The sequence below is a fragment of the Carex rostrata genome, chromosome 30 (genome assembly GCF_964058835.1).
Source record: "Carex rostrata chromosome 30, lpCarRost1.2, whole genome shotgun sequence".
Classification (NCBI taxonomy): Eukaryota; Viridiplantae; Streptophyta; class Magnoliopsida; order Poales; family Cyperaceae; genus Carex; species Carex rostrata.
Window position 1 is genome coordinate 870,233 of NC_135947.1, and position 72,089 is coordinate 942,321.

General features: G+C 31.9%; 3 protein-coding genes across 3 annotated transcripts; 2 read left to right on the forward strand and 1 right to left on the reverse strand.

Moving 5' to 3' along the window:
- Nucleotides 1-21,873: 21,873 nt before the first annotated feature.
- Nucleotides 21,874-26,191, reverse strand: LOC144546887 (uncharacterized). The gene is made up of 3 exons (XM_078295475.1): nt 24,706-26,191; nt 22,686-23,249; nt 21,874-22,146 (listed from the first exon to the last, which is right to left on the reverse strand). Exons 1-3 carry the CDS (start codon nt 25,987-25,989, stop codon nt 22,108-22,110), a joined length of 1,887 nt encoding a protein of 628 aa, XP_078151601.1. The 5' UTR covers nt 25,990-26,191; the 3' UTR covers nt 21,874-22,107.
- An 11,400-nt stretch (nt 26,192-37,591) lies between these two features.
- LOC144546603 (uncharacterized) lies at nt 37,592-40,190 on the forward strand. Its single transcript, XM_078295145.1, has 5 exons — nt 37,592-37,711; nt 37,850-37,936; nt 38,075-38,161; nt 38,300-38,386; nt 39,993-40,190. Exons 1-5 carry the CDS (start codon nt 37,592-37,594, stop codon nt 40,188-40,190), a joined length of 579 nt encoding a protein of 192 aa, XP_078151271.1.
- A 17,950-nt stretch (nt 40,191-58,140) lies between these two features.
- Nucleotides 58,141-59,661, forward strand: LOC144547101 (ribonucleoside-diphosphate reductase small chain-like). Its single transcript, XM_078295708.1, has one exon. The coding sequence runs from the start codon at nt 58,423-58,425 to the stop codon at nt 59,440-59,442; it is 1,020 nt and encodes a 339-aa protein (XP_078151834.1). The 5' UTR covers nt 58,141-58,422; the 3' UTR covers nt 59,443-59,661.
- Nucleotides 59,662-72,089: the final 12,428 nt, after the last annotated feature.

Genomic DNA, 72,089 nt, shown 5'->3' on the forward strand with positions numbered 1-72,089 from the left:
GTACGAGTGCATCGGCAGCTATGTCGATTATTTCTGCTGCTATTGAGGTGAGTCCCGAATTACACGATCGTATTCGGGTAGCGCAACATGAGGATCCGAAATGTCAGAAATTCCGAGATCATGCGACATCAGACAGAGAGACTCCATTCCGGATAGATGATGAAGGAATCTTGCGGTTTGGCAACCGTATATGCATTCCTGAAGATGCAGAGTTGAAGACCTTGGTTCTATCGGAGGCGCATGATTCGGGATACACTATCCATCCTGTGGAAGTGAAAATGTACCAGAATCTGAGGCGATACTTCTGGTGGCCCAACATGAAGAATGACGTGAGGAAATACGTCGAGAAATGCCAAGTCTGTCAGCAGGTGAAGGCTGATAGACGAAGGACAGCCGGATTACTCCAGCCGTTGGACAAGAAAAGAGGTAAATTTGAGATAATTACGATGGATTTCGTAAGTGGCTTTCCAAGGACAAAAGGGCGACATGAGACCATATGGGTGATTGTGGATACGCTGACTAAGGTGGCTCATTTCATTCCGCTTGGACCTGATACCTCGGGTCGGGCCTTAGCGGAGATATTTATGAAATTTTTCTTCAGGTATCATGGTTGCCCACGTGAGATCATATCGGATCGAGATACGAGATTTACCTCTCATTTTTGGAAGAGTTTCCAAGAGGCTATGGGAACAAAACTGAGGTTCAGTACCACGCATCACCCGCAAACAGATGGACAGTCAGAGAGGACCATTCAAACCCTGGAAGACATGCTTCGAGCGTGTGCGTTGAGCTTCCAAGGGTCTTGGTTAGATCATTTGCCCCTAGTTGAATTCGCTTATAACAACAGTTACCACTCGAGTATTGGGATGCCACCGTTGGAGGCACTTACGGGTGAGACATGCCGGACACCCTTGTGGTGGGGTCCCGCGGGCACTTATTTACCTACAGGACCAGAAATGATACAAGAGGCTGCAGAAAAGACACAGGTTATCTTGAGCCGACTAAAGTCCGCTCGAGATCGACAAAAGAAGTACGCGGATGTACACCGGCGGCATTTGGAATTCCAAGAGGGTGACCATGTGTGGCTCCGAGTATCTCCAGTCAGGGGAGTACATCGGTTTGGTGTATCGGGCAAGTTGAGTCCGAGATATATCGGTCCGTTTCAAATTCAGAATCGAGTGGGACAAGTGGCATATGAGCTTGCGTTACCTCCGGCTTTGAGCCGAGTTCATCCAGTGTTTCACATATCGCAGCTCCGGAAGTATGTAAAGGATTCATCTCATTGCATCGATCATTCTGACCTGCGAGTAAATGAGAATCTGGCGTATAAAGAAGAACCAATGCGAATTCTGGACCGAAAAGAGAAAAGATTAAGAAACCGAACGATTGGACTTGTATTAGTGCAGTGGGGACGACACTCAGAAAAAGAGGCGACGTGGGAACTTGAAATGAAAATTCGCGAACAATATCCTGAGTTATTCGACAGTTCAGGTACGTAGTTAAGTTCAAAGGATTGAACTTTGTTTTTAAGTGAGGGAGAAATGTAACACCGTGAAAAAAAAAAAAAAATTTCCTAAAACGTTATAACGTTTTTAAAACGTTATGTAACGTTTTTCACTGTAAAACTTGATGAAAAACGACGATTTTATGAAGGCTGGATTCAATTAAAACGTCATAACGTTTTCAGAAAATGTTATAACGTTTTATACACCAAATTATGCGTTTTATACACTATTTCCTGCGTTTTTCACTAGCTGAATCGTTATAACGATTTAACAAAACGTCATAACGTTTTATCCGATAAAGTGAGGGTTTATTTAGCAAAAATTCATGTTCTCTCTCCTTCTTTCTCTTCCTCCTTTCCCCTTTCTCTTTGGCCGCCCCAACAGAGAGACACGAGAGAGAGATAAAGAGTGAGAGAGAGAGTCTGATTTCCCGCGGAATTGGCCGAAACTTGAGAAAATCGTAGAGGAGCTCAAATCTCGCCCCTTCCTCCACTTGGTTTGGTAATCCCTCTTCTCGTTTGCTCTATTTTCTCGTCCCTTGATTTCTAGGGTTTCGGTGAAACCCGACCAAATTGAACCAAACTCGAGAATCAATGTCTTTGTTGCTTCTTGAGCGTTATTTGATTGATTTCATGTCTCAATTCCAACTAAAACCCGAATGGTGAGATTATCCCAAATTGATTAGGGTTTTGAACCAACTTTCGAATAAATTGAATTGTAAATGACCGTGATTACGAGTTTGAGTGAATTGAGACTTCCGTATTGCTATCTATTCGATATAAACCCCAATTGAGAAGAAATGTGACTTAAACCCTAAAAAAAGGGTGAATTGCAAGGGTAAGATGGTAAAACGTCCGAATTTGTTGAATTGACCGTTTACGAGTATTAGAATGCGATTGGGTATAGGAATTATGAATTATATTGAAATTGACTTGCTATGCCATGTAATTTAGGCATAGACCCGATTGACCGAGGATTAGCGGATTAGACGAGGTCGTCGAATTTAGCGATACCGGATCCTACCCAAGTGCCCTACTTGATCAGGTGCGGGGGTTCACGGGATCTGTTTTGGATTCTATTACTTAGAATTAAATAACGGTACATGTATATATATATATATATATGTGCTTATATATATATACCGATTGAATTGTTAATTGACGTATTGTGCATGACCTCATTTTGGATCTCTATTGTTAGCATTATTTGCAGCATTGCATGAAAATAAGTAATGATATAATTGAATTGATATGATATTGTTGATCTAGCATGTTGGTATTGTTATTCGATTGATTGTTCTATTGTTTTGATAATTGAATGGAACCACAGTACTGAAATGTGAAGAGGGCAGAGGATAAGTTAATTGTGAATGAAATGAGTGAATTGTAGGGACAATGTCTAGCTAGCTACTAGACTTTGTCTCAGGGCCCATATGCGCATACGGTGAATAACCCTAATTGTGGAGGGTATCGGTAACCAAGGAGAAAGGCAGAGCTAGGTTAACTGATACCAAAAAAGGTAGAGTATAGCAGGAGGATTGAAACTGTGGATAATTGATTGTTATTGGTCTCTCTTTGGAAGAGTGACAACCCGTTGCATGATCGGGAGATATGCAATCCTAAATTGGAAATTGACGAATTGATATGGATGTTTGACTATAAACCAGACCAGAGAAATGTTAAGCCAAATGAGATGGATAGTCGATATCTATCAATTGTAACCGGACTTAGCAATTGTATATGTTATACCAAACCATTCTATGAATTCTTCGATTTCATTTGATTGTGATATGAGTTAGATTTCAATTGCTTCTATATATGTTGCATATGCATTTCTTTTATCGAATTGTTGAATTGAAACTCGTTGCAGGTTTATTTAGTTCCGGTAATGGATTTCTTACAAATCCAGTAGCCCTGACTAAATTCCGCACTGAGAAAACGGTTGACAAGTTTTCTCACCCACTATCCCCTCGGGGAACTTTATTCTTTCGTATGTGTTTGCAGGTAAACGCGAATAGAAGGGATTCGAGTGCTCGACCAGTGAGGTTTAAGCCGCATAGCGATAGGGTATGCCTCACATTGAGTCCATTTTGATGTCGATAGGGTTTTGGTATGGTATTTGTGTATAACCTTGTTATCGGACCGTGTCGAGTGGTTTTGTAAACCTAATTGTATATTAAACGTTTACTGTGATTTAATATGAATTTTCTTTTATGTTTTAAACTGTGTATAAAATGTTAATGGGAATGGTTTATATTGATTTGGAAATATGGGGATCGATCGAGTTGAAATCGGGGAAGAGAACTGGTATAAAATGGGAATTGATTTGGGATTGTTTAATCTTTCGATTATATAGTTATTGCACGAATTTATACATATACTATTGAGTATAGTTTGATAATCTATAAATGTATTTGTATAAACATGATTTTAAATCGGATTAAATGATAAGTGGTGATGTTGTAAACCGATATTATGTTAGGTTTACACCGTAATTGCCTTGTGAATGTATAGTCATCTATATATTCACGGCGTAACTGCACGACCCCTAGTTCCGGGGTGTGACAATTATATATGCACCATGAATAGTGACCAGATTATCGTATTATACCCGAATAATTCATTATTTTGGTTATGCCGAACCGAACGTCAAATTATTCGGTTGACCAAACTTTGACCGAATTACACCTGAATAATTTGTGAATTTTACGAACTTTTTTCTAAATTTTACGAAGTTTTTCCAAATTTTTCCCATAATATATATTTTTTTGGTTTTTTTTTCTCAATTGCAGTGCTGATATCTCTAATCTGGATAATTCCGAATTATTTCCGAATTATATCCGAATTATTTTCGAATCACAAAATTTTGACATCACCTCACCGAATCCGAATAATTTATTTGTCACTATGATATGCACTGCATCTGTGAAATTCAAACTTTGTTACCTCAAAAAAAAAATTTATTTTTTTACTATACCTTTTGAGTATCCAATAATTTTTACTTCCGAGTATTTTCTTATGAAGATCTCATTATAAAATATTTATAAGTTTTAGTTCTTTCCCAGCACTTATTTTTACGTTTTGAATTAAATAATTAATGTTTGAAAACTAGGGGTGAAAACGGAGTCTGGATAATAATTGAATATAGTGAATAAAACTCGGATACGGATACAGATACGGATATCTATCTATAGATATATAATCTGGGGTGGGAAAGTTACTGTATATGAACAGTTTCATATACAGTAACACCAACAAGTGGGACCCTCTTACGTCATTAAATTGGTTTTTCTAGATTTTCTTTGAGATATTTATAAAAGAACTTTTCAGTTTCTATCTCCTCCATCTGACAATAAATTGTTCTCCTAAAAAGCTTTGCCCTTTTTTCCGACATTTTTATTTTTACTCAATTAAAAAATTATTTTAATAATAATAACCAAGGTTTATCAAAAATTTTAAAAATACTCAACCCGTGGAATTTTTCCACGTGGAAAAATTCCACGGCCCAACTTTTTTTTTTTTTTTTTAAAACAGAAATTTGTATTTATTTTTTATTTTTTTGTATTGAAATATTAGAAATATTGGATATATTTCTTTGAAAATAGATGGAATACAATATAATTTGATTTATTAGAAAGACTGCAACAAATAACCCGGATCAATATTTTTCAGGTCGGATTTTTCGCGGCTGTAAGAAAAATTAATATATTTCTTTATGTGTTATTGGAAAAAAATAAAAATGCTTAGATTCCGAGTTATTGATCCTGGTTCAAAAGTCACTTCTATGTAATCTAGAAAATATTATGAGCTTTCTAGTACATTTAATTTATTAAAAGTTATATCTATTTTGAAAAAAAAACAAAAACTTTAATTTATTTAATGATTTAATTTCAAAAATAATTCTCAAAATAGATAAAACTTTTAATAAATTAAATGTACTAGAAAGATCATAATATTTTCTAGATTACATAGAAGTGACTTTTGAACCGGGATCAATAACTCGGAATCTAAGCATTTTTATTTTTTTCCAATAACACATAAAGAAATATATTAATTTTTCTTACAGCCGCGAAAAATCTGACCTGAAAAATATTGATCCGGGTTATTTGTTGCAGTCTTTCTAATAAATCAAATTATATTGTATTTCATCTATTTTCAAAGAAATATATCCAATATTTCTAATATTTCAATACAAAAAATAAAAAATAAATACAAATTTCTGTTTAAAAAAAAAAAAAAAGTTGGGCCCGTGGAATTTTTCCACGGTGGGAATTAAAATTCCAACCCGTGGAAAAATTCCACGGATTGGATATTTTTAAAATTTTTGATAAACCTTGGTTATTATTATTAAAATAATTTTTTAATTGGGTAAAAATAAAAATGTCGGCCCTGTTTTACTCTAGCACAAAATCGATTTCGTCGTCTCACCTCTCTCTCTCCATCAGCACAAGATCGATTTCCTTCTCCGTCTCTCTTCTCTCTATTCTGATCGCCACTGTACATCTCCGCTGAGATTTCTCTTCCATCACTGCTCGATTTTTCCGTTGTTTCTTTTCAACAATTTCCCTGTCGTCAAGAGCTTATCTGCAAAAATAAGGTCACCTTTCTTTGACTCTCTCCTCTAATTACAAAATAGATTTGGTTGCTTTCATTGGTTTAGATACTTTGTTTGTTCAAAAATTATTTGTTAACTATTATGTCCAGGGCAATTGCAAATATTAAGTACTACTTTATATATTATATATTAAAACTAATCCACTGTGCTGAGCTCTCCGAATTATATTTCTTTTACTTTTCCAAGGCGGAACAAGCTCACCACGTGACTTAGCATTGGAGATTTGGAGGGTGTGGTGACTTAGCATTGGAGGGGGAGTTAGAGAGTATATAAATAATGATTCACCTTATACTTCTATTTTTATTGTGGGACTAAATGAATCTCCGGACCGGATAAGAAGTGACTTCCGAAAAATGATATTTTCTACTTGTGAACAGTAGGAAACGAACCTGCGCAGACAAAGCCCATCAGACGCAACGCAATTGAGCTGTCTCCTTAATTAACCAATGGCACAACGCAACCCAGTTGAGTTGTTTTCTTTTGCCTTTTTTTTCATTACTATAAAAAAAATATATATATGTTGATTATATAATTACATGAGGAGGTTCAAATGCCTCTATTTTTTGTGCCTCCATCATGTCTTTATTTTTAAAAACTTAAATAACTTAAAGTTTAAAACTTAAACGTCAAAATAAAACCGTTAGATGTGATCTACGTTATTTTCTCTATGTGTCCATAAAAAATTATCACATTTTCATTTTGCTTTTATGTGAATTAATAAGTTAAAAAATCAACGTCTAAAAATTATCCACATTAGTATACATTTTTACAAGCTCAAGATGACAACCAAAACAAAGTTCAAATGTCATAATTTTTTACACGTGCATAGATAAAATGATGTAGTTCATATCCAACGGTTTTATTTTGAATTTTAAGATTTAAATTTTGAGTTATTAAAGTTTTTAAAAATGGAGGCATGATGGAGGCACAAAAAATGGAGGCATTTGAACCCTCCTCTACTTACATTGTATTATATAATATTATATAGGTGGATTATTCACATGTCTCAATAATTCGATAATTATTCGTTTTATATCCGTATTTGAATCTGTATCCGTGGACTATCCGTTCCGTATCTGTATCCATTTAAGGCGAATTTAATTTTGAATTTTGATATCCGTTTACTATCCGTATCTGTATTCGTATCCACTCATTATCCGACGGATGCAGATATGGTATCAACGTTATCCGCTCTGTTTTCACCCCTACTGAAAACCATAAACCTCAAAAAAAAAAAAAATTAAACTTAATTTACTATATCTTTTGAGTATCCAATAATTTTTACTTCGGAGTATTTTCTTATGAAGATCTCATTATAAAATATTTTTAAGTTTTAGTTCTTTCCTTACGTTTTGAGTTAAATAATTTATGTTTGAAAAACTTTTAATTTTCACGTAATGACATTATATCAAGTTAAATGTAAATCTTGAATCTTAATTACATGCACATTGATAATATTTTCTGAACCCAGTTAAAAAATTTCATTCACACTATCTATTTTTCGTAGTTATTTTTTCATATAGATATATATAAATAGAGAGATACATAAACTCTTTGATCTACGCATATCGTGCGGTTATTTTATTTCTAATATTTGTATGTACATTATTTTATTATTTATTATATTTGGGTAGAGATCGATGCTGCAGTCAGGTTTTTGACGTCTATCGTGACCACATTAATTATCGGTTAACTTGGAATTTGAAGCTCAAATGAAGACGTGGACTGGACATCGACGTTGTTTTACAATGCATTTACGAAAATAGTAAACGTTTTAACATTTATGCTAGATTAGAAATTTAGAAAATTTACATTTTATTGTTATTTTCAAACTTTTATTAAATTTTCTAGGTACATATATACCAATAAAATTTCCTTTCAATGGTCAAGATCTTTCATACTTTCACCCTTGAATATTTCTTGTTCCGTACGTATTGTAAATATATTATTATTTGTGTTTATACATATTTATGAATTATTAAATATGAGACGAGGCATGATCACACTTTAATTCGGAATTTCTAGTTTGAGATGTGTCACATATATACCAATAAATTTTCCTTTTAATGGTCATGATCTTCCATACTTCACACTTGAATCTTTCTTGTTCCGTATTTTAAATTGTAGGAGACCAACATATGAGGGGATTAACTTTATACTTTCCCTAAACAAATGATTTAAAAGTTGCTATTAATACAAAAAATTAAAATACCACTTCACCCTTGGAGGTTTATTAGATCTAACATAATAAAATTGAATGTACGTACGTATATTAAAACTGCGCGTCTAATGTGAACATTGCATGTGAAGCAATATTCGTAACACAACAGAGGCAAATTCTCTCCTTTTTATTTAATTCGATCTTATGAGAAATATTATATATGACAGTGTATAGGGTTTGCAAATCCAAAAAATATTTGATCTGTATCTACAAATTCTCTCCTTTCAATTTTCATTCCTGACAGCCTCTGTTGTATCTAATCAAACATCTCCATTGCCGCCATCATCGCCTTCGATCTCGACGGCCACCTTTCCCCTTGGAAGCTAGTAGGTCAATCCTTATCTGCAAAACTGTAATCAGATCCTGGCAGTAGCTCACATATTGGTTTGTTTTCACATCGATCGGTCGGTGTGTCATGGTACACCGGATACAGCTCCTTAATTTGCGGTGATCTGACGTTCTTGTTCAAGTAAAACATGTTGGCGATGCACTCCTTAGGCAGCGCCTTGATGCCCTATCAGAAAACACCAAAGATCTTTAAATAACTGATATGTAGACTTCGAAAGATTGCTATATAGCAACTATGAATGTAACTTCATTTAAATACATAACGTGCTGCTAAGGAATCATGTACTCTATTTTCTCTCTGAATTTTAGATTCTTTAATTTTTCACACATTTCAATTCGAAAAAGATATTATTCTAATAATGACTTACGTCACATGTGATCGGATATGGCTGGCAACCCCACTTAAAGAAGCCATTGACATCCCGGATCGTTTGCGGGTGGCCAAAGTACATCCAGCACTCCTCCATCAACATCGTCAAGTTTTTCGGTGCTGGAATTTTTGTATCGGAATCATTTCTTGCCCGCACAGTCCAATTCAGTTCCTCTGAATCATTGCCCAGCAGAACGGTTTTAAAGAGATGGTCGACCATTTGTTGGAAATTAAGCAGTGGGCTGCTCTGATCCTGAGGCTTCCTTTCTGTATCACCCATGGCTATTGTGATGAACAGCTCAAACAGCAGGATCAGGAATTAATCGGGTTAGGCTTGAGCTAGCCATAGTTGGTTGTAATTGTAGGTTCTAAATTTTGCTGGAATTTTTATTTATAGGAGATTTATGCGCGCAGGAGTTTGGTTGGAATTTGGCTGGAGTTTTGGAATTATATCCTATCATTTTTACGTCCGAGTATTTTCTTATGAAGATCTCATTACAAATTAATATTAATAAGTTTTAGTTGTTTCCCAACACTTACTTTTACGTTTTGATTTAAATAATTAATGTTTGAAAAACTTTTAATTTTCATATGAAATGACATTATATCAAGTTAATTAAATGCAAATCTAGAATGTTACAGTTGCACATTGATTATTTTTCGCGGGTAGTGTTCGCATTACCATTTCTTAAATTAAAGAAAATAATTCTTTGAGCAATTGTTGTTACGTGGGATCAAATGCGTTAGAAGTACTGTGTCCTTTTCATAACGAATTGAATTCAAACGAATAAAACTGAAAAGCTTTCTGTCATTAATAAATGTTATTTTGCAAAAACTGACAAGATAAATCGTTTGAGACTGGCGCATAGACTGTTCATATTTTACATCTTCAACATATATGACTCATTGTAAAATTGGCTTTCAATTAGACATTTTGGGGCCACTTACCTTGTTAATTAATTACTTGTTAAATAGGGAAAAATGGTAGTCGACTATTTATTCCTCTTAATAATCACTCTAACTTTGTTCTCGATCTCTAAAACCTCTACATCGGAATCCTAGTCAGAGGTGGGGGAGGTCGCAGCCAGTGCCAGCCTCCCCCACCTGCCACCACCCCTTCTTTTTTTTTTTAAAAAAAAAATTCTAGATGCCTCTATCTTGGTGTTGTTAGCCAGCCAGCTGGTGCAGCGAAGAGCAAGAAGGTGAGAGAGGAGATTGACGATCGCTTGAAGTCGATTCGTTAGATGTTATTGTTATGTTGTTAGTGGTTGTGTTGTGTTTTTAGATGTCGTTGTGTTGTTTGGACGATATTGTGATGATGTTGTGATGTTGCGGTGATGGATGTAATTTTACTTTTATTTAATGAAAAATTATACTTGACAGCCGCTGCCAAGGTTTCAAAACAAAAGACTATTTATTCCTCAAAAAAAAAAAAGATAATTGACCTTTCGTTATCCTATTCATCGGCCGATATCAAAATTCAAAATCAATTGAGTACTATTTTTAAAATTAACCGGACAAAGATTCATTATCCTATTCATCCCTTGCGCTTCCGTTTTATTTTTGAAAATTTGTGTAATTAAACCCTTTATATTATTTATAAAATTTGTTTGGAGGTTACCCGCCAACCATAAAAAAAAAAAAAAGTTTTCTGAAAATAGAATGCAAGAAGAATTAGAACAATTTCAATACAATACATATAACATTCACTTTTATCATAAATGTACAAAGACATCAGAGGTAATCAAGTTCAGAGTCAGAGGTAACCAAGTTCGAAACGTTTAAAATTTGTTTATCACCAGTAAAGAACCCCAATGAAAAGACCCTCTTTCCTGAAACGAGAGGCTTGCTACTAGCCGTAGTAATAGCTGAAACAAGAGGTATGCATTAAATGTCGCATACTGTACTTGATCATTTGAGAGCTCCCAAGCATCCCACATACCGAAGTTATTGGTAATAATTGTACCCGACAAATATGATGCGAGGATCATATAATACAAGGACTAGACCAATACAAATGTGTCTATAATAAATTATACAAATAAGGACATGGTGGCCAATGAATATTTAAATAGCAAATAGTGAGGACTTTGTTTAGTTCAATTTTAGCACATATAGCTATTATTTTATTAAATAAACAATGATTTTTTGTTTTCTCCAATATTTTATCCCCATAATTTTATAGTTCGAATTTGTTTAGCTATTATGTGATTACTGTACTAATAAAAAAAATCCCAAAAGAGATGGTCCGAAGAATATATTTTTAGTATTGAAAAATAAACAATATGTAGCTACTTCCTATTCTTATATCATTTTTATAGAGTTATGATGGCGCATTTATATCACCATATATTTGTTTTTTACCTAAATTATTCCATGTCAAATAGATGAACTCCAACCAATAACAATTTAATGACACTTTCATTTTTAAGTGATGAACTTTGGCACATCATCATTGCTGTTTTCTGTTACCACTGAAACAACTTATATACATATCACCTGAATATCCATGTCGCAATGTGAAGATTAAACGTGTACCTCCTGAGGTTTTTGCTTTAATGATCAATTTGCCACCAATTTAAAATTTTGTTTTAAACGCTGATATTGTAAGGGGAAAAAAAAAAAAAAAAAAAGGGCTTTCTGGCCTAGTATATCGTTTACCTTTTCAAATTTATCTATTGGGATGTGTAATAAATGATATCAGGATCTTATTGGGCTTCCATTCTTAGTTACATTTGGGCCGAAAAGATCGGTTAAAAATAAAGATACTGGAGGGGTTCTCGGATTAGAGGACATAATAGTTTACTAGTATTATACCCGTGGGTTGCAACGGGACATATTATAAGAAACAAATATATCAATAAAACTAATAAGTATTAAAAATTAAAACACATGTTAATAGAAAATTTATATGATTATGTATTTTTAATTAACTTTAATCATGACCTCTGATAACAATTTGATGATGTGATGATTCTTTATTTTTAAGTATCAATGGTATCAAATAATAGCTCGATTTGAATCTAATATTAAATATCATACAACAATTCAATATCAGTATATAATATGATATTAAAAAACATAAATAAAAAGTGTTATCGTGTGTATGTATAGGATATATATATACACACACATATTATAAGAGAAATATATATTCACACACACGTTTTAATTTATAAAATATATATATACACACACACATTGATATATTCTTTTTTTTTTGAAATATTGGTAGAGGCTACCAAGGTGACATTGATATATTCTATATTGAAAATATATTCTAAATTGCCCACACCAATATGTATAGAAACAAAGAAAGAGAAACAAAGAAGTAAGGAAACAAAGAAATAAGAAAATAGAAGGTGGAGTCTTCTCAATTGAAGAGGAGAAATATGGAAACAAAGAAATAAGAAAACAGATAGGTGACTAGGCTGAAGCCTCGGGTTTTCAAGAAAAGAAAGAATTGGGCCGCGTGATTGAACGGGTTTTCAAGAAGTTAGCCTTGGGCCTGTTCGAGATTTCTTTCTTTTCCGATGTCTACACTGGAGACGCCACTTCCTTCTTTACTGGCGGATCTACAGACGACCCTCTCTCGCCTCTCTTCTGTTCTCTCATCGCGTTCAGCAATACTCCCATCTGCGCCGTTAATTCAACCGCCTAATCCACTTCCCTCCAGTTCGGTCAATCCTTCTCTTCTCTCTTCTAATCCTATCGCTGGGCCATCCTCCAATCAGGCACCTCTGCTCAATCCCAAATCAGATGCGTTCGTGAGATGGCGCCCAGGAGAGCATCACGACGGCGCTCGCTCTTTTGCAGCAACGCTATCTGACAAGCCTCTTCTTCTTACACCGCCTCAATCCTCATCAGCTTCGATCCATCTCTCAGATAGAGTCTCTTCCTCTTCCCACCTCCGTTCCAAGTTACGTTCAATTCAGACTCTCTCTGCGAAAGGCTCTCTGATTTGCTTCCGTTGTGGTGATTCGGGTCATTTGGCTCGATCCTGCCATAACGCTTTGGTTTGCTTCGCCTGTACCAAGGTAGGTCATCGATCAACGAATTGTCCATCTCTTGCTATGACTGCTTCTCAATCAAGACCTCTGTTGACAGAGGCAATGAAAATTACTGGTCGTTCTTTGCCGGTCATGAGATTTGCTGGTACGCAAGCTATTCGGGATTTTGATTCTATCTTGCGTCGGGGGGTAGTGATTACGGATTCTTATCATAAAGGGGCTGTCTTTATCTCATCATGCTTGGCTGAGCGTTTCCCGGTTAAGGACTTTATTTGGAAGGTGATCCCTTTGTCGGAAGTATGTTTCTTGATTCACCCTCCTGATTCGGATTGGCGTCGCATAGCACTTCAAGAGAAGAATATTCTGCTAGGGGATGTTGTTTTTCGATTGGAGGCTTTTGATCCTTGTAAGTTTGATGGGGGTTGGGAACCTCTGCCATTTTGGATAAAGATCTATGGATTGCCATTTCCATTGCTGCAAGGGGCAGAGATTGATCGGATAGCCAGTGAAATAGGAGGTCTTGTACTTCAAGTAGATCTCATTTCTTCTACTAAAGAAAATCTGAAGTATTTGAGACTCAAGATTGGGGTTTCTGAGCGTTCCGATATTCCTCCTTGCCGTAAGATGTTGTTTACAGACCCGCGAGGGATTTCTCGTTATCATTGGATACAATTTGTGGTCGAAGGTGATGGAAGACCTCCATCAATGCGTAGACAAAGGGTTTTTTCTTCTTCCAAGGTTCATTCGGCGCAACCATCAAAGCCTCCACAACCTGTTCATCCGCCTCCCGTACAACCATCATTCATTCCTCAGCCGCAATTTCAGATCCCTTTCTCTCATCCTCCACCTCTACCGCCATATCCACCACCTTTTTCTCACCCGTCACAGCAGCTTCCTCTGCCACCTCCTCCACCGTCTCATCCACAACCTCCACCACCGCAACTTTATCAGTCACAACCTACATCGCAGCAGCCACCTCCTCCCTATCAGTCTCCACCATCTCAGCTGCTATCCGTTCCAAACCCTCAATCATATCAGCCATCTCTTCATTCAAACAATCATCCTTCTAAACCGCTGCCTCAGCTGCACAATACTCCGTCTCAACCGCCATCTCAACCACCTTCTCACTCGCCTTCTCAACTGCCTTCTCAACCACATTCTCAACAGTCATTTCAGCCGGATCCTCTACAGAATCAGCCATCTTCCCCACCTTCCCACCTGTCTCATCCTTCCCCATCCTCTCAACCGACTCAACCTCTTTCGCCTTCTCTTCTGCCTCCTCCCCCGCTCCAGCCTCCCCCTTCTCCAAAGCCTTCTCTGCCTCCTGCTCCTATTACTTCTGAGATGGTGTTGTTTCAAGGCGAGTTAGGCAATAAGTACTCTCCTTTGGAACAATTGATTGATTGTGGTGTTTCGTCAACTGCTGATGTCTCTAGTTATACACTTGATCACGATCCTTGGGCTGCTCCCTCTGTGCCTTCTTCTCCCCGTGCTGCAGTGGATATTCAGAATCCTTGGGAGTTGGCTATTCACCATGAAAATGAGAAGAAACGTAAAGGAAAGCATAAGGAGAAAGTTGTCTCCAATGAGGAACCTCGAAACAGTCTCAGGGTTAAATTGAATCATATGGTGGGTGCCAAGGAGGTGACGGTGATACCTGATGGTCCAGCGAAGTCTACTGGTCACGCTAAGACAGGTACAAATTTTCTTATTGACCAATTTCCGTACTCATTTTTATCAGATCTTGATTTAGTTAAATTATATGATGTAAGTGGTTTTAAATTAGGTGATACTTTAGAGGACAGTATTAAGATAGTGCAATCTATTCGATCTCTTTCTAAACCTAACCTTGTGTCTGTGATTCATAATACTGTAGGTAATGGTTATATTTCTAGTTCTGACATAAGTGGTATAGTGAATAAGGATACTGATTTAGATGGTATAGTGCATGAGGGAAATATTAGTTTACATGGTTAAGTTCTTAAATTGGAATGCACGTGGGTTAGGGAAGTCTGTTAAACGTAGATACTTACATGATTTGCTTCGCGATAATCATATTGATATGGTGTGTATTCAGGAAACTAAGAAAGATAGTTTTCACGATAGGACTCTAAGAGCTTTAAGTACATCTATTAATCAATGGGAATTTAAACCCTCTACTGGTGCTTCAGGGGGTTTGCTTTTTGGATATAATGACTCTTTATTCTTTCTAATTGCTTCTCATGTTAGACAATTCTCCATTACCTTGCATATTAAGAATAAAATTGATAATTTTGAATGGTGTTTTACTACAGTTTATGGCCCTTTGACTTCTGCGGAACTGACGCAAAGCGGTTATTTTAGAAGACCGTTCCATGCCATTTAATTTATGTGGATCAGATTTCAAGTTGGACATACAATTTTTTTTTATCAATATGGATCTGCTGTGGTCATCATTTACGTTTGTATCTGAATTAGATATTTCTTTAGTACGCACCGCGTCAGGAACGAAGGGATTTTTTATTAGAATTGCAAGATATTGGTAATATGGGTATTAGTGCTTGGCTAATTATGGGAGATTTCAACATGATTAGACGGCGGTCTGAACGGGCTGGATTAACTTTTAATCATATAATTAGTAGTAGATTCAATTCTTTTATTAGAAATAATCAATTAATGGAGTTGTCTTTACCGGATCGTAAGTTCACTTGGGCTAGGTCCTTAAACTCCCCTTCCCAAGCTTTATTAGATAGAGTATTGTGTTCTACTACTTGGAATGCTCATTTTAATTTATCTAGACTCTCTTCCCTCCCTAGAACATATTCAAACCACAATCCTATTATTCTTGATACACAAGCTTTTGTTTTTCCTCATTCAAAGTTAATTAGATTTGATAAGTCTTGGCTAGATTATGAAGGGTTTTTTGAATTGCTTTCTTCTTGGTGGGTATCATTCCCGTTGACTAATGATTTGGGTTTAACTTGGAAACTGAAAATGCAATTTTTGCGAAGGAAATTAAGAGGATGGAGTTCAAATGTTCGAGGTGAAAAAAAAAGAATTAAGTCTAGTTTACTTCATAAAATAGATGTTTACGAACAACATTTGGATGGCCATATACTTTCCGATGTTGAAATTGACGATTGGCGATTTTGTCAATTTGAGTTACATAAAATCTATTTGGAAGAGGAAAAATATTGGCAACAAAGATCTAGATTGAAATGGTTTCTTGAGGGTGACCTTAATACTAAGTTTTTTCATGTAACTGCTTCTTCTAGAAAGAGGAAAAATACTATTAGTTGTTTAGAAATTGATGGTGTGATGGTCTTTGATCAGTCAGTTATTTTAAAACACATTACTGATTATTATATTAGTCTTATGGGTTCCTCTTCCACTAGACTGATTACATTACAGTCTAATTTATGGTCAGATTCTGAAAATTTATCTTTAGCACAAAGTAGTTCTTTAGAAATTCCCTTTACTTTAGAGGAGATTAAACAATTAGTCTTTGAATGTAACTTATCTAAAGCACCTGGTCCAGATGGTATGTCTTTCTTATTTTATCAAAAATTTTGGGATGTTATTAAGGATGATTTAGTTAAAATTTTTAATGCTTTCTTCAAACATGAGTTGGATGTCTCTAAATTTAATTTAGCTACCATTTGTTTAATTCCTAAGAAATGTGATGCCATTACAGTTAAGAACTTTCGACCCATTAGTTTAATAAATTGTAGTTATAAGATTATTACCAAATTATTAGCTAATCGAATTGCATTGGTTATGGATACTATTATTGATCCTTCTCAGACTGCTTATATTAAGGGTAGGTTTATTCTTGATAATGTTGTCGTTGCACATGAAGTATTGCATCATGTAAAGATTAAAAAACAGAAGGGGGTTTTGTTCAAACTAGATTTTGAGAAGGCTTTTGATCATGTTAATTGGGATTTTCTATTTGAAGTGATGCATGCTAGGGGTTTTGGTCATAAATTTATTACATGGATTAGATTAACTTTAGAAGGCAGTAGAACATGTGTTAATTTAAATGGTACTTTAGGCCCTTATTTTTCTTGTAAGAGGGGGGTTAGACAGGGTGACCCACTATCCCCTTTCCTTTTTATTCTAGTTACTGATGTTTTAAATAAGATTCTACAAAGGGCAAAGGTAGGAGGATATATCGAGGGCTTAGGGAACTTTCCGAATTTTGGAAATATTTTGAATTTACATTTTGCGGATGATACTTTGTTGTTCCTTAAAGCTGACAAGGCCATCTTGAATTATATTAAATGGCTTTTATTAGCTTTTGAGAATGTTTCAGGTCTTAAGATCAATTTTGAGAAAAGTGAGATGTATCCTCTCAATTTATCTATATCGGAATGTGATGATTTATCTTCTGTGTTAGGATGTAAAGTAGTTAATCTTCCGCTTACTTATTTGGGTGTTCCAATCAATAATAAGTCTCTTACGGATATAGATTGACAACTTTTAATTGATAAAATTGAAAAAAGACTTCAAAGTTGGAAGGGCTATTTATTATCTTTAGGAGGTCGAGTTACTCTTTTAAATTCAGTTTTGTCAGCGATTCCTTTATATTGGATGTCTATCTATAGATTACCCGCAAAAATTAGGCATAAAATAGATAAGATTAGAAGGAAATTTTTATGGCATGGGAGTAATTCTATTAGGAAAAAATATTCTTTGGTTGCATGGAATGCAGTATGTAAGAGTAAAGACCAAGGTGGTCTTGGTATCTTAGATCTGAAAATTATGAATAAGGCTCTTCTAGCCAAGTGGTGGATAAGATTCCATGACAATTCCATTACTGGTATATGGAAAGATATTCTTCACTGTAAATATGGTTTTAGAACTACCCCTTTTGTATGTTCTCCTTTTTGGAGATCTATTCTCAAAGATCATGCGGTAATTAATTTAGGCCTTAATAAAGAAATAGGTAATGGTAGAACAACTGCGTTTTGGTTAGACAGATGGTTTACTGAACATGCTTTGCAACATTTATATCCCAATTTGTTTTCAATTGTTTATAATAGGTTTATTTCTGTGGCAGATGCTTTTACTAACTCCTTCTTACAATTGTCTTTTAAGAGACAACTTACGGGTATTTACTTAGTAGAATGGAATGCTTTGCAATTTCTTTTTCAACATTTTACTTTATTAGATCAGCTAGAGGATAAGCTTATATGGCGTTGGTCTAAGGACGATAATTTTACTGTTCATTCTTTTTATAAGTGGTTGGAATATGGGGGAATACCAAATAAAGAGTATTCAACCATTTGGAAATCTCATATGCCTTTGAAAATAAAAAAATTTTTATGGTTGGTTCGAAGGGACAAAATACTTACCAAACTCAATTTAGCCGCTAAAGGGTGGCAAGGGGATACTACGTGTGTTTTTTGTGATCAACAAGAGAGCACTGATCATTTGTTCACTCAATGCTCTTTTATTAGATTAATTTGGATTTGGATTGCAAATCATAACAATTTTGTTTATAATTGTCATACTTTAGATGAATTATGGTTGATTGATGCTTCTATCCCTTTAAAAGATAGACTATTAGTTGAATTATTGAGAGGGGCTGTTTTATGGATTATTTGGTTGGAACGAAATCGATTATGCTTTAATGATAGTTCTCCATGTTCTATTAGGGTTATTGGTACTAAGATTATTTCTCTTACTCAATTTTGGTGTAAATCTAGAGGGGACAATTCTTTCTTTAAATTAAATCTCATAATGCCTTTTGATGTTAAGGATCTCCCAGATCTCATTCTGTTGGAGGAAGAAAGACGTCCCGATACGACCCAAGTGATGGACCTTCCGTTGTCCCTGTCTCAGGAAACACCAGTGGGAGATATGCAGGATTTTGGCAATGGCAACCCTCCATCTCCAATGTTTGGAGAAGAGGAGGAGGATGAAGACCTTTTAGATATGTAGTACCTAGTTTTTTGTGTGCATGTTATGTTGTTTAGATATTTTCTTAGGTTGCTGCCTTATGTTTTGTGCATGTTATTATGTTTTTGCTACTTTCTCACGTTGCTACTTTTGTTTTGACCTGTTTGTAAACCACATTTGATTTTGGTACCAATTTTAGGTACCAGATCGATTGTTCTAAGGATTCTGATTTCAATGAAATCGGTGGTATATACCACTATTTTTCAAAAAAAAGAAAACAGATAAATATATCGCTAAATTTCAGAATTTGTTCAATTTTAATTGTAACGTATCGTGTAGCAGCACATGTGGTGGGTATGTTTTTAACTAAATTTAGACTTCTATATATAAAACAGATGCATTTAATCAAAAGAAGACAAATTATGTAATTGAAGGGCTGAGATTAAATCCGAAGTTTCACCTTTCAATCGTAGCCGTTGGCGGATCGGACACCCAGCGTGCTTAATAATAGAATGGAGATTTTTACGATCTTATTAATACACATGCTTTTAAATTGTACAATATGGACTTGTCTGTGCCTCTGTGGCCCCCAGGTACCTGAGGTTCAATTTAAAAAAGCAAATGGCTCAAATTAATCTAAATTGGACTAAGCTCAATCCAGTGCCTATTAAAACTAGAATAATTAATTTAGTACTCGCGCTATTGTACTCTATGCTACAGTATCCGCACTTAAAGGAATAATATATTATGGTCCCCACTAAATATATAGTTTTCTTTTTCCAATCCCCGCACTCGTTCTCGCGTCAACATTTCTCTAATAAAAATAGTTGACTTCATAGGAATAAATACTTTAATGCATAGATATAAATACTATTAGTACTTAAATATTAATACTTTTCAGTGTCATATGTAAAAAAATACTTAGATATGTATACATTCGTAGTTATAAAATACTTTCAGTGTCATATGTAAAAAATACTTATATATGTATACCTTCGTAGTTATAAATATTTAGAAGATAAGATATTAACACTTAAAAAAATATTAATACTTTGATGCGTCTCTTGTTATGATTATCCTTTTTAGAGTTCTCCAATTAACCCCGTGTCAGCCTTTCTCTAACAAAAATAGTTGACATCATACGAATAAATACTTCAATGTATAAGCATAAATACTTTCAATACTTATATATTAATACTTTCAGTGTCATATGTAAAAAATACTTGCAAGTATAGGTATAAATACTTGTACAGCGACGAGTCTGAAAGTACGTCATCATGGATCTCATTTGAAGAAAATATTATGTAGGTATTAATAATATGGAAAAAAAAAATTGTGGAGATTTTGAAGTCCCTGCAGGAAGTTATCTTTCTGCATTTAATTTTCGGTAGTCCCCCCTCGGGTACAGTGATGCGGGTACTATTATCTTTGCGCTACAGTACCCGCACAATAAATAATTGTTCACCTCGTAGCTATAAATACTTTCATGCATAAATATTAATATTTTAGAAAAAAATTGAATTGTGGAGTTTTTGCGGTCCTCACAAAAAGTTATTTTTTCATATTTAATTTTCAGTGGTCCTCTACAGATACAACACGTATACTGTGGCGCGGGTACTATTATCAGCTTCCTTAAAACTATAAGATCTGTTTTGAGCGTGCCAAGTTAAAAAAGCGGTTCAAATAAATCTGTATCAGGGCCTCAGGGGTGATACAGATTCCTTAATTTACAGCAAATGTACTATGTTTTCAGTTTTATGATGTCAGTATAAAACTTGGTTTCAGATATTGTTTTAGGTTATGCTATAATTTAGCTTTGGTTGTCTAATTATGCAAGCTAGACTTCTTTTTGTTTTGGTTGAAAGCCGGTAGGCAATATTTTATTAATCAGGACAAAATTAGTTACATATCGTTTCGTATTAGTACATACAACATTTGTACCAGTACTTACAGTATTACAACTAAAACCTCTTTACAAAAGTAAACAAGAAAAATCATCAGAAGAAAAAAAAAACCAAGGGTTTCTGTGCTAGGATCAGTATATAGTGAGCCTACAGGATTTTCTGTGTTTATGCTCAGATTGATAAATTGTGAGCCTGCATAATTTTTTGTCATTAGTACAAAGTAGTGTTGTTGTAATCAAGACGATGTAGGAGTATCTAAGAGAGCCTTCATGCTCAAATGAGTTTTGTATTTGAGTTATTTAAAATGAAACACAGAGAAAGGAGATATGAAGGAGGAGAAGAAGAGGAGGAAAGAGGTCATCGTCAGTGCATCGTCATTAACTATAACTATACCTTATTATACGTAGATATAGTAAATACTACAGTAGAGATGGACAGATTTACAACATCCTATCCGAACCAGTTGAATCAAGACGAGGCGAAGAGCGGCAAAGGAGAGGAGTCGAGATAGGGTGGTGGACCTCAAACCCCCTTATCGCCTCGTTGTTGCCTTTGACGATATTAACGAGGGAGCGGACCAAACCCTAAGACTACCCAAGCGGTACAACTCGAGACAGGACGAGGTTAAATTACATTATTGTTGTTTGAATTTATTTTATTTATTCATCTATTACTCATAATTTTACATAATTCTGGTTCGGCATATAAATTAACATCACGTCATAATTTCCTTCAGTGTGACCCAGACAATTGTGAATATTTCCTGTGCGAGAAGTGGATTTATGTACGTATGGATCTAAAAACCAAGTACTAATAGTTTATTTAATTTGGATTTCACAGATAGTAACCTAGAAACCATATGAATTCAAGTAAATTACATTTAAATATAATAATACATACTGCGAATTGAAGTACAGTGCACCTACACCAACCAAAGCTACCTAAGTAAAAAATTATAAATAAGTACATCTACAAATGTTCAGCCAGCAAGGGCAAACTTCTATAATGCAACCTATAATTAACCAATAATGACGGTGATGATTATTGATAATAAATAGAAATATTTATTACAAACTATAGCTTTCTATAATACACTGATTTACAAATTGAATTTAACAAATATAGCTGCAACCACTTGTATTATTATGAGATAAACGTACAGCTTACTCACAATAGTGGACCGGCTTATAGGCATGATCCACTTACTTAAAATGAGAACAAACAAACAAACAAACAAAAACTTGTTTGTACATCAGATCTCACTTTGCACTGATGCTGGCCTCTCAAGTACCTAGAAATTAAACCAACAGAATAGATGAAACAAATTATAAGCAATTAGGGAATCTAAGTTTTAGATGAAATATTCGTGTGATTGAGATCTCAGTTGATGCTTAAATATAAACTAAACAAACTTGGCAATTGTTAAAAATATTTAATTCTTCAATCTGACATTTGAATGTAATCTATACTGTATATTTATATCATAAATAATAATAACAAGTGGTGAAATTTGATGCAAGTTTTACTATTCATCAAGCAATTTGAAATTGTATCAAATGTGATATACACCCAAGCTATAAGGTCAACAACTTGTCTATTAATTCTTCTTCTATTTCAAAATACTTAATTTGTAAAAAAAAATCATCAAGGTAATTCATTATTAAATATTAATGGATCGCCACCCTAAAGTAAAATACCGACTAAACAACCAAAGTACTAGGTTGGTCGACTACCATACTGGTATCGGTTTATATATTCTGAACCCACATTTTATGGTTAAAATATCAAACTTCCACAATAACATCACAACAAATGGTACTAAAAGAGTACCTCAGAGAACTGTATCTGGCGTGGTGGTCCCAAAAATTTCATCTCATTCTCTCTCAAACCTTGTTTCTTACTCTGCACTTGCATTCCCAAGAAAGACGATACCGGTTGCTTCTTGCCTGATACCGATGGCAAGGTACGAGAAAGCCACGACTCAGTTGGTGATTTCGGCAACGGCAATGGCAACAACTGCACCGGCAACACCCAATCCCCACCATTTTTTTTCACTTCAACTACGTTTTCTACCTCTTCAGTAGCTGAGGCAGCCTCACTAGGGTTTGAGTCTTGGGCGTCAAGAAACCGGTCTGGATCCCTCTCAAGAGAACTAGATCTGTTTTGATTGCTACAGTGAGATGGAACAGCAGGAGAAGACTTGTATTCTATTTTCTCGAGAGAATTCCCTGTTGAATGAATAAGTGGAGATGAGCCTCCACCTGTGTTAGGTGAATCGCTCCAATAGGTGAGATGACTTGTTTCACTGTTTATATACTTGCTGCTGTCATTAATTTTCATACTTGAATTGCTCCTTTGGTCTTGTTTATGTTTGTACACTGGTTCCCATGAGTGCTAAAATAAGAAAACAAAAAATATATCTCGAATTAGAAAAAGGAATTGAGAATTCAAATAACCACTTCTAGGAGTTAATGGTACCCTTTTATCCGTTTACCCGATCCATATCGCATTCGATAAGACGGTTATGGGTAAGTTCTTTTTTTCGTTAGCTTATTGGGTACAGGTAAGGGTAAAGTTTTTTTTGTTTTCCCTTAACATAACGTGTCAGAGAACGCATAAAGACTATTTCATACTTGTTACCATATACGGTAATTATTAACAATAAAATTATATATAAAGAATATATTTATATGTGGATGATGCATGATATGATAATATGACATAGTTTTATTCACAGCCCATATATACCCTTTTATCTGTTTATCCGACCCGTACCGTATACGATAAGATGGGTATGGGTACAGGTGATGGTGAATTTTTTTTTTTGTTTTGTTAATATAACATGTAAGGGTGTGAAAATTCTTCCACCCGACCCATTTTGTACCCGTTGACACCCCTACAGGGAGCTGTTGTCCTAGGAAATTACTATGCATTTATTGCAAAAATGCCTCTCAAATTAATTGTTCTCTTTTTAAGCTCACCAACTTAAATACTAATGTGAACTGTGAAGGCTACGGAGGAACCCAACCCCCAAAAATAAATTTTAATGCACAACCAAATGCAGTAACTCTGCCTTCCCAATTTAAGAATTAATGCTAACAACAACTGATGTCATAATCAATCTGAGATACAAGAACGGAACCAACTATATTTTTTCCTTCCTTTATCTTTTGGGTTGTCTTGACAGGTCTATCTCTGTAAGTTGGTAATCTGTCAATTCTGGTTATAAATAGAAATCTAACCTACATATATAATATAATCCAAGCTACATACAGACTGCTGTCATAGTTAGTTTTGACCCAAGTGTTTAAAGTGGGCAAGTGCGGAGGTCAACAGTCAGACTATACCCAGTACTCTGGATCTAGGCATATATATGTAATTTGTTTGAGAAAAGAGATAATGTAAAAAGAATAACATTCCACCTCAACTGAGTCATTAATGAACGTAACAAAATGGTAAATTCACCAATGTACTTCACTTTTATGCTTCTGTTATTAATCCAAAACATCCAGAAAGTAATTTTTTGGAAATTGGATAATCACATCTCACGGGTATTTCTGGTATAAGGTACAATGTGAGTGGTTCTCTGGCATCATATTACAGCAAAGATAACATTCTAAACATTTCCTAAACTGATTCTAATAAAAATCATAGAATTGTGAAATGGACAGATCAACATAATGTTTATGGCATAATCAGTGAGCATACATAGCCTGGTATTTTAGTAGAAAATAAAATAAACTGACTTAATTTTGGGATGGAACACAAGAAAAATTGGTATTGTGAGAAATAAACTTAACAAACATTATAGGAAAAATAATTGAATTTAAAGAAGTCAAAAGTAACGAACCATGTAATTATCAAAGGCCTCATCAGAATGCTTTGAATCCGATCCATTATTGGAGCTCCGGATTAATAGACTGCCTGCTCTCCTTCCAGCACCGCCACGTGGCGGCATCACCTTACCCCTTGCCTTCATACCAGGTACCGGGTTCATCATCAGTAAAGAACCTTTCATGCAAAAGCTAGGGAGGAACCCACAACCCTTGGCAGAGAACCTTCTAGACTCCTCAAAATCCTCATCATCATAGTCTTCTTCATCTTCATCTTCATCTTCCTCTTCCTCTTCTTCCTCAAAACTATTTTCATATTTTGGCTGGTTCTGGTACGGGAGCGGTACTGGTACTCTTCTCTGACTCGGATTTATACCTGTACCAACAAAAGTTTGTTCTGGTTTTGCAACTTCTCGAGCCGGTACCGGAGCCTTCCGAAAGGTGTACTGTGGGGACCCAGTAGCAACAGCTTGTGCTGCTGGAAGAAACCGATCAATCATGAACTCACGGGCATCAGGATCACTGCCCCCGGGATATAGAGACGGCTTTGTGGGCCCAGCAGGCAGTTCGCTTAGACCGCTCACGCTACAATTCATGAAGAAGGATTCGGTTCGAGATAACGTATCAAGTGCATCAGAAAAGTTATCTTCTTCATCTTCATCTTCTTCTTCTTCTTCTTCTTTGAATTTGTCCCGCATTTCTTTTTGCTTTTGTTCTTGCTCTCTTTTTTTAATTTCTTTTTCCTCTTGCTCTTTCACTTGTTTTTCCTTCTCTGTTTCTTGGGTCTGGTAATTTCCATTGTTGATTGCACTCTTTAATTCAGTTTGATCAGTTTCGGGTAGAACTTGCGGTGGATTATCAAATTTCTCCTCTTCCTCAATCTGCTCTTTCTCTTGTTTCTTCTCTAATCTTTCATTATTTGGATAACTAAAATCCTCGAAATACGGATCTTTTGCATTCTTCGCTGAACTCGAGTAATTGCTAATGGGTTTGCGGGTCCTGACGCTACTAACCATTTTCACTGGAGGTGGTCTCGGAGCCACAAATGGTGGCCGAGATGGAGAGTTTGTACTGGGTTTGGGCTGACCCGGACGTTGCTCCCATACGAACGGTATCACACCCGGATTTCTCACTGGACCTGACTTGATATCGGGCTTGTAGAAGGGGAGAGAAGACCGCTTGTTCGCCTGCTTTGTCGAATTGGAATTGGAAGTTGTAAAAGAAGAGGTCGGTGGTTCGACCGAGAAACGGCGGATCGAGAGAAGCGGCGCGTCTAAATCTATTTTCTTGTGCTCGTCCATTGCAGCCCAAATTCCAATTCTTTGTTGCAATTTGGAAGAATCGCGGGAGAATATATTGGAATTTGCTCCGAGGGGAGGAGAGGGAAAGTAGCAATGTTACTTCGTAAGGAAGGGAAGAAGTATTTGTTCGCCGGGAAAGAGGGAGGGGAAGGGAGGGAAGGAGGAAGAGGGATCTGCACGCTGCAGTGGGGACGGAGAGACTGTGGGAGTGTACCTTACAAGGGAGAAATGGATCTTCTGTGGATTATCTTGTGTTTCTTAATATGCGTTTTGGTGGATGGTAACTGTTGGAACTCGGAGGAAACGAGTAAAGGTATTGACAATGCTAAATTAACTTCAAGCAGAGCAACGATAACAGAATGAAAATGAAAATGCATGTGAATTGTACGCTGCATAAAGTCAAAATTACTCTGTTAATATTTTTGTCACAGAAAATCTGAATTGATCGATCCTTGTATGATCAATTGATCATGGAAAAAATCAATTCAGTTGATCGTATATTCAATCTTCATCTCAAATAAATTAATTATTTACAAAACAATACTTGAACAATGCTCAATATCATTATAAATAACTTGCCATTATTTCCGTACATTCAGTGGATCATATTAGTTTATTAACTAAGTCCACCTTAATTAATCAAATCAATTAATTACATAACACATATACTTAAACCATAGTCAATATGTTCATAAAATATAAATATTCTGCCTTGTGACGTTTCTAAATTCTAACTATTTTCTATGATTCGTTAGCAAGAAGAAAGGTGAAATATAATATGGGCATAGAGAATCTGAATGAGAGCGACTTAGACCTGTCTCGCATTTCTCGTTTAATTATTGTTTGTAGTTTTGTTGTAGTAACAAAAGAATGCTAAATTGATTATGTTAGCTTTGTAAAGTAGTCAATTTGGAATCTATTAGGTGAGCTTGAAAAAGGCGTACTGGCGTCCTGATCAGATAATCACTACTAATACATCCTTTGCTCTGTGCGTCAACATTTTAAAATTACAAGTTATAAAAAGTTTGTGATATTTTTTTATTTTTTTATTTTTTGCATTTTAAAAGTTTGTAATCTAGGTCCATAGATGCTTTGGTTTATTTAAACTGCTATCGTTTTAGTTGACATGTCGGACTCAAATCGGAGATTTGTAATCGGATCATTCGATTTAAAATAGATAAAGGTTATGGTATTATATGCATATTATGGAACGGTCACGTACTATGAATTTAAATTTTCATTTTCAAAATTGAAATAGTTGGTCTGAAGTCTGAACTGTTATATATGATATCATCTATATGAGAATTTATTTGGAGATCAAACTTTACATTTTTTTTTATAATTCTTATTACTAATTTTTAAAATAGGTAAAAAAAATTACTTGATATAAAATATTATAAACGCAGTGATTTTCTATATATATTTAAAAAAAATTGTATAATTGAATTTTCAAGATTTCCAAGTACATTTTTATATGAAGGTCGTGTTTAATAATTAGAATCGAAATCTAGAGATATGGATCAATATCACAGGTTAATTCGTAACAGATTGATATTGTTAAATTTAATTATTAAATTACGTTGTTAAATTTTTTATTCATAAAGAACATTAGCAAAGCGATCTAATACGTTAGTTTTAAATTGGTTGGTCTGGATTAACAAGGAAGAATATTACTATCTGGATCTAATATAACGATAGTTACAGACTCTATAGAAATAATTTTACTTTGTGTTTATTAACCAATACTATTTACAATTTAAAGACTATTTTTTACCATTTTTTGCCAAGTCAACTGAAACCATACAATAAATGCAGTTCTACCGGTACCAGAAATAGTACAACAAAAATGATGGGAAACCTAATATTTGTACTAATGGGTCATATAATTAGTAGCTCTTATCAATTAAGGAAGCCTATGTTGATACAATTATCTTAACGACGGATCTAATTTCGGGTAAAGATATTAACGGCCATGTTTTAGTTTCATGCACTGCACGGTGAATAGAATCAAAATTATAAAGTATAAACTTGTACCGCTAGAATGAAAACGGATCGGATACTGATCAGATAGTAGCAAAATTTTATCCGTATTTGTTTATATTTTTTGAATATAAATATGGATACATATATAAATTGAATTGGATATTTATTAAAAAAATATATATATACATATCTATGATTTGAATACAAATAATTAAAATTTAAAATTATATTCGTAATTGTATCTGCATGGATATTCATATATTAAATATCTGTATTTAATTTTTGAATACGGATCAAATACGGATCAAATATTACCCGCTTCGTTTTCACCTCCTATATATCACAGCATCTATATATCACAGCATGAAGTCAAAATAGCATTGTTAATATTTTTAACTAATTTTAATCTTAATATCTACTAAGAAGAGCAAAATAAGGCATAGAGAAAAGGGTGTTGAGCACCCTCAATCAATTAAAATTGTTTACATCTTTATCCTATAATATTTACAAATATTATTATTAAAAAAACATTCTTATAAAATTAAACCAATTTTGATTTTCTGATTGAACCCTGTCAACTAATTTTAGATGTTCGTGCACATGTCGAAACGTATTAGCCCTTTTCAAACTACATTTTATTCCCTTTCTTCTTTTGACTTGTATACTTGGACTTATATACTTCGGTGTCCATTTTCTCGCCATGATGCATTATATTATTCCAAGTGGAACTTCAACTAACCTAAAAGTATAGATACGCCTCTTTAGTCAAGAATTCATACAAGGAGGAATCTAATTTGACTGTTTTAGTCAAATACCGGAGCCGATCGACTTTAGAAGCGTTTTCTTACTAACTTTACATATTCGGTATATTGATAAATATATTTAGTTCAAAACTACGATAATTGATTAAATAATTCCTGGAATAAAGGAAAAAAAATAAAATTTTAAACATATTGTCTATAATTTAAATAGTTTGTGTATCAAATTATAAATATATAAAGAATGTTGAGTTTCCAAACTTATTATTGACGCCACATCATTCACATTACATCAATAACCGGTTGATTTTCAAATTACATCAAATTTATACATATTCTATTTAAATTACATGTAAGATATCCAACCCTTTTCTTTTAAAATTATAAATCATAATAGTGGATCCAAGAATAGATGACAATTTATTCCCCTTTTGTTTTTAACTTGACCAACCAGTCCAAGTGGCTGCCTAGGTTTGCATGAATTTGCCTGACAAAATTTAGCTAACAGTGGGGGACCTCTGGAATAGTGATATATCATATATGGTGCTTTTTTGTTATTAAAAATGTTGGACCATATGATCAGTTAAAAGTTATAACTAATTTCATAACATGTTAGTGGGCCTAATTATGTGCCGTAGCTTAGACTTTGGACTTGTCGACCTCAAGTTATAATTACTAGTTTAGGCATGACACAGACATAAATAAAGGTTGGAACATCAGAACATGGAACAGTCCGTTTTATTTCTATTTTAACGTAGTGAACAAATTGAATGGTAATATGAATTAGTATCTTTATTTTTAAAATTCAAATAATCAACAATCGATTTGAACCGTTTAATATGGTCTTAAAAAAATGTACATTTAGATCAATTTTTTTTTTAGAATTATTTTACTATTTTCTTAGATAGGTAAAAAAATCACTTAATTTAAAAATTCTAAACCATTCAAAAGTAGTAATTTTGTATTTATTTTTTATAAACAAATTCTAAAAAAAATATAAAATTTAGTTTTCAAATATATTTTTTAATAAAAATTACATTGAATCGTTCAGATACATTATTTAAACTTTAAAACTAAAAATATTGATTTATAATATGAATCTCTGTACGCGCTATACATATATGCATATATATAGTACCATATAGCCTCACTCTGTGATGAAAGAATATGATATGAGCTAAGTTATATCATCATCATTGTCTCGAATTACTAAACAAAATTCAAGAGGGATAAATCATAAAACCTTTCCTCTTAGAATTAAATGGATGCAATTAATTAAATTTTAGAGGTTGGTACGACGTTTCAATTAACTTAGCTGTCAGTAGGAAACAAAATTTCCCCACGAGAAGTTATTGGAAGATTTATAATTACTACAAACCAACATCAACGTGGGTATCAATTGTCCATTATTACAAGTACATGGGGTAGATACATCATGTAATACCACGCTGTCTAATTACCATGTCAACTTCACCATTGCATGGTATAGGGATGTAAAAAAAGTTGCACCGAAATGATGTCGGTATGGTACAGTTCCGTTACGGAACAATATGGCACGATATATATATCGGTTATGCGGCATTATTTGCATGTCACATCATGCGGCGCCGCGCCCAATTGTATGTTGTGATTATTATTTGGAAGAATGATATGAGTCAGGGGTGTAAAGGGATCGGATAATATCCGATTTCGTCCGAATCCAAATTCAGAAAAGTACTCAAATTATCCGATCTGTATCCGTATCTGTATCCGAAAAATTATAACGGATACGGATATGGTAACGCATTTTACTATCCGTATCCAACCGTTTATACTTTAAACCACAACAAATGTGATATATATTTTTAAATTGATTTATTAAATTGCATATTGTACGAATAATTTATTAAATTACATATAGATATATATTTTGATGAATAATATAACGCTATGACATAATTAGTGACTAATATTTTAATAATATAGTAGATGTTTTGTAACTAACAAGTTAATTATGAAAAATATCCGTATTCGTCCGATATCCGATCCGTATCCGTATCCGAGACTATCTGTATCCGTATCCGTATCCGAAAAATTATAACGAATACGGATACGGTAAGACCACTATCCGATCCGTATCCGACCGTTTACACCCCTAGATATGACACATGATGGCATACGAACTAGTCTGATCATAACACGATACACACGGAACATGACACGACATAACACGTGATCAAAATAATAAAAATTTTATAACATTATATATTCCAAACAACAATATAAATTTCGGATCATAAAATTATTTTTATACGTTTAAAAATATTATTTTTACAACATTATTTCTTCATTTTATAATTGTTTACAATATTTTCACTTTTTTAATTTTAATTACGGCATTTAAAATTAATTAACTTTATTACTACACGATATGTAATTCAAGTCACGACGTATCTAATTACGCATGATAAATTATTAAATTTACATCCCAACGTCTGATTACGCATGGTAAATTACTAAATTTACATCCCAATGCACCAAACGAGACAACACGTGTACGTACGTTTGCACTTACACGTGTTGGGACCATCGAGATCAAACAAACTAGTTCTGATTTAATTTGATTGTATGTCGCCTGATTCGAACAAGAATTGAGACCAATCTCAATAAAATATTTAATTATTAAACCTTTTTTTATTTATTTTCTACTATATTAAAAATATAAAACTAAAAATAACTAGTATTGTTATGTCTTACTTCTTAAATAACTTTATTTATTTATCAATATTTAGTTGCTGTTATGGTAATTTTGAAAAAAAAATTATATTTATATCTAATTAAAAAACATATATCTCATGATATATTAAAGATTAGATCTTCTATTTTAAATTTTTTTTCATTAATATAATTACATATCAAATTATTTTAAGTTGAGCTTAAACGAATCAATCAAAATATTTTTACACTTAAACTTAAATTATTTTAACTCTGTATGTGTAGTTTTTGCACATTCTGTTCCAAGTTAAGAAAAAAAGAAGAGGGTTATAATAGATAAGGTGAGCTAGTGGTAAACAAAACAGTTTTTTTTATGAAAATAAGATCCAAAATTATTTCAAATATCTAATCAAACAAATCAAACTTAATTATATTTAAATCTGACACGAACGAACAAGTCATGAACTACAAATAAAACTTTACGGTCCTCCAGGAATTCGTATCCTCTGAGATATCTCAAACTTTGCCCGACTTTATGGAAAATTCCAACCGTTTAACTACATTCTGCACGAATCTCAAAGCACACATAATACTGACCCCTACATCATCCCCGAATAGGCACCGGACACGTCGGTCACGCAAAAGTTGAGATATCTCAGAGGATACGCACTCCTAATTCTGTGGTTAGGGGTGTCAATGGTACCTTTTTAGCCGTTTACCCGACCCGTATCGTATTCGATAAGGCGGGTATGGGTAAGTTTTTTTTTGTTACCTTATTGGGTATGGGTATGGGTATGGGTATGGGTAAGAATTTTTTTTCGTTAAATAAATGGGTAAGGGTATAGGTAATGACTATTTCGTACCCATTACCCTATAGGGTAATTATAAAATCCAAATATATATTCAATTCAATTTCCAACACACTTAAATGTATATTTAATTCAATTTCTAACCCATTTAAATGTATATTCGTGTTTTTGAATTTTTATTCTTTATAAAAAATAATTTAGTTGGAATTGATTGCACATTTATTTTATTTTTTATTAGAAATGCAATTATATATGTGTTAAAATGAATGAGTTTTTGATGTTTAATTTGTAAAATATAATAAAATTAATTATTATACTAATATTATCCGTTATTCATCCGCTACCGTTTCGTTACCAGATAATATTAACGGGTAAGGGTAGGGTAGGATAAGATCAATTTTTTATGGGTATGGGTAAGATCAATTTTAATGGATATGGATATGAAAATGTCTCCACCCGACCCGTACCGTAACCATTGACACCCCTATCTGTGGTACCGAATTACGCTATGTATTCCTAATTTCCTATGTCTCCTCTCATCCTCGGAGTCCTGTCCCATTATTTCATTCAAATTTTATTTTCGAATTTTCCACAATGCTAACAGAGTTTCCTACAATGTAGCGGATTGATTTAACAAGTCTGATACTCTTGGTAATGGATGCATAGTACATTAATTTGTTTCGCTTGCTAATATGCCTGCCACAAAAAATCATGAACATCGGGAAATGGAGAGTGTGGGAGCTAGCGGAGTGCGTATCCTCTGAGATATCTCATATTTTGCGTGACCGGCGTGTCCGGTGCCTATTCGGGCATAGCGCAGGGGACCACTATTATTTGAGCTTTGCGATTAGTGCAGAACGTATTGAACGGTTGAGATTTTCCAAAAAGTCACGCAAAATAAGAGATATCTCAGAGGATGCGAATTCTGCGATGCATTTCTGCAATCGCAATTTTTCTATTTTTAAAATTAAAAAATATCGAATTAGCATAAATAAGATGTTTTAATTGATTCCATAGATAGGAGAGAACTAATGATTATGTTTTATAAGAGTATTTTTAGAGACCGAATCAATAGTTCGATCTTAGTAGTTTTCGTAAATTATAATATATTGTTGTAATAAAAAATATGAATATAATTAGAACCAAATTATTAAATATGTCTCTATAAAGCTGTAAAATATGCGAGCCCTCACTTCTCATTTTTTTTTTCTCTTTTACTAGGCTCCTCATTGAAGAAAGGCCAATGGAATCGAACCATTTTCGATTCTATCGATTTTCACACAATGTGATTGTTAGTGTATAAATTGCGAAAATCAATAAGACTGAATCATTGATATCTCTCCAATGGAACTAGAGACGGATGTACATAGTTCAAATGGGGTCAATTGACGCTCATTCAATTTTTAAAAACTGATTATAATATATGTTTTTTTGTATAATTTATACTAAAATGTTATGGGTATATTAGAAATGACCTCCATTAATTTTGTGAATTTTTTTTATTGTTGACCCCCTTTATTTTCAAAGAAAGAATAGACTATTATATAATGTGTACAATTTGAAAACTTGTAACATTTTATATTGTTTTTTTTTCACCATTCTGCATATTTTTAACTCCTATTAGTCAAAATGTTGCCTTCGTCTTTGAATAAAACTGAATTATTAACTTGATTTCATCCATCTATAATGAAAAAAAATAAAAAACAGTAATGAAATCCGGACATCCTGAGTAACTCAAAATTTAAATTTGGATCAAAATTATTCGATCAGCATTCAATCCAATCAAATCCGATATAAAATACATGGGGCCTAGTATTTGTGCAAAGTAGATCAAACGATTAGTATCTAAACTAAAAAAATTGAGATACCTTAGTTGTTGTGAATCGCTGCCGACTGCCACTGATGTGCAGCTTTTTGGGTTAAAGATCTTCTGCAATCATTTTTGTGTAGTAAATGTATTGAAATCTTCAGCTAGAAAATTATTGCACGCTACACTGAATGTATTACTGTTTACGCCACGGATTGTTGAATAAATTATTTTTAGTTTACACTTTTGTTGGACAGACGATAGTTTTAATTAATTATATTTGCATATCTTAAAATCGGTCTAAACCTGTTTATGGGTTGTTCGATCATCTCATTACAAGCTCAATAAGTTTGATATTGAATATATTTTTCAACTATTTTAATAACATATTTTTTTAATGTTGAATTATCGATGATATGGAGTAATTGCATAACATTGAAAATATTTGAGATCCTAATCACAATTCTTAACTTTCTTAAGATTGCATGTTAGATGGAAAAATCTCTAATTCAATATGAAATAATTATTTTGTTTGTTAATTTAATGATGCTGCACAACTGGATGGTTCCTAAAAAATTACGGGGACACATTTTCTAGCATAAAATAACATGCATTTTAGATATTTAACCATAAATGATGAAGTCATAAAGTAGTTTGTTTATTTAAAAAATAAAGTTGACATCTCACAATATTTAATCTGACACGTATTTTCCAAATAACAGATAATGGTCCAAACAACAGATAATGGGCCTCTTAAATGGAAGTAATTGGGCCCAATATAAAGAGCATTGAATGTTTTGTTTTAATAACTTATCAATTTTTGTGAGTTTAAAATCTCAGCTGGGTTTTGAATTTATTAAAGACACGCGATACGTGTTATATGAGAAATCCAACAGATTTGCGTGCACAAAATTAATGCATGTTTCAGAATAAGTATAAATGAACTTTAAGTCCAATTTTTTTTTTTTTTTTTTGTGGTAATGTAAAGGAATAAACTTTGGTGATTTCAGAATCCGAAATGTGGTCCAAATTAATTAAAAGTATGAAGAAACACACACAACGTGTTTTAAATGAATTTCAGATGATTTTATGCATGAATGAGATAGGATAAATGAATTTCAGATAATTAAAAGTAAGAGTTGTTTGCATGATTTATGCATCTTATTAAAGCATAACATATATTATGTTGATGGTACTAACTAACATTTGTTGAACATAAAGAAGTTTAAAAAAAAGTAGCAAATAAGTATAATTCTATTTTTTAATACAAAGTTTGACTAAAAAATATATTTATAATAATTGTATTCATAACTTTATCTGAATTCGGAGCCGGATGATTATCCAATGTGAAAGAAATACTCAGATTTGAATACAGATTGTTTTGAAGCTCCATAAATAGAACAAATATCAGGTAAAAGTCGGATCAGAAATCAATTTAATATGCGTCTATTTTCTCTTTTCTAATTGTCTGTATACTATTACATTTGTTGTGAGACTAACACATTGCACATCGGGAGAGCAGAATTTTTCTTTTTCTTTTTAATTCTATTCCAAGCAAGGTGCAGCGGTGCAGATGAGTTTTTTTTTATTATTAATTACATCCTTACCACGTAGGCACGTCTATTGAAGCATATGCCAAGTGTTTTAACTTTCATTCCACGCAAGTTTTTTGGATGAATTTTCTTTCTTAATTAACTGAATTTATTAAATGAAACTTTGAATTAGCATTGCATTATTCATTTATTTTTATATTTAAATTTATTAATTAATATTTATATCTTTAATGTTTATATGATTCAATTATCTGATAATTATTTGTTTTGTATTTGTATTCGAATTTGTATTCATAAATTCTCCACTCAGTATCCATATTCGTTTAAGGCAAATTTGGTTTTAAATTTTGTCATCCGTTTACTATCCGTATCCATGTTCATATGAATTTGGTATTAGTATTATCCGCTCCGTTTTCACTTCTAGTAACCCTACTCCTCGAAATATTATTAATTTGGCATTTTGGCTAAATTAATGCATCTCTACAACTTAGTTCAAATTTGAAAGATATATTTTAGTCAAAGTTAAACTTTACAAATAACATATTGATAAATTTACATACTAAAATTTTGCAACAGTATTTGTACATTATAAAAATGAATTGAACTACGCCACTACGGTGCTTCAACTATGAGTAGTACCGGTATAACTTGCTACCTAACTAATTTACGTTTTGATTGAAAATATGGATTGCTTTCTAATTTTATTTTATTTTAACTTATCAATTTATTAATTTTTTATCTTTTGGTATAAGTACATTTATTATGCTCTGAATTTCTTTTATTTCTTTTTTCTAATGTTGTGTTAAGTTATTAATAAGAATTTCACATGTATTAAATTTACCGCATAAGTTATGTTTTCCTTTTTTTTAATATACATATTAATCCTTATTAATTTTATTAGAAATATTGTGAATTAGACAGAATAACTAATTTGGTGAAATATGTGATAACTTACCAGATGTCTTGTTTAGGATGCAAACAAAATATTAAAATGCGTGTTGTAAATATATCAAAATGCTGGATCCGTATCCTCTCAGATACCTGACTCAACCCAATTGAAATGGATGACTCAGATTTACTCTCAGCCAGTCGGGATTCGGGATGACAGAGGGGGCATGATTATTTGTGCTTTGAGATGCGTGCCGATTCATTTTCAGATCGTCCGATTCAATTCTAGTCAGTCAGGTAACCTGAGGGGATACGAATTCCAAAATGCTTGTGAAGTCCTGTATGTTTGGATTTTGAGATCCGAAATAATTGAATCAGACATTGCATCAATTGAATTGAAATGTTGAAAAAAAAAAATTGCATACTTATATGCAAATTTAAAGAAATTTCAGTATCTATTATGAAAGTTATTGTGCATTTGCAACCATGCATCTATTTAGCTCCAAGATATTTAAATAGTCTCACAACATGTTATTAGATCAAGAAATTGAAACGTTTCGTAAAAAAAAAAAAAAAATTGATTATGTAGCTGTCAGTAGGAAACAAAATTTCCCCACGAGAAAAGTTGGAAGATAATTAATTACTACAAACCAACATCAAGGTGCATGGTATCAATTGTACATTATTAGAAGTACATGGGGCCATGGGGGTAGAATGGTAGATACATCATGCATGTAATAACACGCTGTCTAAATTACCATGTCTTCACTTAAGCACAGTAGGGATGTAAAAAAGTCGGAAACGAATCTGCTGAAATTCTCAAGTGTGAACAGAAATCTCTGTTTTTTTAAATCTAGCTATTGAACTGTTTCGAGAAGCGTGCACCAAAAATCCAGTTATTTTGAGATGGGTACATGAAAAAATTGAACGGATGGATTTAGAATTTCAGGGATTTCAGAAATATTGTTCATGAATCAGGGATTGCAGCAGATTTCAATTCAAAAAGTCAGGCCATGGTGATTCACTATGTTATACTAGAAATTCCAAGTATATAAATCTATTGTAAGCGTATCTTTTTATAAGTCTATTTTTTATATTATGAATACTAACATGGGGTATGTATATGAATTCATTATATTACAGATGGATTGGCCAGCGAATCAAAGCAATGATTTCAATTCAGAGGCGCCTGCAGATCCCCTTCCTAATTTGTGGCAACGTCGATCCAAGGTCAGGCCATGGTTATTCACTATGTTATACTAGAAATTCCAAGTATATAAGTCTATTTTAAGCGTATCTTTTTACAAGTCTATTTTTTATATTATGAATACTAACATGGGGTATGTATATGAATTCATTATATTACAGATGGATTGGCTAGCGAATCAAAGCAATGATTTCACTTCAAAGGCGCCTGCAGATCCCCTTCCTAATTTGCGGCAACGTCGACCCAAGGTCAGGCCATGGTTATTCACTATGTTATACTAGAAATTCCAAGTATATAAGTCTATTTTAAGCGTATCTTTTTATAAGTCTATTTTTTATATTATGAATACTAACATGGGGTATGTATATGAATTCATTATATTACAGATGGATTGGCTAGCGAATCAAAGCAATGATTTCAATTCAGAGGCGCCTGCAAATTCCCTTCCTAATTTGTGGCAACGTCAACCCAAGGTCAGGCCATGGTGATTCACTATGTTATACTAGAAATTCCAAGTATATAAGTCTATCTTAAGCGTATTTTTTTATAAGTCTATTTTTTATATTATGAATACTAACATGGGGTATGTATATGAATTCATTATATTACAGATGGATTGGCTAGCGAATCAAAGCAATGATTTCAATTCAGAGGCGCCTGCAGATTCCCTTCCTAATTTGTGGCAACCTCAACCCAAGGTCAGGCCATGGTGATTCACTATGTTATACTAGAAATTCTAAGTATATAAGTCTATTTTAAGTGTATCTTTTTATAAGTCTATTTTTTATATTATGAATACTAACATGACCTACTAGAATTTTGATTATTTGCATGAAGAACTAAAAATAATTGCATCTTTAAGTTAATCCCATGCAATTGATATTTTCTTCATGGGCGCACTAACTTAGATGCATGGGCAAAAAAATTGGGTCCATGCAATTGATGTATATACCCATGCAAATGTCTGCGGAGGATATTTCATAACTTATGACTAATTAGCTAGGTTCTAAGTAGCGTTTATCGCGTCATAGTGGGAAGCCGAAAAAAAAGCTATAGCGAATAACGTCGCTATAGCGAAAGCTATGACACATAGCGTTTTTTTTTTTTTTTTTCTAAAAATTATATCATATATTTGTACTAAATATCAACATTATCTAAGTCTCATATAACAATAAATAACATCAAATTGATTAAAAAATTATAATATTCATATTGAACCAATACAAAGTCTAAATTGTGACTCAAAATATCCGTAGTAATACTAATATCATAAACTATCGATCTTTTTCTAGTCAAAACATATTCAGCATTATAATATAATCTATATTTTTTCTATTTAAATTTTAAAATAACCTAGACATCATGGCATAATTAATTATCTTAATCTATTCAAAATATTCAAACTACCATATAGTAAGTATCACTTTGTTATTTCAAGAAATATCTTAATATATTCAATCTAAGCCTTTATTTAAAGCCCATATAAATTGAAAAGAAAAAAAAAAACAGCTCATGTTGCATAGCGCGCTGTAGCTTCCTTATTTGATTTCGTTTGATGGATCTCTCATTTAATAATTAATAGTTTACTATAAAACTTAGTATGTCAATTGCAAAAAAAAAATCACGATTAAAATCCAATCTGAGCCTTTATTTAAAACTCATATAAATTGAAAAAAAAAAAAAAAAAACAGCTCACGTTGCATAGCGCGCGCTATTTGCTCTACACGCTATACGCTATAGCGGACCACTATTACCGCTATAGCGCCCGTAGCTCAAATAGCGCGTTTTGATACCATAGCGTAGCGTTTAGGGTCCAAAAACGCTATAGCGCGCTATTTAGAACACTGCTAATTAGCATGGGTATGAAAACTCAATTGCATGGGATATAAAAAAATTGCGGCCCATGCAAATGTGCATAGCTGTTATTTCACTATTTGTGACTAATTAGCATGGGTGTCGAAACTAAATTGCATGGGTTAAAAAATTGCGGCCCATACAAATAATTCACCCATGTAATTAAATTTTATACCCATGCAATTGCTGCTAGGCGATGTTCCCTTGTTCTCCATGCCAGCAACTTGATGGTTTGTCTGAAATAAACAGATCTATGCAATGTTCCCTTCTTTTTTACTTGTTTTAGGTCATTTTCAATCCACTGTATCTCCACCTTAACCCGTACTACTTTGTTGGTTATTTTCCTCTCTGCTAGAATTTGATTTTGAATGCCAAAGGAGGTTATAAATTTATATTCTGTTTTGGTGTAAGAGAAAGAAATTGAAAGTTTCAACTTTTTCTTTGTTTCAGCAAAAAGTGGTGATCAAATTATCCATGGGGAACAAGGAAGCACAAGATGCAGCTATGAGAGTGCCTGGTGTTACATCGGCAAGGATTGACGGTGACATAATTGAGGTCATGGGAAATGACATCGACTCGGATGCTCTGACAACTATTATGAGAAACAAATTGGGTCATGCTGATCTGAGGAGCGTCACACATATTTGATCGGACTCAATAAATTGATCAATCTTTTTACTCAATAATTATCAATAATGTCAATAATGTACAACTTTCAATTGTTTGGTCAATGTCACACATATTTATTGAAAATAATACACTCTTTTAATTTTTGTGCGTATGAATATAATAATATATATAGATAAAAAGTTTCTCACTTCTGAAACACATAAATGTAAAAGAACTGAAATATATGTAATTGGTTTGAAATGCTTTTTGCATCATATCAATTATCAATGACTCAGCTCTCTTACGTGTCATATAAAATTTATTTAATCCTTTTAAATATGTATCTCATCAGAATTTGTCTATTATCTCTGGAAAATATGTTCAGTTTGTCTCTCTCACTCTCTATACAAAGTTAAAAATTATTTAATTATAAATAACAATTTAACTTGGTATTTTTTCAAAAAAGTTTAATACTCGTAATTCTTGAATTAACTAAATTCACTTAATTTCACTCTAATATAGTGATGCAAAATTGAGTGGAGACAAAAAATATGGGGAATTTCAAAGTGTCCAATTGAAAAAGTAATTAACCATCCATCTAACAATTTCAGAATTAATTATTCAGCAACGAGAAAATTTTAAAGTTCTACCAGATCATTAGACAATCTACCTAAATAATAATAAAACTAGTATCATACCCGTGTGTTGCAATGCGGACATATTATAAGAAACAAATATATCAATGAAAATAATAATTATCTAAAAATTAAAATACATGTTAATAGAAAATTTATATGATTATGTATTTTTAATTAACTTTAATCGTGATCTTTGATAACAATTTGATGATGTGATGATTTTTTTAATTTTAAGTACCAATGATATCAAATAATAGCTCGATTCGAATCTAATATCAAATATCATACAATAATTCAATATCAATACATAATATGATATCAAAAAACATAAATAAAAAGTGTTATCGTGTGTATGTATAGGATACACTAACACACACACATATTATAAGAAAAATATATATTCACACACACGTTCCAATTTATATTCTTCTTTGTTTCCAATTTAGAATACACACACACTGATATATTATATATCGGAAATATATTCTAAATTGCCAACACCAATATGTATAGAAACAAAGAAAGAGAAATAAGGAAATAAAAAAAAATGATTTCCATTGTGTTCCGTATAGAAAAGAAGAAGTAAAGAAACAATAAATAAGAAAATGGAAGGTGGAATCTTCTCAATTGAAGAGGAGAAATATGGAAACAAAAAAAATAAGGAAACAGATAAATATATCGCGAAATTTCAGAATTTATTCAATTTTAATTGTAATGTATCGTGTGACAGCATATGTGTTGGGTATGTTTTTAACTAAATTTAGACTTCTATATATAAAACAGATGCATTTAATCAAAAGAAGACAAAATATGTAATTGGAGAGCTGAGATCAAATCCGAAATTTCATCTCTCAATCGTAGCCATTGGTGGATCGGACACCCAACGTGCTTAATAATAGAATAGAGATATGACATTTTACTAACAAATCAAATTTGACATTTTTCTAAATCATTTTACTATTTTTGATTTTCGGGTGATTCATAATTTTTAAATCAGGTAATTTTCTACTATTGAAGAATGTAAAAAAAAAAAAAGATATGAACTGCAGTATATGAGATGAGATCAAGTGATACAGGAGGAGGTGACTAAGGAGACTGTGATGGTGATGTGCCTTTCTCTTCCTCTTCTCATTTGATTCATGGTACTCTGTGTCCCCTTGTTCTTTCTCTTGGCTTGATTTCATTAAATTCGGAACTACTGTCTTGTTCACGCTCTAAAGTCTAAACTGAACTTTACTCAGTGTGGTTAGGTATTTCTGCGGTTAGGTATACGTAACTAAATCAGTGATTTCAATAGGGTTCTCTATGTGTAAATGTGAACTGAAAACTAGTTTTGTTAATATTACTATCTAGTATATGGTTCTGACAGGATTTCAGGACTGAACTGTGACAGAAAATAAGTTTATTTAGAAAACAGTCCCTGGACAGGGCCTTTTTGTAACAGGATGTAGAAATTTGTAAGAGGAAACCTTTTCTCATGAAAATTTCATGAAAATGCTAGATTAAAAATGTATAAGTATTTGTACTAGTGTGGAATAGTAATTTCAGTTAAACCATTTATTTCTTTATGTATACATAGTAAATAGAAATAGAATTTGAGGTAAAGTGATCAAGAACCATAATTGAATAATTATTTTACTTTAAAACATAAGAACTGTTTGGAAGTTCATTTTTAATATGGAGAATAAGATGAACGGTTCGGATCGACCGTTTGGATTTTGAAATTTTAAATTTGGACCGTGTGTATTTCGGCCCATATGCTACTGAAAGCACATTAGCCTATCTCTCTCTCTCTCTCTCTCTCTCTCTCTATATATATATATATGAGGAGGGATCAAGTTACAACATTTTTTGAGTTACAACAATTTACAACAAGTATTTTCTACATTTTGAAAGTCCAAATCGTCGATCCAAACCGTTAGATGTGATCTCTACAATAAAATGGGCTTGGAGACCAAATTTTATATTTTTTGGAATTTTTTTACTATTTATTAAGATGGGTACAAAAACTAGTCAAATTCAAACCATTGAATTTTGTACCCATCTTAATAAATAGTAAAAAAATTCCAAAAAATATAAAATTTGGTCTCCAAGCACATTTTATTGTAGAGATCACATCTAACGGTTTGGATCGACGATTTGGACTTTCAAAATGTAGAAAATGCTTGTTGTAGCTTGTTGTAACTTGTTGTAACTCAAAAAATGTTGTAACTTGATCCCTCCTCTATATATATATATATATATATATAGAGAGAGAGAGAGAGAGAGAGAGATGGGCTATGGTGCATTGCAATGCATAAGCACCATTGTAAATTAGACCATAAATCACCGATTCAAAGTCCAAATGACTGATCTAAACCGTTCATCTTCTTCTCCATATTAATATGTACTTGGAGACCAAATTTTACATTTTTTGGAATTTTTTTACTATTTTTTAGATTTATTGAAAATCTGAAAATCCGGGTGAACAGTAAAAAAATTTGGACCACTGGATCGGCGATTTTCAAAGTGGCTTAATAAATAGTAAAAAAATTTCAAAAAATGTAAAATTTGGTCTCCAAGTACATATTAATATGGAAAACAAGATGAACGGTTTGGATCGGTCATTTGGACTTTGAATCGGTGATTTATAGTCCAATGCACAAGGGTGCCTATGCATTGCAATGCACCATAGCCCATCTCTCTCTCTCTCTCTCTCTATATATATATGAATTCTCATTTAAAATCCGCATATATAAGTTTGTATATGCGGCCGCATACTGCATATGCGGTATGTGGTAGCTTTTGGCATACCGCATATTAACCAAATATTAAAACAATGCTTATAAGAGTATTTTTAGAGACTTAATCAATAGTTCGATCTCAATAGTTCTGTAAGTTGTGATATATTGTTGTGATAAAAAAAATACAGCTATTATTAGAACTAAATTATTGATTAGGTCTCTATAAAGCTGTGAAATATGTGAGTCCTCGCCTCTCATTTTCTTTTTCTCTTCTATCAGATTTCTCATTGAGGAGAGGCCAATAAAATCGAACTATTTTAGATTCCATCGATTTTTCACACAATATGACTGTTAGTGTAATAAATTGTGAAAATCAGTATGACCGAATTATTGACATCTCTCCAATGAAACTAAATTATTGGTTTGATTTCATTCATCTATAAAGAGAAAGAAAAAACAATAATAGAGTCCGGATACTTTGAGTAACTCAAAATTTAAATTTGGATCCCAAATGTTCGATTAGAATTCAAACTAATTCGGTCCAAATTGAAATGCAAGTGATCTCTTCAGCATTCGTGCAAAACAGATAGAACGTTTAGTATCTAAACTCAAAATTTGAGATACCTTAGTCGATATGAATTCCCTGCACATCACTGATGTGCAGCTTTTTAGGTTAAAGATCTTCTCCAACCCTTTTTGTGTAGCAAATGTATTGAAATCTTCGGCTAGAAAATTGTTGCACGCTGCACTGAATGTAATACTGTTTATGCCGCAGATTGTTGAAGAAATAATTTTTGGTTTACCGTTTTGCTGGACAGATAGGGGTGTAAACAGATACAGATAACCTGCTCAGTATTCGCTTCTATCCAAAGATCATTATTCGAATTTAGATTAAATGAATACGGATAATTGCGAATATGAATATTTTTTGCATATGGTGAAATAATGACGGATACAGATAAGGATAGTTTCATGAAGGTGAATATTCGTAACCGTATTTGCAATTATCTAGATTCGAAATTGCTCTCAATTGGCTCCGACTTTACAACTCCAGATGAAAGTTGTTATAAATTATTTCATATTCATTTCAGTCTTGGTTGTAGGATTGATAATACAATATGGTTTCCAATTTAATCTCTTCTTTGCTGGTGATGGTGCTATAATAGTGCTATTTTCTTTCTTTTTTACCTCCATTTCTCCACTCTCCATTATTTTTCATTCAAGACTTTAGCCCATGAATGTAGTATGCTTTTAGTATCTGTTAAATTGATTTTAGCTATTGTTTAAAGACAACAACAATGCACTCTTTTGCATCTTTAAGTGTATAACTCAATTATCCAACAATTATTCGTTTCATATCCATACTCAAATCCTTATTTGTATATTACTCACTATGTATCCGTATTCGTTTAAGGCGGATCTAGTTTTACATTATGATATCTGTTTACTATCTATACGTATCTGTATTCGTATCCGCTCATGGAAAAGCGGATACGGAGATATTGTATTAGCATTATCCGCTCCGTTTACAACTCTATAGACAGATGATGGTTTTAATTGATTAATTAATTATATATGCATATCTTAAAGGAAGCATCTAATTGTCCACAGCCTTTTGTCCACCATTTGTCCACAGCTTTGACTTGCGCGAATACTGTAAAATTACTTCTACATGCTGTATAATATACAATATATCACATAAAATATATCAGTTAATCACAAAACATCCAGCACTATTTGAAGTGGTCCCATGATAGTTAGAAAAAGATTACAACTTGCACAACAGGACAAAATAAATGTACTTTCAAACTGTACTTTCAGAAATTACAGTTATAAGAAGTTATTGACAGTTAGAGTTAGTTATTAGCAGTTATTAGCGTCCGCACTGGGTTGAATCTTGTATACTGTAAAATTAAATCTTGTATACTGTAAAATTAAATCTTGTATACTGTAAAATTGAATCTTGTATACTGTAAAATTGAATCTTGTATACAGTAAAATTGAATCTTCTACATAGTAAAATTTACAATTGAATCTTGTATACTGTAAAATTGAATCAGCAGAACTGTAAAAATTGAATCTTGTATACAGTAGAATTTTCAATTGAATCTTGTATACTGTAAAAATTAAAACTTGTATACAGTAGAATTTTCAATTGAATCTTGCATACTGTAAAATTTTCAAATAATACTGTAAATTTTCAATTGAATCTTGTATACTGTAAAATTTTCACATAATACTGTAAATTTTCAATTGAATCTTGTATACTGTAAAATTTCTAAAACTAAACCATAAAATAATACCATCTATACTGTAAGATAAAATGTAATAAATGCTACATTTCAGTTTACACTACAACCTACAAAGAATCATGTATACTGTAAAATTGCAAAATATAAACCATAAAATAATACCATGTATACTCTAAAATTGCTAAATCTATACATACATCCATCATCATACAAAAAATATGTTCACCATAAAACAACATATGTTCACCACAAACAACATCTGTTCAACACAAGATAAACATATTCACCGCAACATTCAGAATAGCATAATAGCAACAACAAAAACTATGGACAAATAACTTTTACATTAGAAACCTCTTGTGTTCATTATTCGGATGAGTAAAAAGCGTCTCTATCTTCTCTTTCCTCCAGATTTTCACAAGATGAATATTGTAAAATTACAAGATGAATACTATAAAATTACAAGATAAATACTGTCAAATTAACAAATCATCCCTTTCTTTCAGATTTCCACAATATGAATGCTATAAAATGACATGATGAATACTGTAAAATTAACAAGGCAAGACTGTAAAATTAACAGATTAATACTCCATATCGCATCTCTATCATCTATTTTCTCCAGATTTCCACAAGATGAATACTGTAAAATTAACGGGGCAATACAGTAAAATTAACAGATCAATACTCCATATCGTCTCTCTATCATCTCTTTCATCCAGATTTCATTTGAAATGCTAGATTTGTTACTGCATATAACGAAAACAATAAATTCAACATGAAACTTACTAGATTTAAATTTTGTCGTGCTCTTCAACAAAAACAACTTCTATTCGATCGCGCTCCACGATTGAAGGTTCCATTGTGATCATGTATAAAAAATGAGATTGAGTTAGTAATATCAATTAAAATCGACATTGCAAAGAAAAAATGAATCAGAGAATGTAAATCCAGTAAAATTTCTAATTCAAAGCTGTAACTTATGTAAAATAATCTAATAACAATTTTCAAACATAAAGAAAAAGTGTTATTTCACTTGCACCAATCCTGTAAAATTCATCATTCGATGCTGTAACTTAAATAACAAATCTTATAAAAAATGTCATTCAAATTTTCAAACATCCAGAAACTTTCAATATGCACCAATACTGTAAAATTCATCATTCAATGCTGTAACTTAAATAACAAATCCTACAAAAAATGTACTTCACATTTTTAAAAATATCAAAATTGCAAATCTAAACTGGAAAATAACAAAATCGTAACATTTCAGAAAGAAGAGAGAAAGAGAGATCGAAAAGAGAGATCAGAAGAGAGAAAGAAGAAAGATCAGAAAGAGAGAAAGAAGAGATCAGAAAGAGAGAAAGAGAGATCAGAAAATCGTAACATTTCACAAAATCGTAACAAAGAGAGATCAGAAAGAGAGAAAGAAGAGAGAAAGAGAGATCAGAACTTTTGTTTCTGTGAGAGAAAGAGAGATCAGAAAGAGAGAAAGAAGAGAGAAAGAGAGATCGGGAAGAGAGAAAGAGAGATCAGAAAGAGAGAAAGAAGAGAGAAAGAAGAGAGAAAGAGAGATCAGAAAGAGAGAAAGAAGAGATCAGAAAGAGAGAAAGAGATATCGGGTGTTTAAATAGCGGAGACCGACAGTTGAACGAGAGTTGGATAAGGTGCTGTGGACAGATGGTGGACAAAAGCTAGTGGACAAGAACCTTTTCTCTATCTTAAAATCGGTCTAAACTTGTTTTTGCGTTGCTCATGTCATTACAAGCTCAATAAGTGTAATATTGAATATAGTTTGCAACTATTTTAATAACATAATTTTTTAATGCTGAATTCTCGATGATATGGATTAATTGCATAACATTGAAAATATTGGATATGGCGTGATTTAGCAATTCAATAAGGTTCCATTACATGCGAGTAGTGGGAAAAAAAATTAAGATAATAATGAAATGAGAAAAGGTTTCTGTCCACTGAGTTTTGTCCACCATTTATCCACAACCTCTTATCCACTCACAGTGAACTGATTTTAACGGCCGATGTCCCCATCTTCCAATGGAAATTCAAATCCTTTTGAAATCTCACGTATTTTAACATTCCTTCTTCCGATCGTCTCTTTTCTTTTTTGAATCTCATTTTTCAAACCTTCCTTTCCGATCATATTTTTTACTTTCTGAGGCCGATTCACTATGCTGGAAATGATGGATCCCATATTTCTGAAGGAGATCGCTATGCGTTTATATTTATCGCGTATTTCTGAACGAAATCGCTGGAAATGATGGATCTGATATCAGTCGATTCACTATGCTGCTTCCTCGACAATCACCCTGGTCAAAGAACAGATCTTGTATGAGGGGCCTAAAGGTGCGATCTCCTTCGCGTTGTATATCTGTAATTTTTTAATATTCACTTTGATATTTAGTGTACATCTGACTTCGGTTTGGAAACTTGTTGCTTCCAAATTGTTTTTGTTCAATTTATTGACCTGAACTCCAAAATTTCGTAGGTTTACAAAATTCTCTTCTCCGTTATTTTCATTTATTGGTCTGATCTCCTCATCCGTTCTTTTCGATCGGATAGAAGATGGCGATATTCAAATCTAGTAAGTTTTATGTTGAATTCTTTTTTTCATTGTATGCAGTAATGGATTTATCATTTTGACTGAAATATGGAGGAAAGAGATGATAGAGAGGCTATATGGAGTATTGATATGTTAATTTTACTGTATTGCCCCGTTAATTTTACAGTATTCATCTTGTAGAAATCTGGTGGAAATAGATGATAGAGAGGCGATATGGAGTATTAATCTGTTAATTTTACAGTATTGCCTTGTTAATTTTACAGTATTCATCTTGTCATTTTACAGTATTCATCTTGTAGAATCTGAAAGAAAGAGATGATAGAGAAGGCGATATGAAGTATTGATCTGTTAATTTTATAGTATTGCCCTGTTAATTTTACAGTATTCATCTTCTCATTTTACATTATTCATCTTGTGAAAATCTGGAGGAAAGAGATGATAGAAAGGCGATATGGAGTATTGATTTGTTAATTTTACAGTATTTATCTTGTAATTTTACAGTATTCATCTTGTAATTTTACAGTATTTATCTTGAAAATTTTACAGTATACAAGATTCAATTGAAAATTTTACAGTATACAAGATTCAATTGAAAATTTACAGTATTATTTGAAAATTTTACAGTATACAAGATTCAATTTTACAGTATGCAAGATTCAATTGAAAATTCTACTGTATACAAGATTTAATTTTTACAGTATACAAGATTCAATTTTACAGTTCTGCTGGTTCAATTTTACAGTATACAAGATTCAATTGTAAATTTTACTGTGTAGAAGATTCAATTGAAAATTTTACTGTATACAAGATTCAATTTTACAGTACACAAGATTCAACCCAGTGCGGACACTAATAATTAACTCTAACTGCCAATAACCGCTAATAACTAACTCTAACTGCCAATAACTTCCTATAACTGTAATTTTCGAAAGTACAGTTTGAAAGTACATTTATTTTGTCATGTTGTGCAAGTTGCAATCTTTTTCTAACTATCATGAGACCACTTCAAATAGTTGCTGGATGTTTTGTGATTAACTAATATATTTTATGTGATATATTGTATAATTATACAGCATGTAGAAGTAATTTTACAGTATTCGCGCAAGCCAAAGCTGTGGACAAATGGTGGACAAAAGGCTGTGGACAATTAGACACTTCCTAATGAAATTATTACTAATTATAGGTTTGCTTTAAAATATGGTCCGCAAGTAAAATACATTATATATTTGAGCTCCTAATCACAATTCTTAACTTTCTTAAGATTGCATGTTAGATGGAAAAATCACTAATTCTATATGGAATTATTATATTTGTTTGTTAATTGATTGACGCTGCACAACCGAATTGTTCCTAAAAAAAGTAAGATGACACACATTTTCTAGTATAATTTAACATGCATTTTAGACATTTATCCATAAATTGATGTAGTTATAAAGTAGTTTGTTTATTTAAAAATAGGGAAAATTTCATGTGTACCCATTCAAACTTTCAAAATAGTCAATTTACCCATGAATACATCATAATAGCTAATATGTCCATATAAATTTAACTTTCTTTCTTCTATCCCCTTTTATTTATTTTAACTCACTTCTAATTATTTTGAAAATTGAATTGACCAATTTAACCTTTTAATAAAAATGAAGGTCCATTAAATTTCTATTGATGGTTGAATAAGAGTTTAATTAATCAGAAAACACTCGATCTTTCTTTCTTCGTGTGCTATTGGCTCATTGTCCGGTATCTCGACCTCTCTCTTTCAAGGGTACTAAGAGTATGAGTTGTAGTGCTCCCAATATAGCCAGGAGCTCAAGCGTTCGAAATGAGCCAAGTGAAGCTGCCGGCAGTGGTCTAAAAAGGAGGTCCATCCATCAAACATTCAATGGGACAGATTGGGGTGACATCTCTCTTCCGAAGCAGAAAAATTAGGTGAGCTTAACTCCATTTGGGATGCCCAATTAACCCTCCTTTCTCGGTGGACAAATGGTCTCCCAGCTAACTATATGTGTTGACCTGCCTAGCCATCTTCAAGGAATTTTCGAAGCATTCTCTCAATAGCGTCCATGCTGCCATAATAGACCAAAAAGAAGCACATCTAGTAGTCTTGCTATGAGAAAATAAAATCTTTGTAAGCTGCAGTGGTCCGTTTTTCAAAAGCTTATTTTTATTTTATTTTATTTGGTTTTAGAATTGGATACTCTGGGTGAAGTCTTTCACAGCATTTGCACACTGTGGATTTGATCTAACAAACGAAGGCAAAAACAAAGAAGAAAATGAAAGCAATCCAAAGAAAATAAGTTTCTCATTTGAGAACCAATTAAATTATTATTAAGCGGAAGGAGTTAGAAATTTGACATTCTCTCAGACTGATTTTGAGCGGAGACCCGTTGTATTGGAAGGAGATAGAAATTAAATGGACACCTCCATTTTAAAAAGGGTAAATTAGTCAATACAATTTTCAAAATAATTAAATAACATTTAAAATAAATAAAAGGGGATAAAAGAAAGAAAATCAAATTTATATGGAGATATTGGCTATTATGATATATTCATGAACAAATTGACTATTTTAAAAGTTTGAACGGGTACCCTATAAATTTTCCCTTAAAAATAAAGTTGACACCTCTCAAGATTTAATCTGACACATATTTTCCAAATAACAGATAATGGGCCTGCTATAATCAGCCTTAAATGGAAGTAATTGGGCTCAAAATAAAGAGCATTGAAGGTTTTATTTTAATATTTTATCAATTTTTGCGAGTTTAAGATCTCAGTTGGATTTTGAATTTATTAAAGACGCACGATACGTGTTATATGAGAAATCCAACATATTTGCATGTTTCAGAATTAAGTATAAATGAACTTAAGTCCAATTGTTTGTTGAAAAATATTTTTTGGTGATTTCAGAATCTGACATGTGGTCCAAATTGATTAAAAGTATGAAGAAACACATACAACGTGTTTTAAATGAATTTCAGATGATTTTATGCATGAATGAAATAGGATATAAACGTGAAGGGAGGTAAGAGTAGTTTGCATTATCTATGCATCTTATTCAATCATAACATATATGTGTTGATGGTACTAACTAATATTTGTTGAATATAAAGAAGTGTTAAGAAAATAGAAAATTAATCTAATTCTATTTTTTAATACAAAATTTGACAATATATTTCTAATAATTGTATTCATAACTTTGCATATTTCAGACTACTACAACGGAATATCAGAGGAAATCAACAAATCAATAATATTAATTTGATCTATATAAATATAAAGTAGGATTTAATTCAATACAATTATCTTAATAAACTATTATTTAAATTAAACTTGGATGCTTGCTTGAGAAGTGATAATTTGAGATATATTATCGTAAGAGGTAAAAATTATTCAGAGGAAATGAGAAAGATGCATGAGCTTTTGTTATCATAAATGTTAAGAAAGATTATTTTTATTATTGTATTGATAGCATAGTATCGATTATTTAATTATTTTTTATATTTTGAAACTTCTTCAATTATGTGATTCTAATTAAACAGTCAACACCTATATCTAGTGAAGTATTTTATTTTAAATCTAAAAAAATCACAAAGCAAAAAATATATATAAATGATGAACGTATTTGATAAACTGTTCTCAATATCAAAGAATTAGTTACAAAATCTATATATGAAAAAAAATATATATAAAATGTCTTTGAAGGCAACTATATTCTTTTTAGCATCGTTGAACTACAACAAAACAAACAAAAATAAACTTTTCATGTCTTAAAATTTGAAAATTTTGAGAAATGAAAACATACATAACAAACTTTTCCGTGCACCCGTTGATCATATTATTGTGTGAAAATATTTATGTGTACTGTTTATCAACATCATACAAATTACAACATTTTCTTACTAAATTGGGCTGCTGGAAGGGAACGAAGAGGCGTTTGTCAATTTTATTATTTATTAATATTAAACTGTATTTTTAAGTGATTAAATTGTCAAATAGGTACTTCAATAAAATAAGTTAATTTAGATGTGGAAATAAATAATTTTGCAAATTTTGATGGAAAGGTATCTTAATTTCTCTTTTTATTATTGAATGAATTTGAGAAATATTTGTTGAAAGTTCTTTTGGAGTTCGCATCCTATATCTCAAACTTTGAGTGGATTTATGGAATATCCGGACCGTTCAAATACTCTCTGCACGAATTTCAAAGCACACCAATACTAACTCCGTGCATTCCGAATATGCAGCGAAAAAAAAAAAATTGATCCTGCTTTAAACTAACTCAAAATTTGAGATATCTCAGATGATAAAGACTCAAGTTTTTGTGGAGGTCCTGGTCATGTATTATTTGGTCCTGAACTCCTGATCATGCATTGTTCATGTCTCATATATTTTGATTTTTATCACTTTTGCTAGTTCTTTGCCATTGATTCAATTAAAATTACAAATCTGATATCATCTTCTTCTTCTTCTTCTTTTCTGACTATATATATCACACATTAAATTACCAGTACATATCAAATACCAAAAAACTTCATTCAAATTTTATTTTATTTTTCAATTACTATTTTCTTTTGGTGACAATTGGACTTAATTGATTTAATCCGTCCCTTTAATATACAATTAGAAAGATCTCTAACTATGTTTATTTACAATTATTGATAAATGAAAAGATACCTGAATTATACCAGAATTGAAAATTAATTCTTCTTCTTTTCTGCTCTACGCTCTCCATCGATCTACGCTCTCCCGAATCTAACTACATTGTAACAAGATACCTAAATTATATCCAAATAATTCATTTTTGGGGTGATGCCGAACCGAACGCCGAATTATTCGGTTGATCAAACTTTGACCGAATTAAACCCAAATAATTCACGAATTTTACAAACTTTTCCCGATTTTACTAATTATTCATGAATTTTTCCTGAATTTTTCCAAGAACAATTATTATTTTTTGCTCCCTTGCAGGATTGAGATTTCTGATTTGGATAATTCCGAATCATTTCTGAATTATTTCCGAATCACGAATTTTTGTTCTTGTCGAACCGAACCAAATAATTCATTTGTCACTATGGAAGGAAGTAGTGTAATGGGGCCCACTCAAACAAATAACACATATAACCGGGGCAAAATCTATTTAAATATTCATACCATTTTACCTCGTTTTGAATTTGCTTCAAAAAATTACAAATATACATATGTTAATATTAAAATTAATTGGTTAATGCATATATAGCAAGCATATAACTAATCAGAATACTCTTCTAAATAGTTCCCCATACCTCCATTAGAAGTTCATTTTGCTCCATGTCATGAATGGTTTGATGTAGAAATTAAGGTTTCATACAACTAATAAAACAAATAATAAAAATTGTTACATGGGTTTAGTTGAATTTGCATATTTTTGTAACCAAGTTAACTAGTTAGTCCTTCATTCCTTATCATTTGGTACTACTCTTGAGAAAAGGACCAATTTCAAAAACAAAAAATAATTTATTAATCATAAATAGTCAATACTAATTAATAAGAAATATGTTAATTTTTTTTTTTTTACCATCTAAGTTGAAGCTGCCGATTTGTGAAGGTAGACATCTTGTCTATTTATCACAGTTGAATAGAACTAATGTCTATGTATGCAAAGGTGTAAGAACGTAAGGTCACAGTTGTGCCTTCACAAGTACACCTTTACAAATATAGACATTTTTTTCTATTCAACTGTAATTTTATTTGTCGCCCAATTTTTATTCAAAACACTAATCAAATATAGGTTACACTGCCATAGAACTCGTGCAATTGCATGTTATTTAGTTCCATCGTATTAGTTATACTCGAGCAAGCTCAATTTGAAATATATATTGCTGGGAGTCTAGCTAGCGTCACGCATTATTTGCCTTCAGTGGCAAAAGTTTGATGAATTGGAAATGTGAAATTAATGTTTTATAAAGCTCTTGTTGTCTTTATTGAATATATATATCACCAATTATTATTTTGTTTTATTGCTGAACCACAACAAACAAAAAAGCAAAACTTTTTACGTTTTAAAATTTGAAAATTTTGAGAAACGAAAACATACATAACAAATTTTTCCGTACACGCCTTAATCATTACTGTGTGAAAATATTTATGTGTATTGTTTTATCAACATCATACAATTGAAAACATTTTTTTTAGTAAAAATAAAGAATTTTTTTTACTATAGAATCTCCAGACAAAAATGGTTATAAATATAGAAATTATTAACTTGAACATTAATTGACATTAAACTACATGTGTATTTTATTTATGAAGTTTTTGAAACAAAATTCAAATTTCGTATTATTCATGTTGTCTTAGCAAAGTCCAATTAGAATCACATAGTTGGAAGAAGTTTCAAGATATAGAATAATTAAATGATCAATACTAAGCTATCAATACAATAAAACAAAATAATAATTGTTGATATATATTCAATAAGGATAACAAGAGCTTTATAAAACATTCATTTTTTACATTTCCAACTCATCAAACTCTTGCCACTGAAGGCAAATAATGCGTGACTCTAGGCCCATTTTCATGAGTTTAAGTTTCTGAAAAATAAAAGAGACAAAATTGTGTTATTTATTTTCGTGAGTTAAGTTTCTGAAAAATAAATAAATAAAGAATAAGAGGAATTATGACTTTGTGAGTTTGACAACTTTTTAGTTTACGGATTGATCGGATTTATCTTTTGATTAATATCCCAAAAAGGCAGGAAACTTTTTGTTTGTACTTCCAGTATAAAGAAAACTGAGAGAAGATCCAATTTATCTATATAATAGGGAGAGAGTAAAACTTATGAAGTACTTAATGTATTTTATGGTTTGATTTATTTTAAACAAGAATTATTCTCTGACTTCATACCGAAAAAATATTTTTCAAATAAATAATTAGATATCTAAAATGAGAAAATTAATTATGTAATATTAAAAAAAAGTGGACACAAGTATGTAGGGGTGAAAACGGAGTTGGATTATCCGATCCGAATCCGAATTAAGCGGCTGCTGATTTTACTGTTTTGTTAAGCCACCGTTGGATCAACAATTTTGTAAAATACTTAATAAATAGTAAAAAAATTCAGAAAAATGTAAAATTTGGTCTCCAAGCACATATTAATATGGAGAACAAGATAAACGGTTTGGATCGGTCATTTGAATTTTGAATTTTAGATTTATGGTTCAATGCACAAACCCCTCCATACATTGCAATGCACCATAGCCCATCTCTATATATGAGATGGGCTACGGTGAGTTGCGAAGTAAAGCGACTATTTTACTTCACGCTCATATTTTGCGATTTTAAAGTTCAAAACGTCGATCCGAACCGTTCATCTTGTTCTCCATATTGAAATGTGGTTAGAGACCAAATTTTACATTTTTTTTGAATTTTTTTACTATTTATTAGGCAATTTTCAAAGTCACTGATCTGATGGTCCAGAAAATTTTACTGTTTTTTACTATTCACACCAAAACAGCAATTTTAAAAAATGCTTAATAAATAGTAAAAAATTCCAAAAAATATAAAATTTGGTCCAAGTACATTTTAATATGGATTAAACATCTAACGGTTCGGATCGGTCATTTGAACTTTCAAAATAAAAATATGGCGTGAAGTAGAAATGCGTTTTACTTCGCAACTCACCGTAGCCCATCTCTCTCTCAATATATATATGTGTGATTATAATACTTGTATTATATTACATAAGTGAATTATTTATATGACTCAATTATCTGATCATTATTCGTTTTATATCCGTATCCGTATTCGTTTAAGACGGATTTGGTTTTGAATTTTGATATCTGTTTACTATCCGTATCCGTATTCGTATCCACTCATTATCCGACAAATGCGGATATGGTATTAGCATTATCCGCTCTATTTTCACCCGTACAAGTATGTCTTTTTAAAAAAAATTGAATTCTCTTTGGTTTCCCGGTAGAAACGTTTCTGTTTTGTTTTGTTAAATTATCCATATTTGCACTGTGAAAATAAATATAATTAGTCAAAGCGATATTATCAGCATATCTACATCATCTAAGAGTATATCTAGATATAATAAACTATCTACGTATCTACATCATCTAAGAATATATCAATAATAATATCACGAGTAAGACTTGAGTGCTATGGATAGCATAAGGTTATTCGTGTTACGGTCTGAAAAAAATATTGAATAAATTTTGAACTTTAATTTAAGTAGCTTAATAAATTGGTTATATAATGAACTTATAGAATGCCAGCTTTTACTATTTTTATGATTTATGAAAGATGGCAAAAAAATAACTTAAGAATAATAAAAATTTGTTAATATTTTAAGGTATTTTTTTTGTCATATTTCATATATCATAAAAAATAGTAAAAATTATTATTAAGGCAATATAACATCTAGCAGCCACTGTTCGGCTGAAAAAAAAAATCAATCTATTGAACTACTTAAATTGAAATTTAAAATTTATGCGATAAATTTTTAAGACCGTAACACAAATTACCTAATGCTATCCATAGCACTCAAGTCTTACTCTAATATAATTACCAGCATCATTCAACGAATCCGGTCGTCGGAGCAGACCAATTTTTTTTAATAATCTATAAAATAAATAAATTTAGAGAATATATAATTTTCAATTAATTTTCAGAAGTAATCTTACTGTTGAATAATTCAGTAATAATCTAGCACTTTTAAAAGAGCTTCCTTTACTGGATAATCTAGCAGATTCGAATATTTCTCCGTAACTTATATATTAAAATATCAAGAAACGAACCTTAAAAAAATATATTAAAAACCGATTGAACAATTTTGTTTGACCTTTTTTACTTTTATATTAAAATAATAGAAAGTTTATGATTTGAGATGTTAAATTAATATTTTAACTTAAAATTTCATCATGATATTTTGTTTTTTACGAGAAGAGTTATTATCTGAAAAGTTGAATAGATTTAATATAATAAATGTTAAAATATTAAAAAACGATTCAGCAATTCAACAATTTCATTCGACTTTTTTGCTTTTTATATTAAAATAATAGAAAGTTTATGGTTTTAGATGTGAATTTAAAATTTTAATATAAAATTTATCACGACATTTTATTTTTTTACCAGAAGAGTTCGTATTTGAAAGGTTGATAATGTTAATATAAAAGATATATTTTAATATAAAAGCTGCGGGGAAATAGTTGAATCTGCTATATTATCCAACGGAAAAATCCGCTATAAAATTACTGGATAATTCAACGGTTTTACTCTGAAATATTGTTGGACTACTTCTGAAAATTTATTAAAACTATGTTAATTTTTAATTTATTTATTTTATAGGTAATTAATAAAAATTTCAAAAGAATAAATTTAGAAATTAAGATTATTTGATTCACGTTACATCTTTTTATCAATAAAATTATTAGACATTTAAAACTTAAAAAAAATACATAATTTAATTCCGATTTTGTCTTTTTCTCAGACAAAAAGAGCGGCTTTACTAATAAGTTACCAACTTACCATGATTAGTTTCCTTTCAGCGAAAGAACCTTAGCACGGAAGCCAATCTGCTCCTTTTCTTGAGAAAAGGAGGGCCCTCCTATCCAATCCGAACCGTTCAACATTGATCAAACGGCTTCAATTTCTTTTTAACATGGCACGAATCTCAAAGCACAAATAAATCAAATATAATTGAAACTGTTTGATCAATTTTAAACGGTTCGGATGGAGAATAGGAGGGTCCTCCTTTTCTCAAGAAAAGAAGCAGAATTCATTCCCCTTAGCACAAACCATTGCGCTCCCAAAAACCTAGAACCGCGCCAAAACTTCAATTCCATTCCTCTAATTTACAATTTCAGTTCCCCCCAAATTTGCTATCTACCCCTCCCACCATCTTCCAGCGTAAGCTTCGCATTCAAAATTCCCCCCAAAATTTTCGAACCCTTTTGACAACGCTATAAATCCGCCTCCACCCATCACTTCCTTCTCTGTACCTCTCCTCGTATCTTATCAATCTATATCTCTAATTAAACTTTTACCTATCAATCCATTCCCCTTAAAAATTTCATAAGAAACCCATCAATCTTCAAGAAAATGCCTGCTGTTCCATCTCTAATTCCAGCTTCTTACCTCGACGAGCCGCTCCTTGCGCTGAATCCGGACCGCTTTTGCATGTTTCCTATCAAATTCCCTTCCATTTGGGAGTTTTACAAGAAGGCGGTGGCTTCTTTCTGGACGGCTGAGGAGATTGACCTCTCGCAAGATTTGCAGCACTGGGATGTAACCCTAACAGCAGATGAGCGCCATTTCATCTCCCACGTGCTCGCCTTCTTCGCCTCCTCTGATGGCATCGTGCTGGAGAACCTTGCCACTCGCTTCATGTCGGACGTGCAACTCCCTGAGGCTCGCGCCTTCTATGGTTTTCAGATTGCCATAGAAAATATCCACTCCGAAACCTACTCTCTCCTTCTGGAGACCTACATCAAAGATGATGTCGAAAAGTCGGGACTTTTCTCTGCTATTGAGACGCTGCCATGTGTGGCCCGCAAGGCAGAATGGGCTCTGCGCTGGATTGATTCATCAGAGTCCTTTGCTGACCGGCTGGTGGCTTTTGCGTGTGTTGAGGGTATCTTCTTCTCTGGTTCATTCTGTGCTATTTTCTGGCTCAAGAAACGTGGTCTGATGCCGGGTCTGACTTTCTCCAATGAACTCATTTCTCGGGATGAAGGATTACACTGTGATTTTGCATGTTTGCTGTATGGGTTGTTGAACAGGAAACTGAGTGAAGAGAGAGTCAGGAGTATAGTGATGGATGCTGTGGAAATTGAGAAGGAATTTGTGTGTGATGCATTGCCGGTGCGTCTGGTGGGGATGAATGCTGATTTAATGACCCAATACATTGAATTTGTGGCGGATCGACTGGTTATGACATTGGGTTGTGACAAGATTTATGGGGCTGGGAACCCATTTGATTGGATGGAGCTTATTTCGTTGCAAGGTAAGACAAATTTCTTCGAGAAGAGAGTTGGGGAGTACCAGAAGGCTTCTGTAATGTCTAACCTCAATGGAAATGGTGGTGGCAATCATGTTTTCAAGATTGATGAGGATTTCTGAAATTTTTTTCTTTTATTCTTAGGAAATAATTTAGTCATGAATGGTGTTGTTCAGTTTCTGTATTGTGTAATGTAATGTTTCTGAAATTCATAATGGCTGGGAGGTGTTTGATGAAATGCTGAGAGGTGGAAGGAGTAGTTTAGGGGTATTTTAATTGTGAGTTTGAATAGTATAAATGTACCTCATTTGCTTCTTTGGGTATATGATTAATTATTTGCATATTTCTGTTCATATCTAAAGGCATTACTCCTGCAAAGTAATTTCAAGATAATTAATACAAAATAGATTACTATAACGAACTTGTCAACAAAGTAAATAGATTGCTATAACTTGTCAACAAAGTAAATAGATTACTATGACGAACTTGTCAAGTGTCAACAAAGTAAATAGATTACTATGTCGAAATTGTCAACGAAGTTTATTTAAGGGTACTATTCTTAACACTATTTTTTTTATATTATAGTAGTAGTTCACATGTGACTCCTTCAAACTTAGTGGCGGTTAATATTGTAGTGGGAGTCACTCAGAAAGTGTGCAATTCATCAAGCCATTTCTGTCATTGGGCTGGCAATGTTGGTTCAAGTGAATTCGTGAAAGAATTCTGCCAGAAGTTAAGGAAGAGGTAACATCCTTCATACATTAGTTCTATAGTCATCAACTCGAATTGCAGGAATATAATAAACTTTCTTGCATAGTTTCTAAATAAGAAACTCTTTCACATCCCTGAAACTGAATTAAAAACTGCCACATCAGATTAAAAACTCTAATAATTTCAGAAATGTAGATGCTCTAAGAAGGCAAATTTGATATTTGTCCCCAGAAAGGAGAACCCGACTATAACCTTTGACTACCATCTGATCAGTATTATCAACCTATTCCCAAAGATAATTTCAAAGATACTAGCAAACAGTCAAGCAAGAGAACTATTGCATCTAGTTCCAATCCAGTATACCACTTTTATCCAAGGCTGATATATTGCGGAAAATGTCATTTCAACTAGAGATCATTCGTTACTTGTCACATGGGGGCCATCAAGCAATTCTTGCCAAATTGATTTTCGATGGTATTCGATTTGATCAATTGAGTTCTTACTGAAGGTCTTGGAAGGACGGGGTTTCCGTCAAGATGGAAGTCTTGGATTAAGAACATCCTAACAACTAGCTCTTCTCGAGTGCTGATCAATGGTTACCACAGTATTTCACTCATAGGCAAGGACTTCACAGGGGGGACCCTCCCCCATGCTGTTCATAATTGCTGCAGATGTATTTCAAAGAATGGTAATGGCATTGAACAACAGCTTGAAAACTCGGACGCCTAAGTTAAAAGATCCAATTATGGCCTTGCAGTATGCGGATGATACCGCCTTCATTCTCAATGCGGAGGTAGCAATGGTAGTATTCTTTAAGATGATACTGAAGCTATTCTCAAAGATGTCAGGGTTGAGCATCAATTTCTTCAAAAGTGCTATTGTGCCATATAATCTAACTAGGCAACAGATAAAAGTGGTAGAATCAATCATTGGATGTGCGTCTGCATCTTTGCCAATAATGTATTTGGGAATGCCGCTAACAGTTAAGAGACCGGACAGGCAAGCCTTCATGCCCTTAATTGAAAAATTGCATGCTCGGCTGCAAGGTTGACACAATAAGCTAATTTCTCACTGGGGTCGGCTGCAGCTACTCAATTCAGTTCTATTAGCTATACTGGTTTCCTTTTGGTTTGACTCATGGGATTGAATTCCAATTATCGGTTCAAATTACCAGTTTTCCTCAATGTCACTAAGAGAAGCTCAACCGGTTTTGAACATCGTAGCACCGAGCCTAGCAATTTTATGATCTGATGAGAGAGATGTCCTAATCTGGAAATGGGAAAGTTCGGGCCTTTATAGTTCAAAATCAATTTACAAGATGCTGAACGATGGAGGGAAAATCTCTTGTTCGTTCAAACAAGTTTGGGATGCCAAGGTACTGCCTTTGGTGAGTATTTTCGGATACACCCTTATGAAAGATAAGTTACTGACCTGGGACGTTCTTGCAAGAAGGCATGTTGACTGTCAGATGAATTGTGAAATGTGCGACGGCCTATTCCAAGAGACGGCAGTACATCTATTTTCCAAATGCTCGTATGCTTGAAGAGTTTGGAGGACAGTGCATATCAAGATGCAGATACTGGTAAATTGACAGCCTCTGTACGGCATAATTTATTTTCCTGATACTGGTAAATTGACCGCCTATCCTCATTGACAGCCTCTGTCAAGCTCTCAAAAACAAAACAAAAACGACAAAAGTAAGGCACCTACATAGTACATGTTATTTGTCTATATACTAAAATTTTGATTTCATATATAACTATATTAACCTTCCGTACCTTTGTTAATTTTGCACCAACTTTTTTCTTTTACAGGAATTCGAAGTTACCATACAAAGATTGTGATAATACTGTGGTTTTTCCTGGTCCAACTTGCCTTCAATAGCTTCACAGCAAGCTTGAGTTCCATTCTAGTTATTATAGTGACTCAGAATCATAGACCATAATCTGAGTTCGATTCTAATTTTTTAAATCTAACTGAACCAAGAATGGAAAGTACTTGAAGCATGTGCAAAGTACAATGCTATGTCAATTGCAATATTTTGTGTTGTTTTTATTTTACACAATTATATGTATGTCTTTACAGCAAGCTTGAGTTCGATTCTAATTTTTTTTATTTTCCACGGTACTTTTTTTTGTAATAGTAATCCTACTTGGACTTAAATTGCACTTTTCCCTGGTAAATTTCTCAGCGTATATAAATTTTGTAGAATCAATTTTGACTGGACTGACTGAGTAAAGAAATTGTCCAAAAATTTAATATAATTACAGCATTTTGAAAATTATTACAGAAAATGTATATAATAAATAACTAATAGCATCTATAATTGTTGAGGTAGCTTTTCGGTCGTGTTATAAAACTGAGTACTGGGCTTAAAAATTACATACAATTTTAGCCCAGTTTCAGCCCAGCACAATTGGTAAAGATATGTAATGACAAGAGTTTTATTCTTAATAATGCATAAGAGAACATGTATCAATTAAATTTCAACATTTTTTATAGATACGATATGATCATGTTTGTGATGTTGGATTTCAAAATTTTAAATTTAATTTTGATGATTATCAGTATTATTATAAGATATATATGAAGCAATCACTCCTGAAAAGGATAATATTGAATATTCTGCAATTCAGTCGTTGAATATAATATTCTGTAATTCTGTCGTTGAATTTTGAATATTATTTAATTCTGTCTTTGTTCTTTTCAATATTTTAATACATAGATAATATTGTTTGGAACCTTGTTAAGTTATATAGTTGAATTTTGAATAGTCTGTAATTCGGTCGTTGTTCTTCTCCTGTGACTGGACATTTACGACCGGATAACAGGAAAATATTATTATTATTTTTATATAATATATCATATAATTTAAAGTTGCAGAACCTTCTAAGCACCTGGAAATGACGATCATTGGAACCAAAATCACCCAATGAGTTATCGAATTAAAATAGGGTCAATGTCCGGTCGGAGTTGTCCAAATGTGTGTTAAGATGCGAGTAGATCACTTACAATTTCATACGAATAAGTTCGCTTAAATATTAATGCCAATTAAGCGTCTTCAATCGGACATCAAACCGATTTCGATGCAATCAGGGGCAAAAAAAATCAAATCAAATATCCAGAGGGGGGCAAAAAAAATTTCAGGGACGGACAAAGTCGATCAGTACCGTAATATCACCACTAAAATTCTAAATCCAAAGAGGACAGTTGCCCCCCCCCCCCCCCCCCCCCCCCCCCCCCCTCCCCCCCGCGAACCCCGGTCTGCTCTGGATCTGCCCCTGGATGCCCTATGCTTTTATTCAATAGAAAGGATTTTTTTTATTAATAGAAAATATTATAAGATAAGATAATAGAATAAGAGAAATGGTAAAATTTTCACCGATCCAAAGATTTTTTTTTTGTGCCCAAGAGATTTCCTGAAATTTTTATTAATATCCAAAAAAATATGAAATTTCAGAAACTATTCAGGTTTTCGCGTTTCTTCGAAATCTATCCAAATCACATTTGTTTTTTTGCGTTTTTGGAATTGCAAACTGCAAAAATGTTTTGCGATTTAAAAAATGCTATAATTTTTTGCGGTATCAATTTTTTTAGTTAAATAGAAATATTTATAATTTTTTTTATTGAGATATTTTATATATTTCTTTCAAAATAGAGGGAATACTATATGATTTGGTTTATTAGAAAAATAACTACAAATAATATGGATCAATATTTTTCATGCATGATCTTTTGCGGTTGTAAGAAAAATTAATATATTTCTTTATGAGTTATTGGAAAAAAAATAAAATACTTGGATTCTCAGTTATTGATCTTGGTTTAAAAGTCACTTCTAGATAATACAAAAATTATTGTGATCCTTCTAGTACATTTAATTTCTAAAAATTTGTATCTATTTTGAGAATTCTTTTTTAATAGCAATCATTAAATAACTTTTTTTTCTTGCTTTTAAAAAAAAAATAGATACAACTTTTTAGAAATAAAATTTACTACAAGGATGATAATATTTTATGTATTTAATTAGAAGTGATTTTTGAAATGGATCAATAATTCAGAATTCCAGTTTTTTTTTCCAATAACATAAAAAAATATTTTCTTTTTTCTTACGGTCGCAAAAAATTCGGCATGAGAAATGTTGATCCAAATTATTTGTAGCAGTATTTCTAATAAATCAAATTATATAGTATTCCATGTATTTTCAAAGAAATATATAAAATATTTCTAATATTTCAATACAAAAAACAAATAAATTATAAATATTACTATCTAACTAAAAATTATAAAAAAAATTTTAAAACCGCAAAAAAATATAGCATTTTTTTTAACTGCAAAAGAAAATCTGCGGTTTGGAATTCCAAAGCGGTAAATTTTTTTTGCAGTTTTAGACTACATTACTGCAAAATTTTGTGATTTTGCTAGATTTTGAAAAAACATGAAAATCTAGATAATTTCTGAAATTTTATATTTTTTAAATATTAATAAAATTTTCGGCAAGATTTCACTGGATATAAATTAGTCTTTGTACCACCGGTTGGTTTCCGCAATCGCAATCGCAACAAGCATGATGTCATTCATAGAAGTTAATCTGTTTTTCTGTGGTGTAATCACGAAATACAATTAATGTTTGTTCTTTCAACGTTCTGGTACACATTATTTGGTGTCACAGAAAATTCTGAAAATTTATTGAGCCGCCTGCGCCGCCAGGAAGGCATGTCAATTGGTACGGTATACGAAGGCATTTTCATAGCATGCCGCTTAAAATTAATTTTATCCTTATCTATTAAATCTTAGCTTATTTGTACTTTATTCTTATTTATTACGATAATAGATAATAAAACAAATAACAATAATTAGTGAATAAATTAATAATGTATATAATTTAATTAAAAAATATGACAAATATATTTAATGTATTTAATATCACTACATATAAAAGATGTAACTTATTTATCTCATTTATATTTTTAATCACATTATTTTAAAATATATAATAAATTATTAACTAAACGAAATGATAGAATATTGTATAAATCACTTTTGTCATAAATTACTAACTAAAAGACTATATAAAATGTTTAATAAATTAATTTAATTATATTACTAATTAAAATGTAATATACTTATATATAAATTAATTTAATTATAATGATAAAATTATATATTTATGTATAGAAAAGAAATTTATTATATATTAATTTATATTTATTAATTATCCTATAGAGCAATGAGTATGAAATACCTTACTTATATCCTTACTCAATACGATAATGAGTGTTTTTTTAGAAATGTTCTGGTCCCTCGAGCTATCATACCCGAGCGTGCCCCAAGTAGTTTAACAGAAAAAACCTTCCAATGTTGTCTAACTTTAATTTCCAGTTCTAATATCTAAACATTTAAAGCTATGTTTATAACATTTTGAAATGTTACTCGCAAACATTTAAACCTCTATCTGAAATCATTTCTAGATAATTTTAACTCTTAGTCAATTTTGTCTTCAAGCCAACAAAAAGAATCTTTTCACCTACTCTTTTTTATTTTTTCTCTAATCATTTTAATTCATTTTTTTGACGACCCATGATGAATTTTATGAATCTAAAAATAAGAACGTTTTCTATTCGATTTTATCTTTCAAATATGATCAATAAAATGCTGGATATGATCAATAAAATGCTGGTAGCTTCTACCATGCTTTTGAACAAAAAATATGATCCATAAAGAAATATTTTTTAGTAATTTTGAAGTCATTTGTTTTTTTTTTAAAGTAAAACTCATGAGTACTTTAAATTTTCAAGTTTTTAAATCTCAGTCTACAACCATTAAAATTTTCAAGGCTTTATACATGAGGTTTATATGATTTGTACATGAGCTTTGTACATGCAGTGTTATTGTTGAGGTTATATGCTTTGAAGTGTTAATGTTGAGGTTTAAATTCTTTGTACATGAGATTTATACGCTTTATTCTAGAGATTTAAAGTGTTATTAATGAGATTTATATGCTTGTACATGAGGGTTATACGAAATATTTGAAGGCTTATAAACATAAGTTTAAATTATTTTGAAGCAAAATAAAAAACCCGAAAGTCATTGAGATTTAAAGTGATAAAAAAATTACGACACAAATATAACTCGAAAGTTATTCTTTATGGATCTCATTTGAAAGAGAAAATCGAGTAAAAAATGTTTGAATTTTTAGATTCGCAAAATTCATCATGGATCGTCGGAAAAATGAATGAGAATGATCAGAGAAAAAATTTAAAAAATGTGGATGAAAGAAATTTTTCTGTTTTTGGCTTGAAAACAAAAGTAGTTAGAAGTTAAAACTATACAAATTTAGAATTTTAATGCTTACAGATAAATATTTAAATATTTGCGAGTAGCATTGTAAAATAACTTATATCCATACTCATAACTAATAAATACAAAAAACCTAAACGATATTGTGATACGTGCCTTATCGAATACGGTACAGGTCAGCTAAACAGTTAAAAGGATATCATTGCGTCGGATGAGAAAGAATTCTTTATTTAATGCAAGTACGAATATGATGGAGAAAAAAATAGTGGCAAGCAAAAAAAAAATAATTAAAAAAGTTTAAATCGGTGAAAATTTTACCGATTCAAAACGTTTAGATTGATAACTTTCCACATATTTTTCTGTGTAGCAAAATATCAAAATAATCTTTCTCAGTAGCGGATTTATGTATAGATTAGAGGGTGCTAAATTACTCTATAACTTTAAAATTTTAATTATGTATATTAAATTTTAGTAAAATTTTCGAGTTTTTTGAATTTTTATATAGTTTAGCACCTTTCATAAAATAACAAATATTTGTTTAGTCATGAATTCAATTCCCACAAACCACTCTTTCTTTCTTTTCATATATTACATTTTATATATTAGCTTCCCTATTTAAATTTTCTAGTTCCACCTCTGATCTTTCCTTTTCTTTCTCTTTTAAAAAATAAATAAATATGACGCATTTAAGCCCGTTTCATTACGAAAAACTTTAAGTTGCATATTATCCAAGTTACACCTAATCAAACTATTTTTCTGATAATAGTAATGATCCGTTTTCCCAAGTACCTATCAAATTTTAACATTTATAGAGTTAATAATTCAAATTGCATCCAACCAGGACATATACCACATACACAATTTTTTTTCTCTCTTATTTTATAATATTTTTATTGATAAAAAATGCTCCAAATAAAGGCCTTTCCCAACACACGTGGCCAAGTCATGAATACTCATATAATATTTTCTATTAATAAATTCTCAATAAATGTCTTTCCCAGTACAGGTTACCATGTCATGGATAGAGAAACTCGCGTATGATTTTGATATATTTCATAAATTATCAGAAAATTATTATTATTATTTTTTATGGTTGGCGGGAAAGTGCGTCAACAGATTGATAGATATATATAAAAAAAAGTTATTTACAAAAAAAAAAAAAAAAGTTGAAAAAGGTCATAGGAAGTCCCATTTTCTAAAAAAATCAAAAGGTAACCGCTAAGTAATAAACAGTAAGCAATACAGAAAATTATTTCAGCAGTGACGTTCGTTACAAAGGAAATTTTTGACAGGTTTCGACGCCAAGATGGATGATTGAAACTGTTCTAATTTCTGAGTCAATAACCTTTTAATAATTTAATCATTACAAGAAAATTTCAGGTGGGCTACAAGGCGGCGTAATAGTAGATAAGTATTATGTCAAAATGAAATCAATAACCTTTTAAGTTTTAACAAAAGGATTATGTCAAAATGAAATTATTAATGTAATTAGAACTATTATTTTGTTTAAAAAAAATGAGGAGATCGACCATAGTAGATAAGTAGAGAGATCAGAACCTAGGAAGGGAAATGCAATTAGAACTATTATTCTGACTTAATTGATAAGAAAAAAACAAAGATAAGATGAAAGTGACCACCTTAAAATTTATAGGTGAGCTCAAATCAATATATCAGAAAAATTGATTTAAAAATTATTGATATAGTTTTAGAGTGCGCTGACAACTGTAGATAAGGACATATACCAAGAATTAATATTTATATATGCATGCGCAAAATTATTTTATTTTATAACAGAAAAATAATATTAATTTTTGAAATAAAAGAGAATTATTTTATGAAAGGTGCTTGGTCCTCTTTTGCTCTATTTTTCTATGGCTTTGATTAATCTTAAAATGGATGAGACGATTTTAGAGTCCATTTTATCTAAAATAGATCTGATACCCATCGGACCGATTTTTTTATTTATATCCAAAAATTAAATCAAATTACAAATAATAACCGAAGCACCGTTGAATTTTGAAAACTACCCAATCCGGTTATCCAATAACTGGATTTGGGATAAATGTCCGGTTATCCAATAACCGAACTCAAGAAATATAACCGGTTATTCACTAAACGGAAAGTTATGTTTTTGTTTTTTTTTTTTTTTTTTAAAAAAAACCGGTTAATCACTAACCGGAAAGTAAGTTTTTTTTTTTTTTTTTTTTTTTTTAAAACAGAAATTTCGAATTTTTTTTTTATTAAAATATTAGAAATGTTGAATATATTTCTTTAAAAATAAATGAAATACAATATAATTTGATTTATTAGAAAGACTGCAACAAATAATCCGGATCAATATTTTTCAGGCCGGATTTTTCACGGCTGTAAGAAAAATTAATATATTTCTTTATGTGCTATTGGAAAAAAATAAAAATGCTCAGATTCTGAGTTATTGATCCCGGTTCAAAAGTCACTTCTAGGTAATCTAGAAAATATTGTGATCCATCTAGTAAATTTAATTAATAAAAAGTTGTTTCTATTTTGAGGATTCTTTTTTAAAAACATTTATTAAATAAATTAAAGTTTTTATTTTTTTTAAATAGAAACAACTTTTTATTAATTAAATGTACTAGATGGATCACAATATTTTTTAGATTACCTAGAAGTGACTTTTGAACCGGGATCAATAACTCAGAATCTGAGAATTTTTATTTTTTTCCAATAGCACATAAAGAAATATATTAATTTTTCTTACAGCCGCGAAAAATCCGGCCTGAAAAATATTGATCCGGGTTATTTGTTGCAGTCTTTCTAATAAATCAAATTATATTGTATTTCATCTATTTTTAAAGAAATATATTCAACATTTCTAATATTTTAATATAAAAAAAATTCGAAATTTCTGTTTTAAAAAAAAAAAAAAAAAAAAAAAAAAAAACTTACTTTCCGGTTGGTGATTAACTGGTTTTTTTTAAAAAAAAAAAAACAAAAACATAACTTTTCGGTTAGTGAATAACCGGTTATATTTCTTGAGTTCGGTTATTGGATAACCGGACATTTATCCCAAATCCGGTTATTGGATAACCGGATTGGGTAGTTTTCGAAATTCAACGGTGCTTCGGTTATGATTTGTAATTTGATTTAATTTTTGGATATAAATAAAAAAATCGGCCCATCGGGTCTGTTCTGAATTTTTCTTTAACGTGGTACACCAACAAACTATCGTTAGATAGCACAAGTTGATTATTCTAATTTGGTAAGCAAAATCAGCATATAAACGTTTTAAAACAGGGAATCAAATATGCTGAAATTTTTAGAGATTTTGGAATTCTCAATTCAATTGTCTAAGTTTTTTTATACACAAATTTCAAAGCAGATAATTTTTTATGTATGAATTTTAAAAGAGGAGAGTTCAAATGCCTCCATTTTTTGTGTCTCTACCATGCCTCCATTTTTTAAAACTTTAATAACTCAAAATTTAAAACTTAAAAGTCAAAATAAAACTGTTAGATGTGATCTATATTATTTTCTCTATGTGCTCATAAAAAATTATCACATTTTAATTTTGTTTTTATGTGAATCAATAAGTTCAAAAATCAACGTATAGAAATCATCCACATTAGTGCATTTTTTACAACCTCTTGATGGCAATCAAAATAAAATTGAAATGCCATAATTTTTTGCACGTGCATAAATAGAATGATGTAGATCATATCCAATGGTTTTATTTTAACTTTTAAGTTTTAAATTTTGAATTATTAAAGTTTTAAAAAATAGAAATATGATGAAAACACAAAAAATGAAGGCATTTGAACCGTTCTCATTTTAAAATATGTAGATGGTTAAATTGAAATTTTCAAAGTCTTTAAGATCTCCGAGAATTTAAGCAGATTTGTTTCCACCGAAAAGTCGTCTTTCCAGAAGTTCCATAATCAGACCAACTGTAGCTAGCTAAATTAATGCCATATTGAATTTTTGTTTAGCTACTCGTACCGTTCGGCGTGTAGCGCACACCACAACTGCATATTTCAACTGGAGTCTTTCTCCAAAAAAAAAAAAAACAAAAAAAAACAAAAAAACTGGAGTCCGTAACCACTAACGTAACTCAATTTTTTAGTTTCGATCCGGTCCATGGTGGAATGCATAAGCCCTTTAATATTCGTGTTAGAGCAGATTGGACGGTCCAGATCAAAACACAAAATTTGAGTTACTTGGTAGAATGTCTTTGTCTACAGTGTCAACGCACTCTAAACTATATCTGATTTGTCAATCATTTTCTCTGATCGATATTATTGAGCTCACCGATAAATTTTAAGGTAGTCACTTTCATCTTCTCTCTTTCTTTTTTTCTTATTAAAGTTTTAATTGCATTTGTCTTCCTCGGTTCCGTTTACTAGTATCATCTTCTTTCGTTGGAAAAAAGAAGAAGTACTAATTGCATTTACCTCCTTTTATTTCTTGTTCAACAAGCACAGAGGTACTGAATTGTTCTAATTGCATTTGCCTCCTTTTATTTCTTGTTCAACAAGCACAGAGGTACTGAATTGGCAGTTGGCATGTCCCACTGCTCATTGCCTCTTTAATTAATTTTCCTCTTTGCATCCTTGTGATATTATAATTAAAATGCTTTGTTGGTTTTGTGCTTCAACTATGTTCTACATCTTTATTTTTATTTTTTTAAAGTCTACATAGTCAGATTCGAACTGTTTAATATGATCTCCATAATAAATGTGTTTGGAGATCAAATTTTATAATTTTTAAAAATTTGTTACTAATTGGTTAGATTAGTATAAAATCAGCATTTTTGGATGGTTCAAAAACAGTAATTTTGTACCCATCTAAAATAGTAGTAAAAAGTTTCAAAAAAAATAAAAAATTTGGTCTCTAAGTACATATTAATATATGGAGATCAAGTTGATATGAAGTATGATTGAGGCACAGACTAATAGTACATTTTAACTCTAGTTTTTTTTTTTTTTTAAAAGAGTTGTAAATTATTTATTAACAAGCAGAAATATGCACATTAACATGTTGAGAGTGTCACTTGAACACACTCAAATGATGGAATTTATTCTTGAATTTGCTATTTGATAGTTGGTAACAAAACCAATATATTTGTTATAATAAGATGTATAAGATACATAATAGAGGGACCCAAGAAAGGGCGATAATTCTTGATAAAGTTTCTTGTTAATTAAAAAATATTAAACAGTTAAGGTTGGTACATTAATAATTTCATTTTGACATAATCCATTTGTTAACATTTTGCAACTTGAGTACAACAAGTGATAATAAGAAATACAGAAATTAAAAACAATTTGTAGTAGTTAACAGTTGAATTGAATAATAAGACTGAATCCAGATCCGTATTCAAAAATTAGATACGGATATCCGATATTTGAATATTCGTGCAAATAATAGTATGGATATAATTTTGAATTTTAATTATCCGTATTCAAATAGTAGATATATAAATATAGAGTAGAACTAGGGTGTTCTTAAGCTCACCAAAGTTTTGGTGAGCTTAACTCTAAAACTCATCAAATCGATTTCAAATAACTAATCCGAACCGTTGAAACCCGCTTACCTTACGTGTGATGCATCTACATGTGAAATTTTTAAACATTCGAATTAATTAAGTATAAAGTCAAGCGGTCAAAAAAGTTCAAAAAATGAATGCACTAAAATTAATTTATTAACCTTCTAATTTTGACCGCTTGGCTTTATAATAAATTAATTTGAATATTTAAAAATTTCAAATGTAGATGCATCACACGTA

Coding starts and splice junctions, on each gene's coding strand:
- LOC144546887 (XM_078295475.1), bottom strand. CDS start 25,989: ATGGACGAGCACAAGAAAATAGATTTAGACGCGCCGCTTCTCTCGATC. Junction 23,250..24,705: donor AGGCCTTTGATAATTACATG/GTTCGTTACTTT, acceptor TTCTTATTTTAG/CACTCATGGGAACCAGTGTA. Junction 22,147..22,685: donor GCCAGATACAGTTCTCTGAG/GTACTCTTTTAG, acceptor TTTAATTTCTAG/GTACTTGAGAGGCCAGCATC.
- LOC144546603 (XM_078295145.1), top strand. CDS start 37,592: ATGGGGTATGTATATGAATTCATTATATTACAGATGGATTGGCCAGCG. Junction 37,937..38,074: donor TGCGGCAACGTCGACCCAAG/GTCAGGCCATGG, acceptor ATTATATTACAG/ATGGATTGGCTAGCGAATCA. Junction 38,387..39,992: donor TGTGGCAACCTCAACCCAAG/GTCAGGCCATGG, acceptor TCTTTGTTTCAG/CAAAAAGTGGTGATCAAATT.
- LOC144547101 (XM_078295708.1), top strand. CDS start 58,423: ATGCCTGCTGTTCCATCTCTAATTCCAGCTTCTTACCTCGACGAGCCG.